Source organism: Lingula anatina, chromosome 3 (genome assembly GCF_051362555.1).
Source record: "Lingula anatina isolate TDL-2025a chromosome 3, LinAna3.0, whole genome shotgun sequence".
Classification (NCBI taxonomy): domain Eukaryota; kingdom Metazoa; phylum Brachiopoda; class Lingulata; order Lingulida; family Lingulidae; genus Lingula; species Lingula anatina.
The window spans coordinates 29,647,859-29,707,500 of NC_141769.1; the positions used below are offsets into that span (position 1 = coordinate 29,647,859).

At 35.9% G+C, this 59,642-nt stretch overlaps 2 protein-coding genes and 4 long non-coding RNA genes across 11 annotated transcripts in view; 1 reads left to right on the forward strand and 5 right to left on the reverse strand.

Moving 5' to 3' along the window:
* Positions 1-2,464: 2,464 nt before the first annotated feature.
* Positions 2,465-27,218, reverse strand: LOC147763197 (uncharacterized). The gene is made up of 4 exons (XR_015333547.1): positions 27,115-27,218; positions 7,802-8,011; positions 4,063-4,146; positions 2,465-3,196 (listed from the first exon to the last, which is right to left on the reverse strand). It is a non-coding gene; the product is annotated as an uncharacterized LOC147763197 (long non-coding RNA).
* A 2,007-nt stretch (positions 27,219-29,225) lies between these two features.
* On the reverse strand, positions 29,226-30,351 carry LOC147763198 (uncharacterized). Its single transcript, XR_015333314.1, has 3 exons — positions 30,280-30,351; positions 29,918-30,124; positions 29,226-29,602 (listed from the first exon to the last, which is right to left on the reverse strand). It is a non-coding gene; the product is annotated as an uncharacterized LOC147763198 (long non-coding RNA).
* Positions 30,352-31,101: 750 nt separating this feature from the next.
* Positions 31,102-47,686, reverse strand: LOC106177660 (complement factor B-like). 3 transcript variants are annotated; one of them, XM_087009827.1, is made up of 20 exons: positions 47,235-47,686; positions 46,676-46,822; positions 44,434-44,646; positions 43,364-43,537; positions 42,840-43,016; positions 42,303-42,506; positions 41,719-41,904; positions 41,149-41,328; positions 37,072-37,245; positions 36,530-36,756; positions 36,083-36,242; positions 35,726-35,845; positions 35,270-35,482; positions 34,708-34,844; positions 34,152-34,254; positions 33,738-33,887; positions 33,248-33,360; positions 32,956-33,031; positions 32,651-32,764; positions 31,102-32,322 (listed from the first exon to the last, which is right to left on the reverse strand). In XM_087009827.1, the coding sequence occupies exons 1-20, from the start codon at positions 47,320-47,322 to the stop codon at positions 32,201-32,203; spliced, it is 3,078 nt and encodes a 1,025-aa protein (XP_086865953.1). In that variant the 5' UTR covers positions 47,323-47,686; the 3' UTR covers positions 31,102-32,200. The 3 variants fall into 3 exon arrangements, with proteins under 3 accessions (XP_086865953.1, XP_086865955.1, XP_086865954.1); XM_087009829.1 differs by having other exon boundaries at positions 31,103-32,322; positions 46,676-46,826; positions 47,235-47,684; XM_087009828.1 differs by having other exon boundaries at positions 31,103-32,322; positions 46,676-46,950; positions 47,235-47,684.
* LOC147763199 (uncharacterized) lies at positions 37,829-41,009 on the reverse strand. Its single transcript, XR_015333622.1, has 2 exons — positions 39,309-41,009; positions 37,829-38,258 (listed from the first exon to the last, which is right to left on the reverse strand). It is a non-coding gene; the product is annotated as an uncharacterized LOC147763199 (long non-coding RNA).
* An 855-nt stretch (positions 47,687-48,541) lies between the features above and the next one.
* LOC106178741 (uncharacterized) lies at positions 48,542-51,019 on the reverse strand. Its single transcript, XR_001239981.2, has 4 exons — positions 50,833-51,019; positions 49,869-49,949; positions 49,410-49,469; positions 48,542-49,205 (listed from the first exon to the last, which is right to left on the reverse strand). It is a non-coding gene; the product is annotated as an uncharacterized LOC106178741 (long non-coding RNA).
* Positions 51,020-56,120: 5,101 nt separating this feature from the next.
* LOC106178736 (kynurenine aminotransferase) overlaps positions 56,121-59,642 on the forward strand; it is a 19,188-nt gene continuing 15,666 nt past the window's right edge. The window contains exons 1-4 of one of the 4 annotated variants that reach the window (XM_087008616.1): positions 56,121-56,243; positions 57,884-58,003; positions 58,656-58,717; positions 59,178-59,229. In XM_087008616.1, the coding sequence (XP_086864742.1) occupies positions 57,887-58,003; positions 58,656-58,717; positions 59,178-59,229 (231 nt within the window). In that variant the 5' untranslated portion in view covers positions 56,121-56,243; positions 57,884-57,886. Of the gene's footprint in view, positions 56,311-57,883; positions 58,004-58,655; positions 58,718-59,177; positions 59,230-59,642 lie in introns of all 4 variants that reach the window. The other 3 variants (XM_013562040.3, XM_087008617.1, XM_087008618.1) reach the window with 3 other exon arrangements.

Genomic DNA, 59,642 nt, shown 5'->3' on the forward strand with positions numbered 1-59,642 from the left:
ACCGCATTCCCAGAAGACCCGGTTAACATTCGTCCGAATCCTGTCGTGGTATTAGGAGACCTTTCTGTAATATTAAGAACAGAATATGGGTAAAAGAAAGCACTTTTTGATACAGGGTTGAGAGAAAGATATTTATTCAAGTGAGATTGGTCGGTAACTTTTGTGCTCTATCTAAAGTTAAAGAATGTAAGGGATAACTCACTTAACTAAATTTAACATTGAATCATAAATATCCTTTGGATTTTTATCTTAAGACATATGCACAATATAAGTAAAAACAAATAAATACAACATACATAAATTTACAATAAACTCAATGAAAAGAAGGATCGAAAGACATACCGAATGAATATACGTTACCATCGATTCTTTGAGCTCCATTTTGGAGTGTTGCTTTTCCAATTCTATCATCGCATTCGGTAACTTCCTTGCCATTGGCATGCTTATGACCAGAACTGCATGTGGTTGAATTTCTACCGTCACACGCTGCAGCTTCACTTTCACTATTGTGTTTGTGTCCATTGGAACATGTGGAATAAGAACCACCTGCAAAGACGTAACGGTAAAAGAAGCCGCATTCTGCTAATGAGTTAATTCAAATTCAAAGTGCAGGTAAATCGATCAGATCATACCTCAATCTAATTAAGATAAATCCATTAGGTTATGATTTCTTAATTTGATTCAGTTAAATCAATTTAATGGAAGTGCTAATAATTTGAAAACAAAGGGCGTATATGAACAAAAAAATACACTTACTTTCCAAAATAAGTAGATAAATAAATAAACACATAAATAATAATTATAATAATAATAATAATAATGATGATGATGATGATGATGATGATGAATATACCGTCATATCAAATGGTAAAAAATCGTATATGTACCCATTTTTCTTTTCGGCTTCTACTGCACAGCTGTGTTGCTCTCCAAAGGTTCCACCTCTGTGTTCGACTTTGTTCCCATTGTGCCTGTTATATATTCAAAACCAACCAATCATTATCGAGAAACATCACATGATACCTAGTGCTTAGGGGCCGTAGCAAAAGTCTAACTGATTTTAATATCTACAGACTTGAACATTACCTGCAGACCCGTAGCCAGCAATTTCAAAAGGGGGTTTCTCTTTCTGAAAAAGTGGACCTTTTCCCATATATACTTCATGTACCTAGATCAAATTTTACCCATAGTGGACCTTTTCCCAGCAAAAGGGGCGGTTCTTTCGAACCCCCGAACCCCCCCTGGCAACGGGCCTGACCTGGTTGCTTTAAGCATAATACCAAGGCATATAAACTTCTTTCCAAATTTAATGGAAACAAAACAAAATGTTTTACTTCTTATACAGGTTATAGTTTTACTTTACGTAAAGGTTAAACAACACGTGCGTGTATTTTACACGAGTGTTCATATCACAATTAAGAGCTTTTCGTTTGTTATTTCCAAACGCGAAACAAAGGTGTTTAATAAACAGGTAAGTCAAGTCAATCCGGGTGTTCATTTACTTGCAAAACATGCATTTTTTAACTTAAATCATTGACGGAAAGGCAGCTTTCAGTTTGTGGCAAAATATTGAAAAATTCTATTTAGCGGGCACTACAAAACATGTATTGTTGTGTTGATTGTAGTTACATAAAAAGTAGTCAAACAACAAATGCGTGGTGACAGACAAAAAAGATAGGACTGATGATGGATTTTATTGTCTATTCATTTCATAGGTAGCGGACACTACAAAATAAATGTTACATGCATAATACATTGTTAGAATCAAATACGACTATTTCACATGCAGTAAAAGAAAATTCATGGTTATGAATAAGAAAACATAATTCTATAAACATAAATATTAAGACGAATTTTTTATTTCAGTGATTTTCTTAAATTCATGCATGAAAAATGGAAATTCAAAACACCGAGAAGCTCCCATTTAAGCTTCCATAATGAGGTCAATTTTAAAAATATCTTTACACCATTAGTTGTAAAACAAAAATAAAAAGCATGTTATGTAAACACATCTCCATATACATTTTTCACAAAAATTATTCTTTAATAAAACAAAGAAAATCAATGTGCAAATGCATATCACAAATTTATAGATGTTCACATAAATACTGTATATTCATTTTGATTAATAAAGAAAATTATTCGTTTTACTTTATATACTGAAAGTCTCCATGACGGTTCAACAAGATTTCATCCAATCTGCATGGTTTGGTTTCATAAAACAAAGGCAGCACACAAAATGGCACCCTGATCTTGACTGACATGATGTATACCTATTTATTACAAGTACAAAATACAGAATATGCCCACGACAGCTGATTGTCTTTCCCTAACCCAAATCTTGCAAGGTAAATATAAAAAATTGTTGAACGCCATATTTTTATATACCATTCTTCTCTCTCATATATATATATATATATATATATATATATATATATATATATATATATATATATATATATATATATATGTTAGTTTTAAGTGCATTATAGTTTGAAAATAATCAGACGAGAATTTGACTTTGAATACAGCTTGTTATTTTTCATCATTTCAAGGAACTAATTACCATTCAAGGAATTGATTGCCATTGGATCGACTTAAAGGTATAAGCGGTTAGGAAGATCGTAGTCATAGATACAATATAATAGGCCTAATATAGTTATGTAAAGTTTTAATGACGTATTGTAATTTATTCAGGCAATATATTTTTGTACTTTATGTTATGAAAATTTCCCCGTTGTAATGGGAAAATATTTAAGTTAAAAATATTTTAGCGAACTGGACATACAGTTATATGTTTTAGGCTTAACAAACCAGGGAGTATCGTAAGGCATGAATCGTGATATGGAGCTTATACAAAAATAAAGAAATGACTCTCTTACTAACTTATCAGGGATGAGTAATTTTGGTGTCCAAAAAGTAGGCAATCTTCCGATAGTAAAAAAAATCTCATCAGCGTCATATTCACTCTGGAATTTTTGAACGATACGCAACTTCCTGGACACAAATACAACTGATAATTTAGTACATGGCGTCAGTACTTTTATACTGAATCATGGCAATAGTCTTTATTTAAGCAAAAATCAGCTGAACAAACTGCAATTAATTTACAACACTACAACCAGGCTGGCATCAAAATTGGAAATTAACAGTCGACAACATACAGCCCCTCCATTAAAGGATCTTCGGTGGCTTCCTGTAAGAAAGAGAATATAGTTCTATATGTGATTTTTAAGCAGTTACAGAAAAGAAACTACTTTATATCTCAAAACTCATTCAGATCGGCAGGGACGGATTGTTAAGACTTCAACTTTCAAAAAAAAAAAAAAAAAAAATATATATATATATATATATATATATATATATATATATATATATATATATATATATGGTGAACGGGCCTTATTAGTAAATAATAGCCTAATCTTTCAAATAAGAGCAGAAGATATTGCAGGTATTACATGTATATTGTATTTTGTTTCTAATGAATGAAGTTAGTAAAATATTCTTGACCATCATGTTCTTTGCAAAATAGCAGTCAATTCCTTTTGTGAAGTATTAATGACCACATTTTAGACTTAAGACTCACTGTACAATATTATATCACATCACTATATCGGTTAATATATTCAGTAACATGTTAAAACGATTCCCTTATATAGTTAAGATAGTTCTTGTGCAGTTTGATATACCCAAAATGACTGACAACAACTTATTATATCAGTGAATTTCGTAAACGGTTAATATTACATTATATGTTTTACTTGATGGATAAAATATTAACTCATCAGTACAATATTTACAGCGTATCGTCGATGAAATTTAAATACTTTACAAAAAACTTTCCCGTAAGCCATTGGGTTGCCATTACGTCAGACCCCAGTAAAGAAAGTGAGAACATAAAAATGAATAAAAAACTTATTCCTAAATCTGACTGAACAGGGTACGTATCTTTAACAAACAATCCATTTGGGTTTATATTAATCAATACATGTATATGCATTAAAGTAATGATGCGTTAAAATTAATATACAGTATATGGCTTTTTTTGCAAATACCTACTTTACTTTTGGTTTGTGTGATCCCCTTCGTCTGTAATTTCTGTAATAGTGCACGTCTGTTGTCTCACAGGTCTCTTGGTGCTACCTAAAGTAAAAAGGGATATATCACCGCTGTCCGTTTTGCAAACAAATTTATAATTATCTGTTGTTGAAAAAATTATTACGGAAGATGTTACAGTACAACTGTTGTAAATGCCGCAGGGTGAGGCATTATCCTTTCGTTATGCTATTTGTGAGAAGTATTTCTCTGAGGTTCAAAATTATACTTTTCTCATCCAGTGTTCCAAATTTAAAGATTCCAGATTTTATTGCATTTATTTATTAGTATTTACGGCCGTACTCTTTTGTTATCGAATGATACATACGTCTGATTAGATAATTTGCCTCAAAGTTCAACAAGCTGATGTTTCAAAATTTTAAAATATGACATGCATTGATATTGAAATCGTTAAATTTCAATTCAGGATTTTCTCCATCTAGTCTGAAGATTCACCAGCATATGCTGTTTGGTCTTTTTTGTAAAAAGAAAAAGGGCTATAGAATAAAGAATATAATAAATTTCTATCTGTCTACAAGCAAAAGTTGAAAAAAGGCCTATCTCCACTCATCAACATATTACACGTAAACATGTAGGACAGATTCATCTACCCAGCATCATTTTTTCTTGGTTTTGCGCTCCTCCAATCTCTCTCTCTCTCTCTCTCTCTCTCTCTCTCTGATTTTTTTTTTACTTTCTCTCTGTAACATTTACGGCCTTTTGCGAACACTGCAAGCACTTAATCATGATTAAATGGTACTATCTGATCACAGGGTGCGCAGAATGTGATTTTGTACGTATTTCAATGGGGTCCAGATATCAGAGGACAGTTAAATAGTGGCCTTAAATTTGAAATTGATGACTGCAATCACTTCTCTTAATCGTGGTTAAATAGTCCCCCCCCCTCTCTCTCTGTCTCTCTTGTAATATCACAAAGGAAGGAAAATAAATAAAGCACTCAACTTAAAAAATTGACTGGGGTCAGTATCACCGATCTTTAGCAGGGGAATGAGATTAACTGAAGCAGATTGATTACGTTGTTACTTTTTAATTCAATCAATTTGAATATTTTACTCACATTGATGAAATGCATTTTACAAATACACTAAACAGGACAAAGGCGACAGTCTAGCCCAAAAATACCTTTTTAGTTTTGCTGTTACTTTTACTTGATGAAAATGTAAGTGTTGGATTTTCTGCCAAGTTTCTTTCCTCTTTCTTAATTTATTCATTTTCTAGAAATACTATATGCCTAAAATTTAGAACAGTTTTTTTTTTACATAAAAAGAGGCACGGAGATTTGTTGACCATGCTCAAACACATAATATTTTCTTCAATTGTTGACCACACAACACAGCAGATTAAATGAAATAACAACTGACACTGGTTCAACGTGCAGCTAGCTCGTGATACATGTACTAAAAACTAGTTAACATATAGACAGTTCGCCACGGCCGGCAGACAGGTCGCCTACAGGCTACACGTGCCTTCTTTGTTGTGCTATAGAACACGCTCTAGCTTAATCAGGTCTGAAAATGTCCTTATATACTGTATAGTGATAACGTTATCAGACCTCGACACCTCCACCCTTCACAAATACAAACTGTATGTCTGTAACCAAGAAGGAATGCCACTGTGGACAAGGCCACAATGTAAGCATTACAGACTTGTGGATGTAAGATGACACACTTACAGAAGTTATTGCAAAAAAAGCACACATAGAGAAGCAAATGCAAAAAATACAAATCCAACATCGTTGAACCTTTACAGGTACGTTGAATAAAAACACAAATTATGATTAGATTTTGGACTATTGACCTGACAAACGCATGATGAGATCCAACAGAATAAATAGATTTTATCATAACTGTGCCGAAGTGGGGCGTTTTGTTACAAAGACAATTTGAATATCATGAGTGCAGCTAGTGACCTTGAAGGATATTCAGTAAGGTTTAAAGAAGGTGAATTGTTATAAGGTATGGGGGCGAGGGTTACTTAAAAAGTCAGTGTTAACCCTAATGTATCAATTTCCATTAGACATCAAAGACGGCACATGCAGTTCAGTTTGGTAAAAAAATAAAGCCTGTAATATTTCCCCCGGTGTTGATGTGAGCATTTACAAATACACATTCCCTGGTAGAAGAGCAGTGTGTTACGATTTGATAACACGCACTGAAAATCACCCTAATTTGTCAGAACACCAATCTAGAAATTAATAAAATCAGTGAATAAATTGATGCTATTGTATTTGGCTGTTCCCACAGCTTTGACGACCGTTATAACTATATAGAGGGCGGACCCTCAGTTTCGTTACACCGGCCCAGATATATATCACAGAAATAAAACTCTTTGGTTAACTTAATTTCATATTATAGCCCCATAGGGGATATAGAAATATGATAAGCACTGAGAGACAGACTAAAGCTTATTTTATGATACAGAATATTGAATAGATATAGAATAATAGTGAAACCTATATGTGCCATTATTTCAAAGGAAAATGGTGACCATCTTGGATTTCCTTAAAATTACATGCTTGTTTCCCGCCAGATAAATGTTATATGGTGTAAAGGATGATATTAATACTGAGAAACAAAATAACTTTTTTAGAGTTCAAAATGAATAATTTGCATCACCCTGCAGTTCTTGAAACCTACCGTGTATATGCAGTATCCCATGGCCATTTTAAATTTTATTCAAATACATAAGAATATACGCTTGCTATTCTCCACATATTCATAAATATATTATGGGTAAAATGGGTGTGAAAAACACTCAATATCAAACTCCATTTGTTAATGGGCAATAAATCCCTGGCAGTAGTTGATTCAAATGTAATCATATGGTAAATGGTGACCATGTTGGAATTTTTCAAAAAGTCCAAGGAAACGCGCTGAACATTAACTAGATATATATATTACAGGGATAGTAACGATGTGGAAAACAATGTGAATCAAATTAAATGTGATAAATAATGTTAATTCCCCCCGGGTATATATATTCTTGTAGTTGAAGTCCATAAATTTCTATGGGAAATGGAGCCATCTTGGATTTTTTCAAATTGCCAAAGGAAACACAGTTTTTGACACCATATACATATTATAAGGGTACTTTATATATAGAAAACGGTAGGAAGCACTTTAACCTCGTTAATGGACACTTTATCTTACTATTGTTGCAGTTGATACCCATATACACTCGTTTTTCATTTTAGGAACTTCATACAAAAGCACTGTGATAAAATAAGAACTGCTGCAATCAGTTTTCAATCAAACTATAGATTGCCCGGACTATACGCAATGTTGCAAGCAACCGCCTTCGTCAGACGACTCAACATCGACACAAATTACTGTCATCCAAGGAAATTTTTCAAGTGGAAACTGACCAAACAGAGGGCTAGAAATCCTTTTGAGCCAATAATGCCCGGTCATGCGTCTAATAGTGCAAAACACGGTAACTGGGCAATCAGAGGCCTACGTACAATTCGACAAGAGGTTACTAGTTTTCATGGTCCCCTCAGCACTGGACAATATGGGTCCTATTTGTTAAATATAAAAGCATGAAGCAGTGTTTCAATATACGACCAATTACGATCATTCGACTGTGCAAATATGCATAGTCAATACATGTACAAACAAGCATAAATGTGATGGTCAGTCAATCAGATTTTACTCTTTCCAAAGAAAAAATACATGGGTCTTACCAGACTGTAACACGTTTAGAACTTTTGGCCCCTGGAATTCGGACACAAAGGTTGCTCTACCAAGAATGCTTTCACATGACATAGCCTCTTCTTTATTCGAATGCACGTGCCCCATTGTACATGTCGTCTTATTGTCTAAATCACACTGTATGGCTTCAGGCTCACTTTTATGCTGATGCCCGTTCATGCAAGGATATTTTCGACCTAAAACTATAAAGATTTTCATTACAAAGTGCATTGGAAAAGTTATACTTCTTGTTATCTTTCTGATTACCATTGCATATGCAACAAAAATATTTCATAGGAGGAAGCATGTTAATGATAACATGGATCCAAAAAACACCCTGATAATCTTTACCATTTATGAAAAATAATTAAAAATTATCATGATACTTCTCTTTATAGTTGAGTACCCCAAAGAACAATGGGGAAAAGGGAAAAAACGAAAAAAATTAAAACACTCCAAGTAAAAGTAATTTGTGAACATATTTATGAAAGAAGGCCATACAATAAATAATGTTAATGTAAAACCCCTGAAGGTTTTCATAATAAAGTAGACAAAAATACATGGCCCTTAAACAATGTCCTGATTTAACCGTAATAGAGGTTGGAATGTCAAAGGCCACAGCCACTGCATGTGCTGGAAAATTATATATTTCATAGTATTTGTGAAATATCATAATTTTCTAATTATTATTATTATTATTATTATTATGCTCGAAATGGTCGTGTTTTGCACGTCATTGCTATATACCATACCAAATCTGTCGACTCATTGCAGTAACGCTGTTGACTCAATATTCAATTTGCCAAAGTTTGGGTCGCATACAACTTGCTCCTGGCCGTAGAGCAAGACAAAAGAAATAGAATACCACAACTGATATCAACGACATTTAGTAATTCAACGCACTAATAGACTTCAGTAACTTACTTAAACCTAAATATTGCAATATGCGAAAACGTGGATTTCGGGAGTAATGTATCAATCCCAAACTTGATACTCGGGCACCAAAACCTTTAGGGACCTACAAAATATCTAGCAGTGTTTCAATCTTTCAAAACTTAAAGCTATTATTTCAAAATTTTCAAAGCTGTATAGTACCATGATATTTTGCTTGTTATCTTCTTTTCTAGCTTTATAACCATTTTCTTATTTTTGTATTGCCATTCATAATTGTTACTTTTAAATTGATTTATCATGTGTGTTGACAATATTCACTAGCGTACTTGAGTGAACAGTGGGATTCCTGGGCAGTGAATCATAAACGCCGTCTTCTTCGGTCAAAAGAAGGTGTAATAAGATCTTTCAACATCTTTTGGAAGTGAATTACAAGGAAGGATGGGAAATTGTATCTAGACTTTACTACCAAAAGGTAAATATTTGATAAGACAATTTATTTAGCGTCATGTTATGAAGCTTGGAAGAATATCGGGTGTGCAAAGTGGGTGTCAAATAAATGCCCAAGGACTGGAACCCCGACAATGTCTTTCCACTCACCAATAAGAGCGCTATCAAATTATTAAGGAGTATTACAGATATATATGCATTTTGTGAATACATGGAGCAGTATCACCATGGGAAGTACATTAAAAGTGAAGGACTGTTGGTATGTGATGGTGAAAAATCAAACCATGAAGAAGAATGTGTATAATTTACGTACTTAGACTACTTATTGGAGTTACATCATTAGCGTTTCTTATTTATACAACAATATGTAGTGAGTTGCATCATTTATGATTATGAAAAAGTTAAAACATGCCAAAAATGGATTTAGTCAATTGCTTGACTGCGCATAACCAATATTATTTTAATATTATTTTTCATTTTAATGTGTACGAAACGTGCATACTTCTCTCTCTGTTTCCAAAAGTAATAAAAAGTATTGAAACAATATAGTCTCGTTTACTTCATTTACCATTGGCAAAGTGATCCACAAGCCGATCTTCAAATCTCAGCTATTTCAGATAAGCATAGATTTTCATTTCAACTATTAGTATAGCAATACTGAAATTACTGTCACTATTCCCTATAAAATTGTAGCTCATTGTAACTTGTTTACCTGTAAATAGATATCTTAGTATTAGAGAAATGTACGTTTTCAAAATGTTAAATGTGTGATAACATTACAGTGCCTTATAAAACATTAGATCCAACGCACAATGTCATAGAATATATCTACCAGTACAGGAATGAATTAAAACTACATTATTACGGTATTAAAGGTATTTTTATAAAAAAAATTAAAAAACAGCAGCCTCAATTTCGTGCTAGGACAATCGCAGAGCCCCTATCACTTTCACGGCTTATGTAGCGGGGCCATTATTATTTATAAAGATATCAGTTTCTTCTCTGTCCTTTTATGTTTACCAATTGCATGCATCTCTAAAGACATTTTCCCACAAAATATTTCTCATGCTGTCAGGCCATGGTTTGTGATAAGTGGTTGTGTTTTACGTCGCATATGTAGGCTGACCAAAAATGTGTAATTATGCAGTTGCACCCCGCATACGCTGAGACATTTGCCTCAAGAGACCAAAAAAATCAAACACGTGAGAAATTTTGCTCAGCCGCGCGAGAGGCAAAAATCTCACCAAAATACCCCCGCACACGATGAGAAAACGGCGCAGCGCAAGTGGCGCAAGCCAAATGCTCACCGTGTGCGGGCCCCTTTATGGATAAAAATTATATATCAAATATTCAATAAGACTCATCATCCTAAAAATTATGTTGCGACGAGTCAGCAAAAGTTATTATTTACCAACAATTTTGAAAAAATTTTATTTGTGGGTTATTTGTCGCCATAAAATGTCGTTTGACCACGCCAAACTTTCCTTTAAGTTGAAATCTGATTTAATTTTAGTTCATGATTATTTTTTATTGATCTATTCACCTTTAATTCATTAACACAATATTTTATTATTTCCCCTCAGAGTGCAATGTGTAACATACGTTTATACATTAAACATGCTATACCCTCTTTTAATAAACTTATTATTATTATTATTTGAAATATTTACACAAGTAATAATTTTACATTTGGATCTATGCCCCATTTACAAGTTAATATGTAGAACTGTTTGTCACAAAAGTACAATAGTTACGATATGAAGGCACATGCCATCCTTTTAACATTATATCTTCAGACACAGGGTGTTCAAATGATTATCTTGTTTGTTTCTCACTTTTATTTTATTTCATTTATTTATTTTTTGGGGGGAGGGGAGTCTGTTTAGGTCACGAAGTCATGACTTTGGGGTTAATTTCATAAAATAATCGAAAATAAATCGAAAAGTGGTCATAAAGAAATTATGTAAATGAGATTTCTTACTGAAAACATAGGGTCATCAATATTGACTACCTTAGGGTCATCAAATGAATATGCCTAAAACGAAGAGTCAGGTGATAAAAATCTGTATTTAATGACCTTGCAGGGTCATCACATGCAACCTGATGATCACTCTTGGATTACTCCGGTTGTCAAATTAGGTTCATACATTCATGTGATTTTGGAGGAGGTGAGGAGTGCTTGCAACCTTCATTTACCTCTGACCTGCATGCAATTAGTGTGTTTAGAGTGCTGAACTAATAAGTATTGTGAAATGTTGCTCAATAATTGTAGTGGCACAGACAAGCTGAAACAAGATTTAGTATGAATAATTACCTTCGCAAAGGAGGTTATGTTTTTGGTTCCGTTAGTTTGTCAGTCTGTATATCTTTCTGTCTGTCTGTTAGCAACATTACAGTTAAAGTTATGGACCGATTTTGATGAAATTTTCAGGAACTGTCAGGAATGGGCCAAGGAACAGATGTTTAGTTTTTGGTGGTGATCTGGATCAATAATCAATTCAATCTATAATCAATAATCAAAAATAAAAAATAAGTTATGGACCGATTTTGATGAAATTTTCTGGAACTGTCAGAAGCGGGCCAAAGAACAGATGATTAGTTTTTGGTGGTGATCCAGATCATTTATCAATCAATAATCAATAATAAAAAAATCATTATATAATGAAAATTAAGGGGTGAAACGGCATTGGGTGGAGACTTGCTGTCTTGGCGGAGGTCTGCGCTCTCGGAGTGCTTTTCTAGTTTAGTGTCTGAAACCAATTGCTTTAGTAAAAACTGGCGTAATTTTCCAAACTTAACCACAACAATCACTGTAGGAGAATGGAGTCTTGCCGTGTGATGCCTCGCCGAACAACAGAGCATTGGCCCAACATTGGCTTAACGGTGGAAAGCCAACCAACAGCGTTGTGCCAACGTTGGCATCACGTTGTAGAGACGTTGACCCAATGCCAACCATGGGCAGTGGACCAACGTCATAATGCCGACGTTCTGCCAACGTAAATTAGTGTCTTCTGAGAGAACTCAGCTAAGCAGGAGGTGAGAAAACATGAACGCACAGAGGATGATATCGTTTTGACCCAGGGGGCGTACGAGGATGGGTATAAACGCCTTAAAAACTATTGATGTGCCCATCATCAGTTATTGACACATGAACATCCATAGAAATGGTGTGCACAGCTCTATTAAATTAGGTCAAGGCAGAGGCAAATTAATCCCACAACGTCATACACCCCATTTCCATAGATTAGATCGACCTACTTTAGATCGACCTAACTCCCTGGGGGTTCACGCTAAATAGCTGTCAGCCGGGCGGACACGAAAGTTAATTATCCCCTTACAGCTTGTAGTAGGCGGGACGGACATTTAAGTCGGATTATCTGAAAGTAATCTAGTGAGACTCCCCGCGGGGATAGATCGATCTAAAATCTATGGGAATAGAGCCATACACAGCAATTTGGATCTGAAAAACACGTTAATTTTTTTAAAAAAATTTATAATAATGTTTAACGTTTCTTTTTTTTTCTTTCTGGGAATGCCCAAACCGACAATTCCGCTATAAGAGCGCACTTGAAAGCACTGACCAATTCAGTAGCATCAGTGACTGCGATCTATATTTGGACGAGCAGCCACTTGAACACCCGCGGTCGTCATACACACAGTACTGATATGCTACGTGGTGACTTTAGCGACATAGGATGTTTAATACCCTACAGGGTAATCAGATCGAAATGACGGCCCTTTGCTTTTAGTGCTTTAAGGATGAAAATAATACATACATCAAAACATTAAACATGTACGGGTGCATGAAAATACATGTAGGCCTCTATGTTTTGACGCTAATTTATGCTAAGGAAAATAGAACAATAAATAACTCGTTTCTCAAACGATAAGAAATCGAAAACATATACCCTCAAAAATATTACACTTTCTTCAAAATCAACATGAAAGAGACTTAGTGTAATTAAACAACATTGGCCTAGGAAGATAAATGCACGCATACTGGTTTTTAAGATGCGCTTTTGATTGTAATAGCTGAGAGTCTTGGTGGAGTAAACATTAATGATTGAAAAAAGCTAGGGTGGAGGGTCACGTAGTGGGCCACCGACTGATACAAATTCTGCGCATGCGTTGATTCTTGGAAGAATTTGCACGAAGTATCATATCGGTTTGTGCCAAAACCTTATCTATGTATTAATGCCCCTATTGCATGTCAGTACGGCATATGCGCATGTAGAACTTTGTCACAGAAACACAAAATTTATAATGCACCGTAAAAACAGAGTTTAGCTCCTAGATACATTTCTAAGCGGCTGCCCAGCAGGCATAGTCGCGTTGGATCAATGTTGAAAACAGGTTGATACGTTGAATTGCCGTCGATCTACCTAAATTCAACGTAAAATCAACGTTGATCCAGCCGCGTCAAAACACCGTCATCATGTGACGTTGATTCAAAGTTGTATTTTGGTCATTGACACAACCTTAGAGACATGGATTGTAATTTAAATTATAAATTATTGAAAACGTGATACTTTGTTTGTCAATACTGTAACTAACTTTATCAAAATAATAAAAAAAAAAAGTGTTTTAAAGTAAAAGTGACAGTTGTTTTGTGTCTTTAGGGAACTAGTGAATTTTCTTAAATTGTTATTCAGAAATACATTCCAATAAACTGAATTCCTTGCAAGGTCAGCTAACACTAGGATGAATATGTTGCTGTAAATGTGATGGAGTGAAGTTAATAAAGTTGACAGTTCTCGGTACCCTGTTATAGATAGACAGGTTGAGGTGACTGTGACTTTGTTATACAACAATGGTCAAAAAGGTTGTCCCACTCCCATTTCCATGTACTTTTATTTACAAATGATCACCTTACAGGTGTTTCAACGTTAAAGCAACGTAATTTGCCCGCTGGGTGGTTTGTCTTATTTTTTCAACACGTTTCGCTCCTAAGTATGTTACACGCTTTAAACCTGAATATGTTTGGCAATATGACGCGTTTCGTATGAAATTTTATCGAATCAGGCCAATACATATCATTAAAACAATATCATAAATAAAAGGGGAGGAGTTCACTTCTTAATTTTGGCCCTGATACAATCTGCCTTCCTGGAGAGGCTATAGCCCAGCATCCCGTATAAAGCACTGAAAGTTAGCAAATGGAAATATCTATTATTTCTTTGCCAGACCAGGAACTTTATAACTACTTCAACCCCTCATGCATGCTAAGTGCCAAGGACGGCAGGTATCGTTTATGCTAATAAGAATGATAATCTCTATGAGCTCTAGCAAAATGTTCACAAAAGTTTATGACTAGCTGATACCCGTCACACCAATCACTACACCATGATAAGAGATTAGTATACATGATTTATAGCCCTGACAAACATTTTGTCAGGGCTATTTAACAATAAAAATAAAAAACCAACCTCCCTACCCAGCGGGCAAATTATGTTGTTTTAACGTTGACACAACGTTAAACCATAACGTTGATAATATGTTGGATAAACGTTGAAGTTGAAAGTTATATATATGCTGGGTACCCTGCCTTCAGGTGCAAAAATAATTATCAACGATTTTATATATATAAGCCACACTGACCATAAAGGTTGTCCCACCCTCATTTCCATGAACTTTTATTTACAAATGATCAGCTGTAAATTGTTAGAAATAGTGCTTTTCATTACAGATACCGTGTCTAACATGATAAATGGTTTAAAAAATACAAAATGGTGGTGAAAATATGCACATTTTATACCATTTAGTAAAATTTATAAGAGGTACCCCCTCAAATCCACTGTTTCACTGTGACTTCTACAGATGTTAAGAAATGTCTATTAAATTGAAAGGACGCCATCAAATATAACCAAATTCACACACAATTAGCATTAGGGTAGGCTCGTTAAAGGTCACGTGCCTAACAGCGTGTGGGTATTTATCTCCTGTAGACGGTGCGACAAGCCATCAACACGGGTAACAATTCTGTTTTGTGGGATATTGTCCCATTCTTCTTAAACAAGTTGGGGGAGTTGGTCCACGTTTTTATGGGGTTGGTTTTCCTTTGCATTGCACACTTTAATTCATGTCACAGTTGATTGGTAAGTTTAATATCAGGGCTCAAAGATGGTGGTTCCATCCTTAGAGCATTGTGTGTCTTCAACAAACAGTTGCCAGGCGAGAGGTGTGAGCAAGTGTGCAGTCATGATGAAGCCTGGAGTTAACCCCAAAGTCACCTCTTGAAGATGGAATGAGATATCAGCTGAGAATGCTATGTTCATTGATCCCACAGGCACCTGAACCTGGCCACACATCACTGGAAAGAAGTCGGTTTTGATGCAGAATTAAATTATGTCTTGTATCCCATCGATAGTCAAATTAGGGTCCATAGACATGTTAAAAATGCCTCTTGGAAGGGTCTGTGAAGGATAATATCGCCTGAGGTGTTAGATCAGTTCGCATTTGGAGAACATTCCAAGCCCATAGTATTAGGACATTGTTCCTTTTGGAACAAAACGTAACAGGTGCATTTCCATGTGACATTCTTAATTGAAATCTCACTCCATTTGCAAGAGATGACTTCAGTGATGCTACAGGCTTCATTGTGACAACGCACTTGCTCACAGCTCTCTTCTGGCAAGCGATTTGTTGCAGAAACACAGGGCTCTGAGGATGGGACAACCGTCTTTAAGTCCTGATATTAATCCTACTGAGCACCTGAGTCAAACAACTTTTGCAAAAATGATCCGATCAAGCTGTATTTTCATAACAGTGATCGCTCTTGCGATTTTTAAGATATTAGGCTTGTCAGTTTTCCTTGAAATGTGTTAGCAGTGTTGCAGATATGCTGAAAAAAAAGGAAAAAAAGTAGAATAACTTTTGAAAGCTGGTCCGATCATGCTGATTTTCTAACTCAACCTGAGTTTTATGAATATTCATCAGTTCCATTAGTTTGAAGACAAATATAAGTTTTCCACTTACTGTTATATCACTGAAAGTGCACAGCGATGGCAGACGACAGACGCAGGTGATAGCTTTATGAACAGACACATATGTGTCTGTATATAAAAAAGTACAAATATTTGTTTGAGGGACAGCGACCAGGAGTTTTAGTACTTTTCACTGTCTAGACATTGTGGCACCGATCACTGTTTCTCCCAGGAATTACCGAGTTGAGTTATAGTTACGAGGGTTGATTGATAAGTAGTGAGCCTCATATAGAAGGGGTACACATTTTACGAGTATTTTTATTTATTTTTTAACATAGTCTCCTTGAGTATATATACACTTTTGCCAGCGAGTTTTGAGAGCCTCTATGCCACTTTTATAGCAGCCCTTCTCTTGGCCGTTCAGAAACCCCTCCACTTCACGTATGACGTCATCATCTGACACAAAGTGAGTACCTGAAATGGCCTTTTTCAATTTGGGAAATAGATAATAGTCAGAGGGAGCAAGATCAGGCGAATAAGGTGGATGTTCTATCAGTTCAAAGCCACACTCGTTGATTGCAGCCATGGCAATGACAGACTTGTGAACAGGGCATTTTGCAAAAGTCACTTGCCTTGCTTATTTGAGAGTGCTACCTCGTCGACATAAACTAACCAAATGACACCAAACTTCGGCTACACACCTTTAAATAGTCAGGGAATAGAAGGGCTAAAAAGGGATATCCCTGCTTAACCCCTTCCACACGAGGCTCACTACTTATCAATCAACCCTCGTATATCCATTCAGTTTAAAAATTCATGATAATGTGAAAAAAATAATTCGAACTGTTACCATGGCAACAGCTATCATAATGACGAATTCCAGAGCAACAGATACATTTTTGTTTTTAGATGGGGCATTTTTAGAATCATTTTCATCCAAAAGTAGCATTTGGGCAGTGATTACGGTTTAAAAAAAGTATAGCAACGGTTACCATGGAAATAATGGATAAATTCCAGAAAATATATCTTGTCAGATTCTTCTCGTGTAACTTTCCAGAAAATTTCAAATGGATATTTTACTCCATTCAAACGTTATGCCAATTTTGTTTAATTGATTGGGCAATTAGATGACACTTTTGGCTTCCACTATTACATACTCTTCCATAGAAGATTTCAAAATTTTGTGGCCGATTAGCATTCTTGTAAATTTAATAACTGTAAATTTAATAAGTCTGTAGTTACGTACACTGTAAAAACGGTGTTTACCTCCTAAACGCATTTCTAAGCGCCTGTTTTGTCTCATTTTTTCGACGCGTTTAGCTCCTAAGCACGTTAATCCCCTTAACATGTTACACGCTTTGACGCCTTATAAATGTAGGATATATTTATTTAACTTTTAGGTGCTAAGGGTTTCAAATGTTTTAGTCACACACGCACGCACGCACACACACAAGAACTCACGGTCACCTTTAACTGCTATAGCTATTTCTATCCATAACAGGGTACCGTGAACTGTCAACATCGTTGACTTAACACCATAACCTTTACAGCTGGACTTATTCATTCTTGTGTTATAGCTGAACTTGCAAGGAAGTTTATTGGGATGTATTTCTGAAAAACAAAGTACGAAAATTTACTAGTTCTCTAAAGACACAAAATAAGCTATCACTTTTCAGCCATTCCACGAAAAAGGGTACAATTCTGAATAATACCTGTCGCAGCTAATTTTCGGTAGTAAAAGCATCTGCAATTTAGCTCTTTTTTTTAGCCTTTTTTAGCAGGACCCGATGTGTTCTACTTAAAAAACAACAATTAATATAGTATCACTTGCTTTGAAGGGAACCCCGGGGGTCTATATGCCGCAAAAAGCACGATTTCGACGTGTCGCTTTGGTATTATAGCTGATTTGCCACAAGAAAACGTTTATATTTTCCCGTATTTAAGTGTCTTTAGTCCTCAACTAATTTGAATTCATGTTTCTTTTTATCATATATGGTGTTCTCTGTCGAATTTGTTGGTAAGTTACGTCACTGTCATAGTTTAATCAATGTCGCTCAGTAACCCCTAACCTCCGTAACGATTTTTTAAGTCAGTGTAAGAATAAAAGAAAATGCTCTTAAATGGCATTTTTCAAACTCTTTATACATGAAGTTTAATAAAACAGTGCTATTTCTTAATTTTGAATGATGCGTTCCATCATAGAGAATGTTAACTCACAAAAGTCAGGGTGTCGCATTCAAGAGCCTAACCTCAGTAACGCACCAAATATGAAGAAAATGTTGCTTTAGAAAGTTAAAAACATCATTTTTGTTAAGCAAGGACCAACTTCTTCCTAAAAAATTCATTCAATAGTTATGCAAAGTTATCACGAGGATAAAAACTGAAAAAGAGTGCGTGTCACCTTACATCCGTTATGCTAACCTCCGTTACCAAATAAGTTAATTGTTATAAAAATGACTATTAATACTTTAAAACGTTATTTCTGTGGTTTTGTGAGTTAATTCTGATCATAGAAGTAGTTCTACTTCTGTGTTCTGATGTAGTATGCATTCATACCGCTTGCTGTTAAAGACATTCCCCCGTATTAATATAGATATAAAATATACATATATAGCTGATAATTCTATCAAGCTAATCTCATAAGTTTTTACTCGAGTTTGCTATAAAATCGAGGGAAAATCGTGTTTTTTTTTTCGAATTGATTTCCATTTGTCACTTGACGATGCCTTTTTGAACTTATCATTCTGATTTTAAGCGAAATGAGGAGTTTTCAGGACTGTCTTGGCAAGAAAAATGGTACTAGCTGACATCAGTACTAGCGTACATGTAGCAGACATTATTTTCGCGGGAGACATTTGGCGAAATATATTAAGCATTGAAGCAACGCTTATATTTATCAGGTAGAACTGCGGGGTTATTAGGCCCTATTTTACTATTTCAGTAGCACATAATAGTTGTTATCATCTTCTAGATGCTTCCAGTAACTTTAAATGGACAGTTATCCGCAAACACGTGTCCATTGTCGGCCTACTTGATTGTATACATTAACTTTCTCGGGTATTGTGTTGTTTTTTATTGCCTATAGCTGCGATCATGTACATGTAGGTTTAATTTTTTGTTATACAGACACCAATACGCCAATTAGAAATACAGAGCGACAAAAACACTACAGAGAAAGAAAAAAATCTAATGACCGCGAAGCTTTTCTTGTGAAAGATTTTGAATTGTTTAAATGCATGACGTAATTTAGACTAGAGTTTTACCTAACCTCTGTTACTAAGATTATAAATTAAACTATTACTCTGGTAAAATATGGAACGTGGATTCTACAGATACATCGATCAAAATATTAGCGGTAAAATGAGTAGCGGTAAATGTATTTATGTAGTCCTTGAAAGAAAGCAAAACAACCCGTTGTAACAATTTGCCATTTATTGGTTTGAGTAAACATGTTTTATCAATTTTTCTATGTTATTATGTAACGTTTGTCGTATCTGTAATACTACAAATTCCGAATTCAGCCTCTAAAGTCTACTTTAAGCTAAGAAATATCAAACAAATATGATCGCTATTAATGACCTAACCTCCGTTACGAAATGACTCATTTTTCATTTGAACATTGGATATGTGTGTGCTCATTGATCAATGCTCATATCATAATAGATTGATTGCACTTTGTTCATAAACAAATAGTATGATAAAAAGCAAGTCTGTCCCCATTGATTAATAAAATATTTAAATTGGAATATCTCAGGCTTTGTATTTATAGAAAACAAGCCACTCATTACCAATGTGTTTGCACCGCATTTTCTATAATTAAAGAGAAATCTTAAATGGGCAATAATATTTTGAATACATACAAAATCTTAATAATTGAATCAAATATGGAGCCTGTGACCTTCGGCATAATTGAAATATAACCTAATTTAGATGTTACCTAACCTCCGTAACGAAAAAAATACCATGTACCATGTTTACACGTGCATATTTCTTTAAATACAGTAATGGTGTGGGTTAAAATTCTTCTACTACTCTCTCAATACCTCTTCATCAAAATAATATAAAAAGTTTTCCAGTTTTGCAAAGTTCATATCACTGCATTTCTTGTTTTGGAATTGTACCCCTTTTCGTGGAATGGCCGTTTTACTTTAAAACACCTTTTTTCATATTTTGATAAAATGCGTTACGGTATTGATGTCTATCCGGAAGTAATGAACAATAGAACACCAGGATGATGGTGGGGTATTCACTATAATAGTTTATTTAAGGCTGTATTCCCAGAGCTTTTAGATCGATCTATCCCCGCGGGGAGTCTCACTAGATTACTGTCAGATAATGCGGTTTAAATGTCCGTCTCGCCTACTACAAGCTGTAAGGGGGTAATTAACTTTCGTGTCCGCCCGGCTGACAGCTTTTGAGCGTGAACCCCCAGTGAGATAGGTCGATCTAAAGTAGATCGATCTTATCTCTGGAAATGGGGTCTAAGGTTTCATCACATGCTGGTTATTTCGGTACCGATAGCCCGAATATTCTACAATTCGCACCGCTCTAGTCGCCGACTAACCCCGAGCCCATTTTGGAATTGACCGCTAACTGTAGCTCATACAGCATAAGACGTGTTTTGTTTTTTTATGAAAAAAAGTTTTCAAAACATTATATAATGTTTTTCCAGAATGTTATAAAAACGCTGATAAAACTCCACAAATTAACTTTAAAATAAAATTTTGTAGAAACGGTCTTCGATTCTTTCTACAAATTACTGTAATGTTTTTTTATTATCTGGGACACCATTTTGCATGAGTTAAAAACACCCATAACGTTACCTTAAAGCAATAATAACTCTTCCTTTGAGATTCAAAATTCCGCATGAAATACATTGTAAACAACACATGGAAATATATTCTATTGTATTTTACCACTAAAACGGCCGTTATTGTAGTAAAACTAAAATCTGTGCTTGTCAATGGGGCTTTCGATGCTTTTCTTCCCAGTCATCAAGGCATTCGTTGCTAATGACGTAATGGTGTCACGCGGATTCGCGCGTTCATTCGAGACCAAAATAACATGGCGCCAAACGCATTAATGCGGACGCAGACGTAAGTTGCGAGTTTTTGTACAGTGCGTCGGATAACGAAAAGCCCAGAATGGCACACATTGTGGATATAAATGCATTTTTAACAAAAAGACGAATATATCTCATGAATCTTATATAGTGTTGTTGTTGTCTGCTTTTCCCGCGGTTTTAAGTAGGTCACCAGTGACTTTGCAATGTCAGAGAGAGCTCCGTCAGTTAAAATCTCTTAAGAGATTTTAACAAAAAACCGTACATTTAGGAAAAAAACCCTGGATTAACTTTGAATGCAGGAATGGGGTCGTTGACCATTGGTAAGTACGGGAAAATTGCCGTTTTTTCCAGGCAAATCCAATTTTTGGCCAAAACGAAGAGTTATTATGACTTTAATTTAAGGAGGCCCTCTCATATTAGCTTTTTTTTGCGATCTGCGGAGATTTCGCGCATGAGTAGTTTTTTACGATAGCGGCTAATTATAAAAATATAACATGCAATAAAATACGTAATTTATCCTTTTAAGAAATCTGTATGAAATATTTAATGTTATTTTGGTCGAAGCGCTACGAATATGTCAACAATGCGTTGCGTATCAGTGAACGCTTGGTCTTTTACGACGTAAAGTACCCACTTGCGCCTTTGTTTACAAATGCCGCAATGTACGAAATTACGCGAAGAAGGGATTGAAAAGAGCGTTTTAGTAAGGCTTGTATAGCAGTGACATAATCTTATCTCACAAAAAAACATTCACAAGGGCTTGCATTTTGACCACAAAGTGTATTGCTAAGATTTGTCATATGGTTACGATGTGTGTAGCAAGACATTGTCTTCTTCAGCATTGGTTTCCGATCACCCAGGTTGCGGTGATTTGTATGCTGAAAACAGTTCTCTTTTCTCTCACAATTAGTTAAAATAATTAGACTCATGGCGTTTTTATTATTATTATTATTTATTATTATTATTATTATTATTATTTATTTATTTATTTAAGTATGTTATATGACCTGTAAACAGTGCAATTTTAAGCTCTCCTGGAAAGATGCAATAGGTGTGCACCCATCCGGTGTGTTGCGATGTCATTCTTGTAATGGTTTAGAACCATAAAACACACAACAGAGGACCAAGAGTTTTTTTATGCAAATACATGTAATACTTTTTTATGCTGGGAAAATAAACAGTATACAGTATATAAGAAGATAAATTATATTTTATTCCAACTTTATCCAAATTTACCCAATCATTAACAATTTAGTTTGTACATTACTTAACAGAAATTATTCAGCCCATAATGTATTAGAATATTGTCTTGAGTCAAAAAATTTAGTTGATGTATGCAATAATAAAGAGCAGAAAATCCTTTGATCTCATAATCCTGGGCCGCGCGAAAAGAGTAGTAGAACCAAGCCTTTTTTTTTTTCAGTGTTTTTAATCTTTTTTTTTTATCGACATCACAAAACAAAACATACATTTTTCACACTAAACACATATGACAACATATATGCAACAGACACAAACTAGCATACAGTAGTCTCATTGGACATTAACAGCACAAGGGAGTGACAGAATACGTTGCACAAAATAACAGAAGTAATAGTATATAATACACATAACACAAACTGATAAACATATATCGTAACATATAAACAAACAAACCAGCTTATTATCATATATAAGTCACACCGGATTCTACACATTACAAACATATCAGGGTACCATTTATAATATACCACAGTCACAATATATGTTATTATGCAGATTGTCGGGAATAACAGAGAGCATCACTCACTTACAGGATCATACAGAACAAATAAGCGTACAATAGTCTCCATAAACAATCTGGTACAGCACGCAAGAATGACAATTGGGACTATCGAGCTATATCTCAGATACATATAAAGGCTTAGCTGTGAACTCAGGTACACATAAAAAGTTGCTACACATTACATACAAACATATAACAAGTATCCATGAGCAATCTGGTGCAACACAAAAGCCTGACAGTACGGACTATCGAGATGTGAACTTAGGCACGCAAAGATATTAGACATGCACAATTGGCTATGACTCCAAACAGTAAGAGATTGTCATACATTTACACTCGACACGCATTGTATCGTTCTAAGTAAGGCTAAATATTAAATTGTGTAAGCATTCGTACATGGCCTTAAGGTGCCCCAAATTCTGTACTGAGTCCAGATATTTTTTAGCAAATTCAACAAAAGAAATAGGTTTGTTTCTGCACCTAAAGCTGTAGATATAGTATTTGATTAACATATTTAAGACATTATACGCATCTTTATTTTTTCTTTTTTGTCAAGAATTCCAAATATAAATGTTTTTTTCTCTAAAGTCATATTCAGCTTGTCTTTGATTACATTTCAAAAGGTTTCAGTTACGGAACAGTCCCATAGTACATGAATAATTGTCTCCGTCTCTTTCTCGCACCTTTTACAAAGGGGGGTGTTAGCCAAACCAGTTTTTGCAAGATAACTATTTGTCGGTAATATATGTTGATTTATTTAATACTGGAACCATTTAAATTTAGGACTGATAGGAAGGTTGAAAGGCAGTTTATTTATTAGAGACCACTCTTTATCATTAATATTGAACAATTTATTCCAATTCATTTTGCCCTTTGAAATAGAAGCATTCTTACTAAGTATTTTATAAAAATCTTGGCAGCCCTTCTTACTTTTAAAGAAGATACTTAAATACTCTGGGAGTTTAGGGAGCATTACTTCAGATTCGTTTATATCATGCCATCTCAAGTATCGCTTAATGATGCTTACCACCCCTTGATATTCTAGGAAGTTGTTTTTAATCTTAATATGATCAAAATTAAAATAAAAAATGATACTGAAACATAATGAATTATCACAAAAAAAAAATTCACGGCAGATTTTGACCCAGGAAGATCCCTGTTATTTGATTTTTTATTTCATCCCATTCAATTAACTAAATCCTGTGTTCAACCTTTAGCAAATTCTATATAATACCTAGTTTATAAAAATAATTCCTTCATGTTTAGGGGGAAAATCAAGATGTCGTGGTTAATATATCAGCATTTGCACATGTCATTTCAAAGAGGTCTAGATGGTCTTTATTGTCTTCTATGTGAAATTAATCTAAACACAAAAAAGAGTAACAAAATGTATAAAGTAATAAGAAAAATGCATGTAGGATGTCTATAATTCCTAGATTTTAAATAAGTATGTATATCTATTATTGATATTTATTTGATTTCATGTTGTAAATATAATATGAAATCAAAATAAACTGATAACCAAACGATGTCTTTAGATGAAAGTTCTAACTTTTTTGCCACCTAGTTTCCAAAGCACGTTTGCCAAGAAATATGGCTACATGTAACGTACATGTACCAGTAGTAAGAAATTGATACATTGTTTAAACAATGTATATTAAAATATACAAAGCAAACAATCTATCCAGCTATCTCAATGTTAAAAATGTATAAACCAGTAAGAAAAAAGGAATAGGAAGATAAAAGTCACAAGAGATTGATACATGTGCTTGTAGGTCCAGCCTATGAAAAATCCAATATAGCGGCATTCCATGAGGCATACTGAAATCCAACTGATACTTTCAACATTTGAATATCTATTTATTATGAATGGGATACGCAAACTTTATGAAATTTGGTTAGCTGATGCAGAGAAGTATAAATATAATTTTCATGGAAGCAAAATAAGTTTATGAGTTCAAAAACCCACGATACAAACATATTCATTTAAATTTGCTTGGAAATTTCCATTAATTCCTATGTAAAATTGATAAAAAATCAATGTTCAAGCAGCCGTGGCTCAAAAACAAGCTCGGTGTAGTACATATTTTTTTTTGTAAATTTCTTTGAGGTCTACCAAGATCAATAACATATCCACATAAAATTAAAATCGCTAGGGCAGAATTTTTTATTTTTGCATTTTTCAGCAAAATTAAGGGCATTTTGGCAAAATCCCCCTATAACGCAATGTAATAAACGTAGCGTTTTTCGGGACGCCACCTCTCGAAAACGAACTGGAGTACCCCCAATTTTTTTTTCATATTTTTTACTCATATGGTAAGAAGATTTTGCCTTACAATTTTAATAAAAATCGCTAGGGCAGAAATATGAGAGAAATCTGAAATATGAGAGAGCGTCCTTAGATAAAGTGAATAAATCACTCGATCAGCCACAAAAGAGCTTTAGACTGCTCTTTAAATTTTTGGTCAGAAATCTAACCTACTAATGTGACCTACTTTTTTGCCCCATGTAGGCCTATATACAGGATAGTAAGCTAGCAGAAAAATCCATTCAAATATCATTTTTCGGGTACGTAATATTAAACAATGCCTTCTGGCAATTTTCTTAATCATACTGTTTGAAACTATATGCTGAAGTTTAGTTGATTTTGTATGCATCTTTAATAGGCCTATTTTAAATAAGCATAAATAAATAGGGAAGGACACCAGGCGTTTCTGTCGAGCAGGCTGCTCCACGCCTTCAACAGCTCCACAAGTTTACAAGGGGAAGTGTCAAGCCAAATTGTTGAGCCTTGTAATAAACTTATAGGACCGGTGAAACTAATCACAATGCTAAAAGTGCGACACTTCTAAGCATGCTAAACATTTTTATTTCTTCTGAAAGAAGTTTGAAAAGCAAAACGTGTTGTTCAGCTACCTTCTACCAGGGCCACAGATTTATTTTTCACAGATACTAGTATTCACAGATATAATTCTAGATAAATAGACAGTCATTTCGGTCTCACGTCGCCTCAGCAAAAAATGTCCACAATAACTGCGGCACTGGTAGAGGGTATTGTTCAGCAGCTCCACACGTTTACGAATTCCAAATTAATAGAGTGAATGATAAAAAAGTCCATCCAGTCGGCAAATTTGGTGTCTGAGCTTTCTGGGGAATAACATTTTTATCAGAATAATGAAAATGAAGCGTAGTAGAGGGTTGTTCATATAATGTTGCGCAGCACCAATTAGGCACAGAGCGTACCTACGTCGTGGAAAGTATTAAAATATCAATCAACATAAAATCCCAAATAAGGGCAGCGAAGCGTTTTTTTTTTTTTTTTTTTTCATTATTTTTTATTTTCCAAACCATTACACAGAGGTGCTACGCAAAAATGATCCAGTGAAAGTCACTTGCGTTTGCGGGCAAGTAACGCCAGTAGGCACAGGCACTGTGGTATGACGAGCCCTGAATTACATATAACGTGGACGTTTGCTGCCAAATTTACGACAAAATACCCAGACGAGTTAATTTTGTAATCAGTTTTTTCATAAGTAATATACACCATTGCTGGATGCCTGGAGCTTCTCAAAAAGTTACTGGACCGACGGGCCGATAGGACAAAAAACAGCTCATTCAAAAATTATATTTTACTGTATCAGCTGAAATCAAAGACCCTTGTATGTATGTCGTTAAAGTACCACGTGACCCAGATCTTTCGCTTCATTTTTGCATATTGAAGTCGGGTTTTTTAAAACGGTTTTTCTATTAATAGACTGTTGTTTATTGGGTGGTGATCGATTCAAACCTATCTCGAGAGTACAGACTGAGTGCTGGATCAACCAAATTCGATAAATGGAGTTAAACGTGTGGCAAACCCTTTAAGGTTACTCTCAAGGTTTATAATCATCAAATAACTTAATAATGCGTATGGAAGCATTGACTTCTTCAAATGACTGTTAGACGAGAAGTTCACACGTGTCAGATCTAGAGAATACCTAGTCTGCCATGAAAAGAAGTGTGTGGCTCTTAATCTTGCGTATCATAAATCCCACCTACCTCATCATTTCTTTAAAAGGTCATTGGAAAAGCCGTGATTCATTTACGAAAACAAGCTCACCTGTCATTTTTTTACTTATCTAGAGACACCAAAGGAAGAGAAAGAGAATATTTTGTCAGAATTAAAAGAAGCGGTTAATGTAAGATTGTAATTAGTTAATAGTATAAGCTCACCAAAATTGAATAGCTGAGGGCACCATCCTCCGGCATTTTCTTTCTTCTTATTTTCACGTCTTTGATTATGGTCACCCCGATTTTTCGGCTGAGCTTCTGTTGGGTCTGTAAAATTATATACTGCAAAGCTAACCAAATTCATTGTTAGTTGAATAAACACGTTTGATCATACACATTTCCATGGACTTGCTGACGGCCAATAATTACTATGTTACTATGATAATACAAAAACTGATACTCAAATTAAACAATACTATACCTACGGGACGAAATCGATATATGTTTCAGTGAATTCCATATTCTACGTAAACACCATAAAATAAGGGGCCCTGAAGTAAGTGTCTAGTTTCTAGTTTCCAGTTTCGTTTTTCAGAAATGATTCTGGCAACCAGAAACTAGTGTCGTTTTTCAAAAGCGAACCTGGCAACCAGAAACTAGTGTCGTTTTTTAAAAATGATTCTGAGAAGCCAGAATTGTTTGTGCGCAGAGAAACAGTGTTGGACGGAGGGAGAGGCAACTTGCAATTATATTAGCGTCTACCGTGACCAGGTTACCCTTACCGCAAAGGGTGTTACGGTCTCTCCTAGCCGTGTGCTGAGATCGAGACGGTCGCCAATTAGTGCCTACGGCGCTCAGGTAACCCTCACCACGGAAGCCGGACAGAGTGTTCAGGGAGTAACGGTCTTTCCTCGCCGCACGGTGAGGCCGATTGACTGCAGTCACAGCTAGTCGACCGCCTTCACAGCGGAAGCCGGGAAGGGTGTTAAGGTGGGGTTGGGGGTGGGCGGATGACGGTGAGGAGGGGGAAGTTTCTAGTTTGAGGTATAATTTCTAATTTGATTGAAGTTTTCAAAAATGAACCTGGCAACCAGAAACTAGTGTCGTTCTCCAAAAACGAACTCGGCAACTAGAAACTGCATGTAGTTTAGTTTTTTGTAAAACGACTCTGGCAACCAGTAGCCAGTATCGTTTTTCGAAAAAAAAAACATTAGTTTCTAGTTGCCAGAATCCTTTTTTTTTTTAAACGACACTGGAGTTTTGACATCAGAATCGTTTTTGAAGAATGCAATTAGATTAAAATTAATTCTTCAAACTACGAAAGGAGACCCTGGCCCTCCCTCCCCGCAAGCAATTAAACGATTCTAGCAAATAAACGAAATTATCTTTTTTCGAAAATGACACAAATTTTTAATTGCCAGAATTTTATTATTATTATTATGAAAAAAATCAAACTTAATCAACCCTACAGACGAGACAGCAAATGCCGATCTGTGCGCCGTATATACCGAGACGGAGGAGAGAGACCGTAGTGTTCAGCATAGCTTCTGCAGGGAAGGCAACCTGTAAACGGCGGACGTTTCGGTCTCAGCGCACAGACTGCCCGGCTTCTGTGGTGGAGGTTTCCTGGTCGCAGTAGACGCTTATCGCCACTCGCCTCCCCCTCCGTCCACTTCTGTTTCCCCCCGCAAAACGATTCTGGCTACTCAGAATCGTTTTTGAAAAACGACACTAGTTTCTGGTTGCCAGGTTCGTTTTTGAAACACAAAACTGGAAACTAGAAACTAGACACTAACTTCAGTGCCCCATAAAGTAGAACGGACAAGGTCCATTCTTGGGATGCGCGATTCTCAGTTTCTGATTGCACAACAGTCGCTAGATAGTTATATCAGGCATGGAAAATGTCTGGAACTCTTTTCATGCACTTTGACTAATGAGATCACAGGTCGCCTGAAACAACCTCGGCTTTCATTATATTGCTACTTGCAAAATCATTCCAAAAATCGTAAGGAAATTGTAAAAATTAATTAATGCGAATAGCAGAGTCAGCGACCACAGAAAAATCATTGAAAACCAAAGACTGATATGAATTTTTACCTTCTACTTGTGGATTTGGCGAAAAAGATCAACACGTAAAATGCTGAACTCGAATTTTTACATCACCAGATTATATTGTATTGCAACTGTTTTGAGTTAATGTTACAACATACAGCTGTATTAGCAGGAGTGTTATATGCATTTTGCTTCAGTTTATGTTTTAGAATCATAATTCTAAGAAGTCGTCGTTTTTCAAATTCAAATTTTATTTTCATCGTAACTGATACATCAATATCCATACACTGCTAGTCATTACTATCATCAGAAACAACAAACATTTTAGATTCGCTTTTACAAATGCTTTTCCACAGAGTTTGGTCGGAACCAGTGACACACTTACGTGGTTTTAACAATACCTCTGAATCATTGAAACTATGAATCAAGACACTCTTGAGAATAGAATTGAATAGAGTATCTGTTTTGAATTGGCTCGTGTTTTCCAAATCTCGCATCATATTTCCTTCAAATCAATATTCAAATTATTTTAACTATGCTTGTTTTCAGCTACAACATTAATATTACGTCCCTTTTCCTATTTGGTTCGTTATCTAAAACTGTAAAGCTCTGGAGGGGTCCCAGTTCTTGAATGCTTGCTGAACGTTGGGTGTTTTACCTGAATACAATTATATTAAAATTGTTCACACAGCTAAATGAAGTGAAACAGAAAGAACTCTTTGAATTATTCGGTACGTTATGAAGACATTGTAAGCAGTGTTGACCATATCATTATTTTTGTTGACCTTTTTATTATCTTTGTTTTTGTTATCATTTTCCAAATTAGTTGCCGAAATATCCTGATAACCATATTTAAAGTACTTGAAAATATTTGAAATGTTAATTAATTTACTGGAGCAGCATTATATTCAAGGAAAAGTATCGTTATTAATCTATTTTCTAGTAAACAAATCACCAAGAAAACAGTACCAACCAACGGCAATCTCATTATAATCGACTTTTGCGTTTTTGCCCAGTGACACACAACGTCTTCCTTGACGTTCATCACACAAAGAAGCTTCATCGCCATTTATATGCTTGTGACCCGAGTTACAATTAGTCGCCCTTCGGTTGTTGCACCTAACTGCATCAGCCTCATTAGGATGGGTATGTCCATTGTCGCAGACAGATTCACTTTGTCCTACATGTATAATAAATTTGATCATGACAGACGCCGTTTGTCACGTAGAGGCTGCTTCACTATTCCCTTAACGGTTGAAATACCCCTTTCTATATTGTTTACAATAAAACACACACACACACACACACACACACACACACACACATTGTACTCACCCATCTTTCGTCCGATAATTTTACGACGGGAATGGTTGGAGGTGAATATGGGCTCACGTTGACTCAGTATGACTTTTTATCGGGATAGCCTTTTATCCGTCGACAACAGCGCCCTCCTTTATTCCAACTTCAAACCTTGTATTCCCAACTTGCGGTCAGCAATAAAAACCACACTGATATATCTGCAGCTCACTTTGTATAAATTTGGTGAAATTTGGTGTCTTTTCAATTTTATGGACATATCCTTTGTTGAAATCACAGTGAAACACTGGATTTGAGGGGCGCATGGTCATTAATCATGCTAGATATGGTTTCAGGAATAAAAAGCACTGTTTATAGCACCTGTGAAGTGATCATTTATAAAAAAAAAAGCAAGTGGAATTGAGTGTGGGACAATCTTTTTGACCAATGTTGTATACACGTATTATCGCGAACTCTACTTATTCTGAGAATTCGTTTTATGTTTTGTAAATTAATATACTGGTAATTTCATATGTTGGTTTTGCTTTTCACTCATAAAAATATTAATCTTCAATGTAGGTATTTTCGGATTTCAATTTGTTTAATTTTACTTCTATTAGTTAGATAAGTTATCTATTTCTGCTTGTTAGATTTTTCTTTACACCCACACATCTATGTATTTTTATTCAACTGCAAATTAGTCTTATTTCTCCAAATTAATCAATGTTATTTAATATGAGTAACAAAGTGCATCATCATGGTTAGTCATCAAGGTTCAAACCCACTCATATGACATTTAAAGAGATGACATTTTAGGGTAAGTAATCAGAGCAAAAATTAATGTTCGGTTGTCTTATGATAGCTGTGCTGAACTGACAATTTACAAAACACCTGTCTGGCATGTCTACGTGCCGGTGGTGCCAGTCACCTGGCATTTAAAACAATTCAACCTAAAGACCGTCACGTTTGTACACTTATTAATCTCTTATAATAAGAAATCAAGTTTGTACAACTATCAAGCCATTTTGTGAGAAGTAATTAAGTTTCTACAATTATTAATTTTTTGAATAAGTAATCATGACTGTATAATTTTTATATAAATCTTTGTGTGAAGAGTAATCAAGTTTGTAGAACTATCAAGCCTTTTTGTGACGAGTAAATTTGTGAAATTATCATAAGTCATATTTCGTTGACAGTGGGGCTCGAGTCCTTTGTTATTTGTTTTAGCTTGTTTATCAATTATCAATTTATTTATCAATGCAATTATCAAGCCTTTTCGGATAAGTAATCAAGTTTGTACAATTATCATGCTTCATTTTTGATAAGTCATATTTCGTCGAGTTTGGTTCGAGTCCAAAGTTTATACTCAAACCCATGTCATTATCTGTCCATCGATTAATAAATATTTGTTCTCTATTAACCAATCTCGTATGAGTTATTTAGTACTAGTAGTTGTCGATTGCGACAATCTCATCTGTTGCAATACGTAAAAGAAGTTGGGTGAGAAGTTAGCTGTGTCAGCACTACATACTTAGCGCTGCTGCATTGCTTAATATTTGGTGAGTCCATTGGTTTGCTCTTTTTGCGCTGATCCCGGTCTGATAATGACAGATCAAGGGCCGTCCTGTAAGTCTCAATATTTCGGAAACGTTTGCACAGAAGAGTTACAAATTGTGCATTTCAAAGTAGCTCGTTCTATAACGCGCGAAATGTTGCTGTACGCCAGAATATACATGTAGAAACTGCTGCCCAGCCTACCGTATTTGGGCAGAGGATGTCACGCCCAGGGCATTCATACTAGTACGTTACCATCGAGAGACAGAACCTGATCTTTCGGTTATGCTGCTACAACTAAACAAACCCTTTTAGTCTAAGAAAAATGGCTTGACCCTTCACGTCTTCTTGATGTTGCACACTGTGCAATGCGTTCTCTGTGTCTTACACGAGAATAAACACAGGGTTACCCTGTCTTAGACCTTGTTATATGATCCTGAATCCATGACATTAAATGATCCAACTTGGTAAATAAAATGTTACTGTCACCATGTCTGCAGTCTGTGCTCATGCTGTGGGCAGCGACACCTGGAGTGAAAATTATTTATTAGAAGAAAAACGCTATATTTGAATAGGAATTTTTAATTTGAACTCTTGTGAATTCAAAGGCCGCAGTCTAATCGTGCGACGTTATAAATTTTGAAAAATGTACTAAATAAGGCATTTAAAGTTGTGGCGTGCAGTTGTGGCGTGTTTCTCTATAAACAGAATAAACGCTATTTTGTATAATTAAAAGTGTTAGTTTGCACCAAAGATTAGGGATCTGGTTAGATGCCATTTCATTATAAACAGCCATTTAAATTTATCACACTGGGCATAAAAATAATTTCTGAAAAAGTAAAATGAAAATCCTTACCGATTTGTATCCAGATTTCCTCTCTGGATTCCTTCTTCATGAGCCTCCTGAACAGAGCTCCATCACCTCGCTGATGACAGCCACTCTTTACTGCACTGGTAGAGTTAAAGGCAACTGGGTATGAAAATAAAAAAGTAATAAGTACAAATAAAACAAAATATTGAACCTCTTTTTTCGCCTTTCGGACATCGCAACTGTGCTTTTTACAAATGTGCCATTGTGAAATTAAATTTATGACGGTATGGTATGTGTGCAATTTCTTTATGTCTATTGGTAAAATTAAACTTTGACAGAAAAAGTCATACCTGCGCAAAGTTCGTGTTCATTTGTTGGTTGACGTCTTGATTGACAGTCATCTGGTGGGCGAATTTTCTGTAATTTCTGCACGGAAGAAAAGGAAAGAAGTAGAAACTTGTATTCAGTTTTAAATTTTCATTTCAAATCCCCATGCAAACACTTTTGGCTACCGATGTCCTGCTTTTTCAGTTCTGTTGAAGACAGAATTTTTAAACTTATAAGGACAATTGCTTATTAACCAGAATATCAGCTGTAGTGATTCTACTCATTCTAGCACAGTATAAACAAGAGTTTCATTACCTGTATTATTCTGGGTTGATCAGCAGTCTGCCGCCAGGTGGCACTTACACCAAGATGGTCCATTCCTGGTCTCCGGAATGTGGTTAAATCGTCATAGTCAAATAGGCTTAAATCTTTTAATATAAAATGACAATAAAGATGGAAAAATACATATCTTAAGCATTGGAAACAAACATATTTTCTCTAAATGAAAGACCTGGGTTAAAATACACTTTCCTATCAGACTGAGAGAATCCAAAAACAACGACCACCAGTATTTGAATTACCATCGTTTTCCAAAATTAAATTATAATAGAAGCTTCAAAAATAAGTAACAATACTTAAAGAAAGAAAGAAAGAAAGAAAGAAAGAAGGAGTTAAGGAAAGAAAAATATTTTGGATAATAATAATAATAATAATAATAATAATAATAATAATAATAATAATAATAATTTAGTAAATCAAAAACAAAAATTTCAAATAAAAGTTATATTTTTTCTTGTTTTAATACCTAGCGTATTGGGCAGGCAGATCTTCCTCACGTAGGGACTGAACGAGACTCTTTCTGCCAGATACCACAGAGCAATGTTGTAACCAGGGGCAGCACTCGTCTGGTTCTGGTCGTATGTGTGAACGTGTAATACTTCAACTTTATGTGAACCTAAGACAAATTAAAGACAGACTTCTGCCGAGAAACCGAGAACATAAATTCATAACGAACGCATTATCGGAAAAGCAAGGAAATGCATTATTATTGGATTTAATACATGTCGTGTAAAAACGAAATGAGGACCGAAGACATGTTTTAAATAAGCTTAAACAATATAATGGATATATTCAATAAAAGCCACTTAATAATCAGCAGTTAAACAGATTTTCTTTATATTGCTAGTTTCGCTTATTTTGAACTATCAAAACAAATTACCTATTTTCACGTACGCCTTCCCCACCGCTCGCCCTTCCAGACAACTGGCGCTGCTGAGTACCCAGTACTCGTCCACCAGCGTCCCCGTGCACACAAACGGGATCTGAAACCATTAACATTCCAAAAACATGCATATTTTCACAGTGAAGGTCGGCCATTTAATGATTCATAACTGATAGAGCGTCAGTATATCGCCTTATACAGGGGTATAATGATAATAACAATAAAATATGTATAATAATAAAAATAAATTAAATCGAAAAAAGAAGAGTTTTAGGTTGATTTTGTACAAAAAGCTTTCATTAAGCCAAAACATTATAACACTGCATAACACTATGCAGTACAGAAATACAAGCAATGTATTAGGCTTGTCAATTTGTAAACTGGTTGGTTATCAACAAATACCAATGAGGATTGAATAGAAAGGGAACTAAAAGTGTATCAAAATAGAAGAATTAAAATAAACAAATTGTTTCAACATAAAATGTTAAAAAAGACTCATAATTATGTGCAAATTAGGGCTCGTTTGAGAATTACTATGCCCAGGTTACCATACCTGATTTCTCTCTATATGCTCTGTCTCGCTGGAGAATATGCCAACCACCCACGGCCACGTCTGTTCACTGGAACTCTCGCTGTGGTCAATCTTATATAAGTCAGTCTCTGCCATTGTTTTTCCACAGCCAGAGTAATCTGTGGACAATTAAACCATTAAACACGACAAAATTAAATATTTATCTAGATTCGATGACACGTCATAGAGACGACTGATACAACAGAAGTTAAATAAAATTCTGATAGTCAAAATGATGGGCAAGATGGGCAAGACTTTTAGGCTGTATTCCCAGAGCTTTTAGATCGATCTATCCCCGCGGGGAGTCTCACTAGATTACTGTCAGATAATCCGGCTTAAATGTCCGTCCCGCCTACTACAAGCTGTAAGGGGATAATTAACTTTCGTGTCCGCTCGGCTGACAGCTATTCAGCGTGAACCCCCAGGGAGTTGGGTCGATCTAAAGTAGATCGATCTAATCTCTGGAAATAGGGTCTTAAAATTATCAAAAAAGCATGTCTAAAATAGGAATGCCTCCCTTACAAACGGATACACATTTACGTACCAATGTTCATATTATTCATTGCGTCCCTCAGAGTCCGTAGTTCAAAATAATCTCTTAGAATAAACACATTGTTTTCTGTTGGCCTGGACACAAGTTGTCGTAAAGTCTGGTTGTGGGCAGATGCGGTAAACCCAAAAGTGATAATGCGAACGTCGTGTCGATTCTTGAGTTCTTCCGCTTTTTGTATATATTGATCACCTAATATGTGATTTCCTAAATAAAAGAAAATGTGGTTATCAATTAATAAATAACATGGTCATCCTTCTCATCCAATGCGGTAAAGAGAAACGTGCTTTCTTTTTAAGAGGCGTATGACGCATTCAATGTGTTACGCATCGAGGACAACGTGCATTGAAAACTAAGTACTATTGTATAGCCTACATCACTGCATAGCTTTAACTTAAAATGCATTGAATATCATTATTGTATTTAAATACAACAAAGTTATGGGTTTACCGTCAGTAAATAAAATCACTGTTTTAGTAGAATTGGCAGACCCTCGTTTTTTAACCGCCTTTGGGATCATCACGTCACTTAGGTATTCAAGGGCAACGTCGACGCCAACACCGTCATCACCTGCAGATTAGAAGATAATGGTGTGATCAAATTTATTGTCTGAATAAAGGCAACGGTGGTAGTTTTACCAGTTGTTATTTCATAAACATTTAACTTGAAAAATAATTAAATGGGGAAAACCTGTATCCAAACAGGTGAGAATAAGTGAGTTTACATGTATCCAATAGTTATCGTCTTCATTAGATTTTTGTATAAAAGCTTCGTCTTCAGAAGTCCGCTGTAAACGAGAACTCCCACCTGTATATAGTATGTTATCCAAAGCATCAAGTATCTCCTGTTCACTTGAATGATCGTAGCTATGAAAGCCGCGTTCTTTCTCTAGTGCCGGGGTTGTAAAGTCAGCGTCTAGGGTTATGGCACCAAACTGGGTCCCGGATGACTGGGATGATACCCCAAACTGGATCAGAAAATTGTGATAAATCGATCAGTCGAAACACAAGAAATTGCTTTCTTCTGTCTTTGATGGTGTTTTTGATATTTGTATTATGATCAAAACGCCATTGCATATTAACAATAAATTAAACGTGGTTTACTTTAAGCAGCGTAAAAAGGGTGACTAGGCCCAAACGCGCATGGTTTTTTAATTGAAAATATAAGTTTGGTTATTCAGCACTATTCTCTATTTTCCATCCATTAAACTACTCCGAAATCAGATTAAAACGTGACCATACATGTATAATATACCTCATAAATAACATGCTTTGCAAATTCCAAACCACGACCAAAAGAAACGTTCCCAATGAAACGCGTGGAGTCGAATATTAAGAAGACGTCTAGGCCATTGGACGCCAAACGGTCTCCGTCCTGTCTCGCCACTGCTGTTTTACTCGATGAAGAGGAAAGAGACAGCGCATCTGTGACTTGTTTTAGCCGTTTGGCGATTTCTGCAGTATCTTCAAATGTTTCTGGGTCTGACATCAAACGATGAATATAGAAATTTTGTTACTGAAAAATCTTGGCCGCTTAGCTAACAGTGAAATAAATTGCGTTCTTAGTAAAAAAAAAACAATAATAAAATAAAAATAATAAAATTAAGTGCGGTATAAACCTTTTGTTGGTTTTTTAAATGAATAATATAATTTACCTTACGGATTTTCCAAACTGGCATTTCTACCACTCTATACATGTATGAAAGTGAAATCAAGCTATTCACTATTCTAACAGAAATATTCCATACATTACACAGCACCTGGACTATGAGACAAATGAACACAGTGGTGATCTACCTTCACAACGAGGCTGGTCACCTGACCATTCCCCAGTGGAGAGACACTTTCTTTCCTCCGACCCGAGAAGAACGTGTCCAGGTTTGCAGCTAAATCGTACAGAATCGCCCACATTGTAGCCGTGGCCATTCTTGTAACCGTTCAGTGGAACAACGGGAACTGGACAATGGGTATCTAAAAGGCAAGGAACCTTTCTAGAGACAGTATTTACAATAGAGACAAAAAAATACTACCTGGATATAAATGTCATCTTTTTTATTTTTACATGTACAGTATCCCTTACGAAAATTTCCTATAGGATTTCCTATAGGATTTCCTATAAGATTTCCTATAGGATCCTATAAGATTTCCTATAGGATTTCCTATAGGATCCTATAGGAATTCCTATAGGATCCTATAGGAAATTGTCCCTTTTTCCTATAGGATCCTATAGGAAATCTTATAGGATCCTATAGGAAATCTTATAGGATCCTATAGGAAATCCTATAGGATCCTATAGGAAATCCTATAGGATCCTATAGGAAATCTTATAGGATCCTATAGAAAATCCTATAGGATCCTATAGGAAATCTTATAGGATCCTATAGGAAATCTTATAGGATCCTATAGGAAATCTTATAGGATCCTATAGGAAATCTTATAGGAACCTATAGAAATTCATATTAACTGCTTTGAATATTTTTACAGCTTTTTATATATTGTTGGATCTTTGGCAAAATTGGTAATAGGCACTGGTCCCTCAAAACAAAAGAGAATATCATGTTTACATTCTTTATTCAATATGTATAAATGTATGTACATATTCCACAGTATGGTATGCATCCAGCTTACTAGAGAATTGTTTCATAGATTTTTGCAAAGTTAATGGTGTTGCTACTGCTTTTTAATTATAAGTTCTAAAAGTTATCACAAGTATCCAATATGTCTTGTCAAGCTGTGGCGTCACTGTCTTTTTCTTGTGTGAGTTCGAACTCCTGCCAGAATAAGTGGCTAAAACCTCCCTTGGCCAGACCGTGTCCATTGTCAGCATACTGCTTCAGTCACTTAATAATTGAAGAATTTCAGACAAAAGTCTTTTGCACATTGTTCAATTTTATTGTGATAAGTCTTTTGCACATTGTTCAACTTTACTGTGATAACCTTCTTAACCTCCGTCTGAGTTGCGTTGAACCATTTGCAGACGTATTCTGAAAGAAAGACATTGTGAATTTCAATTAATTGTACATGTCTACAAAAATGCAAAATCATGAAGGAAAAAATTTCTGAAAACAATAATAATCATTGCACCAATTCTATTTTGAGCAATTCATAGCCTTTATTAGTTAACTGAATATTTTTCAAAGACAAGGTATTAAAGCTAGATAATTTGTAAAAAAAAAAATATAAAGAACATGAACATATTTTATAGGACCAAGTCCACAGGAACAATCAGAAACGAATTTTAAAATGCAGAAATCCACAGTGGAGAAAACTCTACTCTGGTTAAATATGCAATTGGGCCATTACAAAGCTGCCAGGGCCAAAAAAGTCCCAAAAACTCATAGAAAATTCATTTCCAAGGGTAAACGGTAATTCCCTATTCTCACCAGTCTTTGCTTGACCTAAATCATCAGTCCAAACCACAAAAAAGCAACCCCCAAATTAAATTTTATAGCTTTTATGTAAGCAAAATGGCCAGATTTTCACAATGCACATTTCATTTCCATTATGTATAGGTTAGCAAAAAATATTTTTAAACAAACTATGGTGTTTACCTTACATTAAGGGTTGAAAAGAAATTAAAGGGAAAGAAAACTTGGCAAATAAACGATCCTGAAGAATGTGTGAGGTAATGAAATTTGCCCTGACAGCCCCTCTAACATGTTAATTGTATGTTATTTATTAGCATGGGTCTTCCTCAGTTATATATCATGATGGTCCCTTGGAGGCAGTTGTGGATAACATTAAATAGATAATTTTTAATAAATCACAAACCAAATGTTAAATGAAATGTAAAGTTGTTTTAGATTCAACTGCATTTAAAGAAATATGAGCAATTGATCACAGTTTTATAAGAAATAAAGAGACTAAACAATGATTGCATTATGTATCCTTGTTTCTTCATTATAAATTATAACTTGTTCAATGTAATATAGATATGTTGTTTACAAGGTAAACTACAAATTAGATCAAATAATTATCTCATTTTCAATTTGATTAGATGCCCAAATGATCCAATGCATTACTGTAATACATACCTTCCTCAATCAGATTCTTCTACACTCTGTACCCTTCCCCTATGCTCTTGAATTTAAACTGTCTTGATAGCTGTATACTCATTTGGTGCTAGTCTCATATAAACAAAGACTTAGACAGGATACCACACATCTGATAATATCTAATAGGCAGTTACTGTTACCAAGGAGTTATAACTCCTTGCTGTTACTAGTGTAACAATAGCTACAGGAGTAGTGACCTAATAATAGGTGCCAGGCTAACAAAAGAAATTCACAGTTGTTGAATCTGTGGTTATGGCTGACATCAGTTGACTGTTAAACCTTACAAGTGATTGAGCATGGTTTATAATAAAATGTGTCTTTATAAACATATTAATTTATCCTCGTTTCCCATCCTTTATGAGGGACAGTACTATACCCATGCTGTTTGCACTTATGCTTTTACATTATATTTTATATATTAGGCAGAATTGCACTTTCACTTTTTAACACAGCCAAGGTCAGGTAAAATCTGATTAGATGAGGTTGACTTTCAATATAATAGAAGAAATATGAAGTAAGTAAATATTATGATCACACAAAAAGTAAAAATACATTATATACTGATAATAAGACCAGTTTCATTATTTTTCATTTAACCCGGCTTTATAAAAAATCACTGGATGAATTAGCATAGGATTTCCTATAGAAATTCCTATAGGATCCTATAGGAATTTTAGAATGGTCTGAACATAAATTAAAAATTAAAATTATATAATGATATTTAGATTAGACTCATTATTTTTATTCAACCCGGCCTTATAAAAATTCCCTGTATGAATTAACATAGGATTTCCTATAGGTTCCTATAAAAATTCCTATAAAATTTCCTATAGGATCCTATAGGAATTTTTATAATGGTCTGAACATAAATTAAAAATCAAAATCATATACTGATATTTAAACCAGATTCATTATTTTTCATTCAACCTGGCCTTATAAAAATTCCTTATACATACACATTTATACATATTGAATAAAGAATGTAAACATGATATTATCTTTTGTTTTGAGGGGCCAGTGCTTATTACCAATTTTGCCAAAGATCCAACAATATATAAAAAGCTGTAAAAATATTCAAAGCAGTTAATATAAATTTCTATAGGTTCCTATAAGATTTCCTATAGGATCCTATAAGATTTCCTATAGGATCCTATAGGAAATCCTATAGGAAATCCTATAGGATCCTATAAGATTTCCTATAGGATCCTATAAGATTTCCTATAGGAATTTTTGTAATGGTCTGAACATAAATTTAAAAAATAATTTCAGCTTCAGTGATTTGGTACAAAATCATTCCTAATGATAAAATACTTCTCCATAGAAGATTACTTTACAAATGATCAATTTTTCAAGATTTCTTTAAAATATAAATTAAAGAATTTTTCTATAGAATCCTATAGAAGACTATAAGATTGTGCATTACAAACAATAAAAAGCATTTTTACTTTAATAGTGATATATAATTGACAATTAAACTGATAAGATTGACTTATATCAAATATCTATTGTTTAGAATGATATTTGTTTATAAGTTATGCATTTTTCTCAAGATTTTAACTTACAACAATTTCCTATAGGATCCTATAGGAAATCCTATAGGAAAGGTGCCCTATAGGATCCTATAAGATTTCCTATAGGATCCTATAGGAATCCTATAGGATCCTATAGGAAATTTTCGTAAGGGATGCACTCTATATCTTGAATCTTATTTCAGACAAAATTGAGCAAGAACAAGAAAAGAACACATACATGGTTTGCAGTAACAAATGAAAATAAAAATAAAAATTTAAAAATGCAAACAAAAAGTACGTCAACGTACTCCCCGTATCACAGGTGGCGGTGGTGCCGCTCCACCTGCCGTTAGCCTGACACGTTCTCATCACGGAGCCCAGGTGTCGGAACCCGCTGAAGCAAGTAAACAGCACGCTACCTCCCAGGTGGAACGCACTGCCAATTCTACGTCCATTCTCTGGCCATCGTGGGTCCGGACACCGTACAGCTGAATGGTGAATGTGTAATTAGTCTTTAAAATCTGTATAATAAAAGCACTTGTTCTCTGCCTACCTTTATTTTTATCTATTTTTTATATTCTTGAATTCAAACTACATGACATAATGTACACGTATGTAAAGATAGTTTGGCTGGTTGCCCTTATCATGCTGAAAATTTATACTATATAGAGTAAGACCTACATTGACAGAAAAAAAATCAATTTTCAAAATATATTGTGCGTATTATCCGAAATCAATTTAATTATCCGATGTCGGCAACTGTAACTTTTTTAATTGAAGCACCATAATGGTGAAATCGTGAGTATTTGTAATAATTCTATATATCAATTATAATTAACTCATTTTCATATAAAAGGGTTTTGAAGTACTAATCTTACGTCTACAGGCCGGTTCCCACCCACTCCAGCCCTCATAAAACACGGAACACTCCCTGCTGCTGGGGCCGAAGATTTTAAAGCCGTGAGCACAGCGGTAGTGGACGATGTCGCCGGCCTGGAACGTGGGGCGGTCCTCCTCCAAGATGACACCGTCATATGGGGCTAGTGGCTGAGGACAGGTCCAGACTGGAATAAAATATCACAACTGTGGTGAAAATTTTAGCCTTTATTGTTATCCTTATTATTACCCTTTTGGCTAGCCACCGAATAAACTTAAGATTTTTTTTATTTCTCCTTAAGCAAATAACCAAATAAATTGATAAATAAGTATATTCCACATTTATTAACCAAATAACGAAGAATTAGCTTTGGACACACATATATATATATATATATATATAGAGAGAGAGAGAGAGAGAGAGAGAGAGAGAGAGAGAGAGAGCTGGTGGAAAACGATTTTGTTTTGTCAAAAATTGTATATATGGCATTTAATAAACTGATTTTGTTTAATGTAAGAGGCTGATCAAATAATAAATTTGAGTCAAAACTGACTGTATAAATAGATATGAGTATCGTCTTCTTACCTAAACAAGTGTGATATTTGAGCATATCATCCCACAATCCACTTTTAAGACATGTAAACTCCACATTTTCCTCAAAAGTTGCGAAATAATATCCACGGTTACAAGCATACTTCATTGTTGATCCGGGTTGATAGATGCCGTCATGGGCATCGGGAACTTTTCTGCCGTTTTCTAACTCTCCAGGCTCTTCACAATATATCGGGGCTGGAATATAAACGTCATATTTTCAAAAAACTTAAAATTTAAAAAGAAACTACGAATGCATTAATGGCACTATGAAATAGTCTAAATGTTTCAATGTTTCAATTGTTTCCCTTTTGTTTGCAATCAAGCATGGTGGTGAGCTACAGGTACATTTCGTCCTGGATTAATGTATAAAGAGGTAATAAAACGGATCCCAGAATTCACAGCATAACTAAAGCAATGCCTCACATAGTCCGCCTGAATAAAGCTGTTATTACCGAGGGCTGGTATATGCAGATCCAACCACACTACTAAGTCACCTGTGTCTCTCAGCAACTGCAATCTTAGATTTACCTGTGCATTTGGGCGGGGCCTGGTCCCAGTGTCCCCTGCCGACACACTTGATCTCCCCGGGGCCGGCCATCTCGTACCCTGAGTGGCACTCAAAGTGCAGCCTGCTCCCCATCACACAGCACGACCCGTACCTCTCGCCGTTAGCGATCTCCCCTGGGTCCACGCATGTTGGCTGAACTGTGGCGTATGGAATATATACTTATTTGTTATTTTGGCACTTATGCCATTGCTTTTCATTCAGATATTTATTCCTTTAATTATATTTTTCAAATATAGGAAGAGATTTTGAATTAACAGATATAGAGAGATGAGCCAAAGAATCATTCATCTGAGAAGCATTAGCAATTCACTGCCTGAAAAAAAAAACTTGAATTAAAAAGAAAACAAAGACGCTTTTTTGGCAGACAAACATAAAAGCATATTTTTATGACTCAAAACTTCTCCAGTGCATTACTCCAATTGCTTAATGCCGACCATCTCTTTGTTGTATATACAAAGGTTTCCAGAAACTTAACATTACTTACTGATACACGATGGGTCTGAATGGCTCCATTTGAAATTCCTTCTGCATCTCCTTATTCTCCTCCCTTGGAGCACGTACCCCTCGTCGCACTTATAGATCAGCCTGCTCTTACGACCACGTCCCTCAATGCGGAATTGGCCATGCTGTATACTTTTTGGTGGAGGGCACACGTTGCCTGGAGAAGATGTAATACAGTGTGCAAATGCGCTGTATCACAACTAACACAATCGTATTGAGAAAAGAAAGCACTATTTACTCGTGGCTCCAAGTTTTCCTCAGCGCGTTTCTTTGCTGTAGATTGTTTGCAGCAGGGAGAATAAAGATAAAAAAGGAGCAAGATATTATAGAAATAAGAAAATAAAAATACAACCCATCCCTTTACCGATTTAGCCTATTACTTCCAAAATGAATTACCTAAATTTTCGTTACTAAATGCCAAATGTTGTTTAATTTGTGATTTTATTCCGTGTTTAATGAGTTGTGAAAGTAATCGACTGCAGTCAGTTTTGATGGGATGGGTTATATAGTGGCGTATTCTCCGTCTTCGTCACAGGGCCAGTACGTACTGGTAGGACCTATGTTTTGAAAATCACTCTTCCTGCAGAGAGACTGGACAAGTGAAGAACATCAATTCAAGATCCTGCCATAAATTAAAGAATCTGTCAAACTGCCAACGGCGTATGATTTACAAGGTACGTCTGACGAAAATATAAAGTGACATGCATACATGTACCTCGTCTGCGCGTGGAAGTCCATCCCTGCCTGCATTTGCTTGTGTGGGCGCTTTTTTGTGTGATCAGATGCATTTGTGCATGTATGTACGTACATGTATGTGTATCCTCTACCTGGGCCGCAGATTAAACATGTGCATTTTTTCTTGAACGCAAGAATCGTAGCATGAATAGAATAAGCCAGAGACTTATCTATGAATATCTAGTGAAAAATCAATCTGTGGCCCTGGTAGAGAGTAACGAGTGCTCGTGGATTCATTAGTATGCATCAGCGTGTACACGTTTGTGCATAAGTGCCAGTAAGTATACATTAGAGCACGAGAGCGTGCCCGAGCCTCACCCTCGCACCACGGGTCCACTCCACTCCAAGTCCCGTTCATCATACACTGCCTGTAAGGCGTGCCTCTCAGCTGCAGTCCGCCCTCACATTCGAACTTCACCACTGTGCCTGGTGCGAAATCTTTTATCTCCATCTGGGAGTGAACGTGCCCGAAGAGATGCACGATGATATCAAATCTACTGCCTGGATTTCGTCTTGGTATGGGGCAATTTTCTGAAAAGTACATCATTTGATTTTATTAAAGTATCATGTTGCCGCGTCTCTCTCTCTCTCTCTCTCTCTCTCTCTCACGCACGCACGCACACACACACACACACAAATGCACACACACAAATGCACACACACATTTGTTTTTCGTTCCTGGTGCTATCCTTTTTTCATTCTTTTAAACTTGGAATCGAAGAAAAAATATTCTAGTCTGTAACTTGAAAAATTATTGATTGAGATGGGCCATATTCTTCTTATTTTATGAAAAAAATAATTAATTACACTTATAATTGAAATTGAAATTTCAGAAAAATCTATTAGAAGGCACGTTACACAGCATTGGTTTGAAAGTATGTAAAAAGGCGGCGTTTCGTTGTCACGGAGCTCAAAAGGAAAAGTTTCGGACATCTAAATGGAGAATTTCAAATCAGTTCGTCACAGTCTTCATATTTATTTATACCATCTTTGGAGAAGTCTTCGCTTCATTAGATGCAAATGTACGGTAAATGGCATCCACATGAATCAACATTTAAGACAAATTTAGCGTATCACTCTATTTCCAACATTTGAAAAGGAACTTCAATGTCTTATTTCTGCGTAGTTCAAGCAGCACTTTCTCACACCACTTCATCCACGCCATCCCAATCATGCTAGTTCAGTTTGATATCTGCATTTCCGCATGTCTCACTGCTGAGTGCCAAGCACGTGTGGGAACACGCAAGGTCGTCACTACTGGCAAAACAGGACTACGGAAGTTTCTAAAATCGGTTTTAAGGCTGATTCAGATTAACAGATTGACACGCCTCCGGTCCCCTTGTTTTCCACGTGCTCTAAAAATAAATCACCAGATTTTTTGTTTTCTATTTAGCACCAGGAGATGGTGTGTCACAGATTGCATTCAGCGAGAGTCCATACGGAGTTGGATCGATCTACGGTTCCATTGGGAATGAGCCCTAAAGTCGTTATGGGACGCCGAGATTACAGTAGCATCCCATTACACAACAATCATTCAATCCCCGGTTAAGTTAATTTGTCATCGTATTACTATGCTCTCCAGTAATGAAAGTCTTAACAGATTCTTATTTGAAAAAAGTTCCGGTTTGAACGAAGCTTAATAAGTTCTTACAAGCAGCTGCAAGAAATGCCATCTCAGACCCATGCTGGGGGCGGCTTTTTAAAACAAATTAGATTAAGACTGCAAACTCACGAAAGAAGCGTAATTTGTTCACCGTCTTTCCAAGCACTTGTGTTACACTATACATGTTTTCGCGCTGAGCAGATGTGAAGCAGGCATCTCACTTCAACGCCCCTGCCTTTTTATAACTTGTCATATACAATGAAAAAATAATTGTGAATGCGCTTTCACGTGCTACCCTGCCCTCCTTTTCGGCTTTTGCACAAATCTGACAAAAGTAAACGGGAAACGTTTTTATCACGTATCAATTTTAAGGAATAGACCCGCAAACGACCGTTAATCAAGCTGCTCCTGAAGTCGAACCCTCTCACCACCACCTCCACCGCCTACGTTATCAAGAAGCCTTTTTCGAACTCATAAATTATTTTAACAGACAGTGCGTGTTTTTTGTATATGAACCCGACTAAATCTGCGAGATCTCTTGGGACTGTTTTAAATTTCAAAAGTATCTCTTTATACACAGCTCTCACCCCCACAACCTTTTTCGACCAAGTCAATCATAAACGCAGGAAATGTGTGGGAGTGTATGTGTGTGTGTGTGTGTGGGGGGGGGGGGGGATCCCCAGCCCCGTCGTTATTTTTTTTCTCTTTTTTTTCTGTTTCCTATGCGCTTCATACAGAGAACGCAGTGTTGGTGATTGTTAGAACCAAGGCCACTAATTAGTAAAGGAGACGCTTATCATCTTATATTCTCAATAAATAAGTTTTTCATGTACAGAAAGGCTTCCTCTTTGAACCCACCCCAACATCTCCCACTTCTATCTTTTCTTCTAAGAGTGAAAAGACGCATAATATATTATATAAATTACATCTGTATTTATTACTATCAAACGTTCTTACCCGCCTTGGTAGACGTCAACACTCCGAAAGCCGCAATCACCAGGCACAGAGCGTTCCGTCCAGTTAGCAGCGGTTGTCCCATCTTAATTGTCGGTCCTCTTAGCACTGGGGGTAGCAGGAAACTGAAGGTTCCTTCTGACTGTGCGCCTGCCTAGTCAACCACACTTAAGATCACTGCGGGCAAAGTTTAGTCTCTCAAACGTAGACCAAAGTGTATTTTGCTTTTTAAAGTCAAGTGCGTCTTTTTTTTCTCTCTGATTGAGGACCCTCGGTAGCTAAGTATCAAATATTAAGCTATATCGGATTAAGTGCCAACAATATCATATACCCCCAAAATAAAAATTTGAAAAAAAAAACATTTATAAACATGCCATTCGTCTTTTGATAGATTAATATGATTTAAAGCCAAAACAACTGTTATGTGAATTTTGCGTCAAAAAAGAACGGGCATGCCAGACAGCAGAAAAATCTAACGTTAAGTCGGTTTATGTGACTCGTAATTCACAATTGTTTTTGCCACAATACGTAAGTTAAACGTTTATGTTGGTTGCATACTTACAGTTGTTTTGGAAGCAAATTCCCTTTCTGTCGTTCCTAGTTTTAGTACTTAGTAACAAACATGCTAAACCTTGCTGAAAACTCTGCATCTATGACTCACGCATCTTTCAAAACGCGCTCTCTGAATATCTGCGGTTTTACATAAAAACAGCGTCTTTTCCGATCTCTAGATAATTTCCCTACCAGATCTCTTCTCAGCTTAGGCAAACGGTGTTGAAGGAAAGGAACGAACACACTAAGACTAGATTTCTAACAGCAAATTTTGGTTGTGGTTAACCAAATGTCTTGATGTAATCCCCCCTGCCTTAACCAAAGCCAGAACCAGCGAGCTCAACTACTTGCAGGAATATAATAACAAACGCGCCCTGAGAGCATATACATACAATTGTGTCCCTAAGCAGAACAAGAAGCCACAGTGCGGAGAGAAAGGAAACACTTGGGAATCTACAGAGAGATTTCTATATATATCTGCGTCCAGTCTTCGGTTGTTAACAAGCGTGGAGTTCCTTTGAACTTGGGAAGTTTTACAGCTCCAAATGAAGACCGATATTTGTAAAAAAAAAAAAAAAAAAAAAAAAAAGACTTAAGTATGCTATGTTTTTACAGCACTAATGGATAGCGGCACATGTAAAAAGGTTAAGAATGGTCACAGAAAAGTCAGAATGATCCATCTCAGAAAATGAATTCATTCGTGGTTCCCATACTTCAATGAAATTTGGCATGACTATGCTTTTTTTTTTCGAACAAGTAAAACTTTATTACTTTGTTTTTGAACGTCTTTACATGGCGGCATGGGATACATGCCTAATTTCAGTCAGCATGAGATGTTCTTTTTATTACTAATATATTTCCGTCATCATCTGGTAGAACATAGGTCGGTCTTCATAAAAAAAAAGAAAGCAAAACAAAATCTGAACCAGATGCGGTCTTGGCGCAACCGATGCATCTCAACTAACACAGCGAGAAAATCCGACCCGGAACAGAAATGTTAAATCCTTTCTTACATTCCCCCCGATGTTTTAATAATTCCTCATAAATATCTTCTTTCTTAGTGTCAGTTTAATTTACGCTGCCCTATGCAATTTCCATGTGCGGAAGAACTATATAAAACGAGGTATCAAATTAGTTCTTCCAAAATTACTTAATATAGCATATATTTTTTGACATGTAGAAAGAAAGTCCTTACCCAATCTATGGTTTAAACAACTTTAAATTTTACAGTAATTTTATACATAACCGGTACGTACTTCAATGCTACACCATGCAGGGCCTTTTACATTTGCCCTTTAAATAAAGGAAAAAACAAAATTGAGATTTTTTTACAAATTTTTATTCACACAAAATGGAAGAAAATAGAAGGGGCAGAGTTGATGCCAATATGACTCCGATAATTGATGGATGTGGTCCAATTACAATGCTGCCTTCGAAGGTAAATCGTAAATTCTCTTAAATCTCCATTCCCAGTTGTTCCGCTATCGTGATGTACTCATTGTCCCACAATTTGTTGTTCTCAAGGAGATTCAAATTCAAACTTTTTCTGCTTCAAATGCCTCACTCTATTCATTCAACTGAACAAGATTTCCAAGAGAAAATGAGATCATTGGATGAATGGTGTCAAGTACACGAAAACTCAAACCCCTAGCTACAAGAATGTTGAAATTCTACCACATTAGATAATATCCCGGGTTGATTTTTTCTTTCGTGTTATGAAACACTGCGCCAGATTAAATAGCATAATAAATAAGGTTGAGTTATCTTACAAAGGATGCCGAAAATCCGGGAATGACGATCTTTTAAAATCTTGTTGATCCACAACATAGACTTAAAGCTCCATTTTTAACGTATTTTTTCTATAAAAGAGGTATATCAAATATTGATACTTGTACAATGTCTCTTATGCTACAAAAGTCTGTTGGCTCCAATAAAGAAGTCTACTTCTTCTTGGGCTTCTTTGCTTTCTTGGCTGCTTTCTCTGAAAAGCAATGACGGAAGTATGTAAGACAGAGTAAATATCTACACGTATAAAAAAATCAAGCATACAGTATTCATTTGAGCCACATAGGTTAGGTGCATAAAAACTCCATTGTGACTTTCCTTACGGTGTGGCACTGTAGTATTCTGACAAATATGTATTCTCTTTAAAAGCCTCTTATCAAATAAACCAAAGACTACTCACTTGTAACCTTTCCTGACTTCTTCTTTGCTGGTGCCTTCCTCTTAGGAGCCTTGGCTTTGGCTGAAAATGTGACAGTAGTGTCAGATCTATTTGAACATATGATTTTAAGCCAAAGTTTTTTAGTCATTTAGTTATTATTGTCCCTAAACAATAACTGAAATTACTGTATCACATATATATAGAGAGAGTGCCTAGGGTCTATTCACCTCGGAAAAAACGATTATCAATAGTAGGCCCCTATTGAGATAGATTGAAAAGTATCAAAACATTCCACATGGTTTATAAAGACGGATCTTAAAATATGGAAACACGAATACAGGTTGTATGTTGAATGCCCTCCCTCTTTAAGATGAAAAACTGTCTGGACCATACAAAATAGAATTTCGCTATAGATGAGCTTTCCTCTCTCATGGAATCCATATTAAAGATTTTGAACTGTCAATGTTTTTGAAAACCTACCTGCACTGTCTCCTGCAGGCTTCTTTGCTGCTGCCTTTCTTGCTTTGGCCATTTTCACTGATTAGAGATTGAATCTGATTTCTGAAAATAATAAAAAAAGATAAAATATTACTAAATCTTTATGGTTAACTCGTGTAAAACTGACCTCGAAGAAATGTATCAAGTGCTGAGTTATAAAATCATTCAGACTTGAAATCCTTCTTCGTGTAGTTCCATGCCACCGACTTGAGACCAGAAGGCCCTTAAAAGATTTACAAGTAGATATACAAAAACTATGAATAAAAAAGAAACCTAATCCTTTCATATATGCCCTAAGTTTCTCAGGACAGTGCGTGACCTGCTTTGGCTTTACAACGTAAACACACACAGCTAATGTGTAAATAGGTCGCCGTACTCTTTGTATCGGGATATCCGCTCAGGTCGCGTAAAGTGACCGAGGTTGTCAACCTTGACAAACCCTTAGTAGACAATGGTCATGAGCTAAACCGATCCATAATTCCTAATTCATTATTTCTCTAACTTCTCCACGGCAGTGTCGTCTACGATACAATTATCGACCACTGCTGCGGAGAAAAAAATCCAATTTGTAATGTGCCTGACATACTTCACAGCAGATCAGCTGTTGTGAAAATCGATGGTTGGAACTAAATATGCATGTATTTCGTTAATGCCCCCTCCCTCATCTTTTTGTAACTTGCATGCTGTCTGTGTTAAAACAAGACAGCACCGTAGTTAAGTGCAGATCCCAGAAAAATAGCGGTAAACGGTTTGACAAGGATAAAACCCCGCCATAACCAACAGCCCGCATAAATGTTGCATATTTTCAAAACAACCCTTGTTGCGCACTATTTCTCCTCTGCGCGCAGAAAACGAAACCAAGTCCAACCGTACCTCGGTCGTGATGTAACGTTCCGACTCGCTGATTCTCTAAATTTGACAAGATAAGAAAATCGTCCGTACTTACTTTCCGCTGAGGTTGAAATCTTTAAACTCAACTGCCAGGTGACGCTACAAACCGACGCTAAATTTGTAGCTGCCCTTTGTCCTAAGGTAAACAAACAAAACCGCGTGGATTAAGGGCCAATCGTGTTCAAGCTAACAATCATTCATACACAGTAAACCAATCAAATGTGTTTTAACAAATTCCGGGTTCTAATTTCCTAAACTGAGTCTTTCGTGGCCTGTTTTATTGGCTACGTAAAATAGGTGGGGGAAAATATGACGTATTTTCTTGGGAGATTTGAATGAGATAATTTTCTATTTGCATAATCCCAAGTCGTTTTTATTCAAAAATAAACGGAGGAGTTTTTTCCATATAATTCTGTTTAATAAAAGAGTGAATTTTTTTTATTTTTCTGGGACTTATTAGAAGAAATAGATTTTGGAGAAGTGTGTTTGACATCACTGGTGCCATTTGCTTGTGGTCTGACGATTACACTGAACCCCTCCTGACCTTGTAAAGTGACGTCAATTTAGGACAATAACTTGGCCCCAGTTCAAATTTACAATAGTTAATTCAGCGACCAAATCGTCTACTAGCAACTGAAATTTTCAAATGGAGCGTTGGCAAGGACGCGCTCGTTTCTGTTACCTGTGCGACTTTGTTTACTTTGGTGTTGAGAAAAATGCAGGTGTAGAATTTCAAAAACAACGAACTGCAATTAAAAACCCCTGACACTTCAGCAGCTTGGCCGGCTTGGCAGTGTGCATGTAAAAAAATTCCGTACTTGCTGCGAATTTTGCTGTTTTCAAAATATTTCCCATACGATGAATCATGATAAAAACATTTCGAAATATAATATATAGGTCAAACCCAATATCAGCATACAGGCACAAGTGCATGCATGTTGTAAATCCCAATCATCGGCTACATCAAAGCCATGTTTCATACTGGTACTAGTAATGTGTCTAAAATTACAAAGAATACACATATGCCACAGAATACACATATACCACTCATGCAGTGGAATTATTAAGCCGCTTCGTAAAATATTTTACTGATGTAATGGCATTGACTTGGCGGTCTTATACACATGTAGGCCTGACGGACTGCATGTGTAGATCATGGCATTTAATTAAAAGATATATGCAGGTAAATTATAACGTTTATCTGGTCCATGTCAAGGTGTTGTCCGTGACGGAGTGTAATTTTTGTCTCGCTAAATTCTGTTACATCGATGTAACGCTCAATGCAACGGTGATGCAATATATGTCTCTATAGTCCAAACACACGATGCTGGGATGAAGTGTTTCGGGGTTTCACCTTTATAGTTTCTCTAATTCATAGATTCATTGATGGACCTGCTTCTGTGCCGTTATTTTTCTCTGTTTCCACATGTACTAACATTGCCTACCTTTGCCTCTACCTTGAGTATACTACAGGACCCCACACTTACGTAATGTGGGCATTTTATTCGTCTTTATTGAATGAACTTCGACTACCGGTACCTCACTTTTATCGGAGGGCCAATGCTAAAGAGGCTCCAACGCTGTGATTTTTTATTTATAAATGGAGTTGTAAATCCGGTCAATAAGTTGTAAACTTCTTGATCCGATAAAAATTCTTCGTATTTAAGGATAACTTATTTAAATCGTTTTTATGTGTGCAAGGAATTCTAGTTGCCCCTTCGTGATTGAAATGTAATAATTATCAACTTGATATATCAAGACTGGGGTAGTCAGACAAATCCTCAAATACTAGCCTTTAATAACGCTTTTAAAAGCTATTTTGACAATGGCATATTCAGATTAATAATTTTATTTTGTGAAAATTTGGATTTAAAGCATTCATGTACCATAAGTAATATCCTGTAGAGGTAGTCGGGCATATTTTGTTGAATTGAAGGTGTTTTTATTATTTTCCTTCTAAAATAAATACAAATTTATATCCCGGTGCATTTTTAATGCTCCCGAATAAGCTCCAAGACCAAACACAACTACGATATTTCCAATTACATTCACCATGTTACATTCAATTACATTCACCATGTTTGATGCTGAGCGATAATAGTAAATATACAAGGGTTGCAGTTCTCTGACTATTAATACTGCAACTGAAGCCTCTTTTCACAGAAATTAAAACTTTAAGTGACTTTATAACAGAACAATAGGAGGCACTATAGCAGTCAAGATAGAAAAATACATGCACATTCCGTCCTGTTTTTCTAATAAGATGTCAATATTTCGGAACATTTTTTGCAGTGCAAATAAGAAGCTGTACAAACCAAAAGAACAAAACGACAATCAGCAGTGTATTGTGTACATTGCCAAACCGACTTGTCACTACTTGTAATTCTAGATGAAATAACTTTCCAAACCTTGGTCACTGCGTGGGCATTTTCAGAGATACATGGAGAATATCTGCCTCTTGTGTCTGCGCATTTGTTCACCGAAAGGAAAACCAGGAAAGGAACTTTTATGGAAGACGTCATTCTGTGATTATTAATCGGATATTAACCTACTCTTCCCTTCACTTTTTCTACCACCGTGTCTGTAGCTGACGTACCGATTACGTACATGTGGAAACAAAGAAATCAGAACGCTATAGTGTTTCAAATTCAAAATTTAATGAATAAGCCTACATGTATCAAGTAGCTAACACTGCAATCTTATTTTAGACCTAGGTTTGCAATCACTCACCCACACACATACGCACACACGTGCACACGCACGCTGCGCACACAAAACTAAAAAAGAACTCATGCAAATACACGTGCAAGCTGACAAGCACAACGCGTACTTACATGAGCCAGTGGACCAGTTACGTCATGGGCTGATTTTATCTTCAACTGGGTAAAAAACGACAGTTTAACTTGACCCCATCATGGTCATCATGTTATACAAGTGCAAGTGTACTGGTCAATACATAAATGCGTGTGTTAATTTTGTTTTCCAGCTTTTTTTCTCTTGACGTTATATTCAAAGCGAAAGCAATGCTTTCAGCGGTGTTAATGTCCCGACATTCTGGTACTGAAAAAAAAAAAAGACTTTTGAAAAGGGGACTACAATCTACCAGTCTATTCCTGTCAATCCTACAGGTAGATTGTATCATCTTTTTATCCTATAGAGTATCTTTCAGATACATTCTATATTTTGTCTTCTTTGATACAGCCGGTGTACATCTATTTTAAAAGATACTGAAAGTGTTTTTTCGGCGAAAAAGTACACACACAAGTTTACAGTTATGACTTTATGTACTGAGGATAAATGTTTATTAATTTTGTCAGTTAAATACATATAAATAAATGAAAAACTTATTATTTGTTCATATAGAAAGTCAAACCCTTCTTAATTTTATATTATGTGCTGGTACACTGTAGCTCAGGTCCATGGACCTATGGGAGTTTCATGCGTACTGTCCAAAGCTACCCCTGTAATTACCCGGGGGCGGGAAGGCAGTGTTCCGAAATCCCTTCATTTGCCCTTACTTATTTCTCATTTTGCTATCCTCATTCAAATTTAAACTAGTCGGAGTGGTAGCTTTATAAATAATGTAGAAGAATGGCACTCGATTCCTTCCTATATTCCTTCCTATGTTTTCTTGTTCTGAGAGAATCAAAAGCGTTATGAACACCATAGGGTTCATTCCCACCATTGAAACTATCGGTCTACATAGATCGATCCAACTCCGCAATTCAATTCAATTCAATTTATTTTATTATAGTCTCACCCATAGATACAATTAAAAACAATAAAAATTAAAACAGTCATCAGGCAGTTCTATACAGAGAACTATGAGAGACTAAAAGAACTAATTACAGTTTAAATACATAAAATTTCTTCTTAATCCTAAGAAAAGGCTACAGGCTTTGGCAGTGCTAAAAATCATTTTTGGATCATCAATCAGGAAAAGAAATTTGCTTACTTCATCCAATAAATCAAAATCCGGCTTAAAACATTTAGCAGTTCTAATTAAATCAGTACGATAAGTAGGGAATACACTTTGCTTTGGAAAAAAGAGGAAGTGTGTTAATCTGTTAAACCGATTGCATTCAACAAGAGTCCCCACGGAGCTGGATCGATGTACGTAGACTGATAGTTTCAGTGGGAGTGAACCCTTGGTCATGCCCAGCCGCACAGTAGAGCAATAACCTCAGTACCGGCACGCACGCAATACTGGTACAAGTAGATGTGGATGGGAGGGACACATGAATAGATGCGTTATTAAAACCCTGGTCAATAATAATCCGATGCACTGGAAGCCGATGTCATGGCAGTTACTGACCTTTTACAGCCCTTAACGTTCCTTTCAGAATGTTTAATGGTCATTTCATTCCTCGATCAATACTGCTTTCGCTTTCATACAAGAATTATTGTACGCGTTGAGGAGCAAAATTTTATCCATTGCACGGGTTATCACTGCATCTGATATGTACTATAGGTAGTCCCCTATTCTAATTCTCGTTTATAAAAAACATAACGTGCTTCTTTTTACACAAATTACTACTGCTATTATGACAAGGGGTTTCACTACACCAGTTCGTTTTATGTCAATACATAGATTGCAAGACAAAAATGTACACAGCAAGATGAGAACACCTGTAACACAAACGGGTAACGCTGGCTCTCAGTTAAAAAGGATTTCATCCCCTTTGATTCTTTTATATCCTACAGCTTGTCTTAAATACTTAGCTACAGTGAATAAATGTTAGTCAAATAGTTGCAACATATCAGAAGGTATACAGGTATATACATGTACATGTATAGTGTGTGATCACGATCTGTCAGTTACATGTACATCAGAAGCGTGTCATGAGTGAAACAAGGATGACATGAAAGTAATTAAAGATACATAAATGCAAGAGAACAGCTGCGTAAATTCTCTCCAATTCACACAAATTACTGATACCAGTTTCTTGCTCATCTCATAGAAAATCCACATGCCAAAAACAACCCAAATTAATCACTCGGTCAGCCGAAAAAGGCTTTAAAACTTCAATATCTCCAAATTTTTGGTTGTAGGCCCGATTTACTTGTCCGCCCCTCTAGTTCGCAAAGAAACGAAAATGGAACGAAAGGAAATAATGGAACGATAGCTAGTTCTTTAACTATATGGTGGTCGGGTTAACTTTTTTTTGACATGTCTTCTCGCTTGACATGCATTTTTAATGTTTGATCTGAATCTAATACAAAGCTTTTTGGTAAAATCTGTCCGTATGAAAAAGAAAATAGAAGTGTTTTAGTTCGTAGGTCTTGTTAATAAGAAGGCAGCCACTGAGAGCACGTGTTATTGTTTACGGAACTAAGGTCACGTGATCAAAACATTGCCATTTCCGGTTTGAAACTGAGACAGTGGACACAGGACTCAAGCCTACGCAGTACTTGCCGACCCTCTTAACTCTGACCTATGGTCTTAACACGATAATAAGCGATCAGGTACTGTAATAGCCAGGTTATCTTGTCGAATGCCCTATTTTCATTTGCAACATGGCTGCTGCAACAGGTAACAACTGAGCGCCGCTTTAGGTTTAGGATGCTGCATGGGCCGCTAATCTAGTACATGTACATGCATGTAAGATACCGTCACAGTATCTGCGAGAGCACTACACGGATGTTTGTCACATAAAAAGCCTTCTCAAATATCTTTTAGGATCTGTGCAATACGAATTCTGTTGTTAACAGTAGACATCTTCAGAATGTATTTATGTAGCTTTTAATTACATAACTTAAGGATTGAAAAATGTTCATTTATTCCTTCAAAACAAATTCCATGTACCTGGTATGCTATAAAATTATTTGCTAAAATTCATCCAAGATGAAAACTCTTTGAGGCTACTTATGAAAAATTTATATCGATAAAGAACTTGCCATGAAATCATATAAAACCCATTGTTTGGTCAGACGGTTTTATTTTTAAAGGGAATCAAAATTGGAAGTAAGCCTAATATTAGTACCAGTACATGTAGGTTAATGACAATAATGTACATCATAATTATTCTTTAATGGTTAAAAGATTACTAGTGCTGGTATGTTACACGTATGTATGTCAACATAATTAAGCAGACCTACTTTGAAGTTAGCTGTTCATGTCATGCCACCATAGTCTGTGAATTATAAAAGCTGTCGCACATTTCTTTATCACTGTGCAAAGCTCACTCCCTACCCCCATGTTGTAATGTGGTATATATAGCAAGTGCTAGGTGAACATCTAAGATACACTGTGAAATATTTATAAGAGCATGTTGTTTTTATTTGTAGCTTTGTTCTCCATAAAATCTAAACATACAGAAAATGTGATATTTCGATTTGAAATGAGGTACAGATATGCATATTTTTGCATATTTATGTGTTTATAATGAATGCTTAACTTAAAGATATGTATTTATGTATCAGGTATATTTGTCTCATCATTATTAATCTCGCTATTTCTGTCTGTTTGCCTGGCTGTCTGTCCATCCACTTACCCACTTAGAGCGCATTCTCAACGAATTAAGCCAGGCTTTACAAAGCCGGTGACCTAAAAATGGCGGACGTACATGAAAGAAAAACCGCCTAATCTTTTAATAATCTCTCCGCCTCCCCACACGTCGTCCCTGCGGGGTACAGTAATTAAATCGCGTCTCCGTTCGCCATGCGGAAGCTACCTGAGAAATATTAAGTGCGCATGCTCATCAATTAAACTCGTGGTGAAGAAAGCATGGGGGCTGAAGGCGATCGAAGGAAAAAAGCTCTTCTGTTCTATTATCTTTGAAAACAGAGACGAAAAAGGAATAATTTGGCCCGTAGAGCAGCAATGAATCGACTGTCTACGGAGATAATATCACCAGAGATATTCACGGAAATATTAATGTTCGGAGCCGAGATTTAATTACTGTACCCCGCAGGGACGACGTGTGGAGAGGCGTGTGAGAGGCGGAGAGACTATTAAAAGATTAGGCGGTTTTTCTTTCATGTACGTCCGCCATTTTTAGGTCACCGGCTTTGTAAAGCCTGGCTTAATTCGTTGAGAATGCGCTCTTATAAACCCATCTTTCTATGCATCTTTTGATATACAGTATACATATATATCTTCTCAGGGCATGTTGAATCCACTGAGGTTCAGTATTGAAAGGCAGAGTCTGGTGTTTAGGAGCAGTTTGTGCCAGAGGTGTTCTCAGAAACAAACACCCCATCATCACTCAGTAAACAAAGCAATAGTAAGTTAATGCTTATGTTAACAACTAGTAACTCATTATGCACGATATTAACTGTTACAGTAGTTGCATGTGGCATCTGCATATATTTTAATTTTCAATTGGGCAAAATGTACTGAAGTGGCTTAAATGATTTTATTTTTGCCTCATTTTCTTTAGCCAAAGTAAATTACTTGCGAAATGTGAAATGCTGGTTAAAATTGACATCCTGCTCTCATGGTACATGAAACATGACAGTCAACTGAGCTTGTGAGAAAGCAAATTACACTCACACTTTTATTTACAGTTACACAAAACACAATAAAGATTATCCGACATGTTCATTAATTTGTATCGGATCTGTCAAGAAACACGGGCAGCAGTGGTGATATGTGTTCTCAAATATTCGTAGACACACATGTTGTACACATTAGCATGCCTGCACATTTCAAGGTCACACAATTTTCTTTTTGCCTGTGCATAGGTTGCATAGTTCTTTGATAATTCTTTTTTTTAGGTCACAGTGAGGACATGAACAGGTGCTCTGCTTCAATGCAAAAGTATACATCGTAGGCACTTAGTTGAAGCATGTAATATACTTCAAGTATTATATCACGCACTGCCTAACTTAGTGTTTGTGTGGTTGGCTCATTATTATTTGTTCTTCTCTTTGCAGTCCAGGATGTCCAGTAAATTGGTCAGTGCACACAGGACCATACATTCTGCGGACAGTGTTTGGTAAGACCATGCAGAGTACAGCATCAGAGGCTGTTCTCAGACACGCGATATAGAAACATTTAAAAACTGTTCCCACCTGCACCATCAGACTAGCTTGTGGTGGTCACTCTGTAACTGGAGCAGGATTGTTTGTCGGTCCAAAGTAGTCTTGTCTGAACACTTAGCGACTTGTGTCATATGAGAAAAGTATATGCAATGTATCTCTGATTGCATTTTAAAAGGAGATAAAGATATGATTGTGTACTATTTCTAAATAATGTAGGTTTTAGATTTTATTTTTGGTAAGTAATGTGTCATCATCATGATGCTTATAACTTATCAGATGTAATGTAATCATATTAACCTTTCTGCATTTCAGTAAGCCTACTTTCTGCATGCACTGTTTATATATATATTTACACATGTTCACAATTTTGACCTGATTACATTTTTTCTGAACAATTATTTTGTTGATTTTCAGGGTGGAATTTGGCAAGCTAGCCACCCAGCACAAAGCTATCAGCCTTGGTCAGGTAACTATGTCTTACCAACAAAATTAGTTTTCATGCTTCAGCGATATATTTCCTAAATTCTTTAATCAAGGTACAGAGGACATTTGTTAAGTGGTCTTGGCAATACCTGTTGATCCACTTGATGTGCTGTCTGTGAACTTCATCTCACTAAGTACTTAGTACTTTTATTAGGGTGTGTGTGTGACTGCGTTCCTGCATGTGACTGTGTGTCATGTGCATCATCATTTACCATAATGATGTTACAGAAGAAATATACTGATATATGTTTGAATGAATATTTGTATTAGTTACAACATGAGTCGTCCACTGTATGCAACATATCACAGTTATTTAGCATGATTTATTTCCTGATTATTTGACATTTATATTTTTAAAAAAAAAAAAAAAAAAGAAACACTGCAGCCAGTGGGCCA

Bases quoted from the DNA above. Each gene is read 5' to 3' on its own strand.
- LOC106177660 (XM_087009827.1), bottom strand. From the start codon at position 47,322: ATGCAGAGTTTTCAGCAAGGTTTAGCATGTTTGTTACTAAGTACTAAA. The intron at 35,846-36,082 runs GTGGGAGTTCTC...TCTAATCTGCAG, and splicing joins GGATAACATACTATATACAG to GTGATGACGGTGTTGGCGTC. The intron at 35,483-35,725 runs GTAAACCCATAA...TCTTTTATTTAG, and splicing joins AGTGATTTTATTTACTGACG to GAAATCACATATTAGGTGAT.